This window comes from Haemaphysalis longicornis, unplaced genomic scaffold (genome assembly GCF_048455015.1).
Source record: "Haemaphysalis longicornis isolate Haplotype H1 unplaced genomic scaffold, Haemaphysalis longicornis Haplotype H1 scaffold_5, whole genome shotgun sequence".
In the NCBI taxonomy this organism is placed as follows: domain Eukaryota; kingdom Metazoa; phylum Arthropoda; class Arachnida; order Ixodida; family Ixodidae; genus Haemaphysalis; species Haemaphysalis longicornis.
Genome location: NW_027526385.1, coordinates 162862004 through 162934092, shown reverse-complemented (window position 1 = coordinate 162934092; position 72089 = coordinate 162862004). Strand labels below are relative to the sequence as shown.

The 72089-nt window shown below is 47.0% G+C and overlaps 1 non-coding gene across 1 annotated transcript; it reads left to right on the top strand.

Annotated features, from left to right (window-relative positions):
• The first annotated feature begins 21908 nt into the window (after positions 1 to 21908).
• Trnak-uuu (transfer RNA lysine (anticodon UUU)) lies at positions 21909 to 21980 on the top strand. Its single transcript has one exon. It is a non-coding gene; the product is annotated as a tRNA-Lys (tRNA).
• The last annotated feature ends 50109 nt before the right edge of the window (positions 21981 to 72089 follow it).

Genomic DNA, 72089 nt, shown 5'->3' with positions numbered 1-72089 from the left:
GCTACCTTGCTAGACAGTGTTCAAGCAAGCCTCAGCACTGTCAGTAACTCAGGGGCACCTCATCGCTTTTTGATGTGACATAAAACACTGGCCAAACCCGACAGACGACGGGGAAGAAAAATCAAAGTACAGCCGACAAGCCTGGCAAGGCGCCGACCTGGTCTCCACAGGGGGTCGGCCAGGTTTCCTGCTGATGGGACAAGGACCACAGCAGCAAAAAAGGCTAAGCGTAGCCATTCGCTTAGCCAAAGTATTCGTGACAATGTAGCTGGTGCTAAAACCCACTAATAGGAAAAACAGCTTGCCTGATGTCAATGGAACAACTATGATGTGCATGAAATGTCAAAACGTTAGATGCTTTGTACAATCGTAAAAAAGATGCAGTTTCACTAAATGTGGAATTGCATCGGCAACACCCCTGCTCGGCAACAATACTATCATTGGACATGCATAATACAGTGTATTTCCTTGTTTACTCTTTTTCTCATCTAGCTTAGTCTGCGCTAATAATTTTGCAATAAAAGTTTCTCATTTTGTATTCTTACAGTGTTAGTTTAGTATATTTCTTGCAGTGCGCAATCGACTATGAAATTTGTACTAAGAGACTATGCGCAGCTATACATGATTTTAGCTACAGTCACAGTTTTTTTCACCTATGTAACCTTTGACCAAAGGCTCTGGTGCAGTCTTGACTATGATACCGTCATCCATATACCTTTGCATAACTTTTTTTTTGCAATTTCCAACACAGGAAGGGATGTTAGACAATGACGCAATAAAGGCACAATCGGTGAAATGGAGAATGCTCAAGAAGTGAGGCCTGTCACTGTGGTCTATGGAACCAGCTGGGGCCAGGGGCACCAATCACATTGCTTTCTCACGTGTATGGTGGGATCGTTCACGGCAATCGTCAAGGGTGACGATACCAAGCCTCAAGAGGATACTGCATTACTTAGGCAGCCACGAGCTGGCGGGAGCCACTCATGAACATCAGGAATGAACATCAGGGCCAGGTGTCAGCGGGGAAGTGCTCCAAACAAGAGTAAGGAACCAGTAGGGCGCCACAATCCGGACTTAAGCTGGAACGGGATGACACAGTAGTTAACCTGAAGCCACTTGCACACCTATAGGAGGTAAGGCCCAGGCAGTAAGGCGCCTTGGCGACCAATGGCGAGGGCCTCGGAATCTAGTCGCTCATTGACCAAACACGTCATGAAGAAATCCGACACCCCTATCGTGCGTTTTCCTGGTTGTGCTTGTTTTCTCCGGGTTGCAAGATCTTTTGTGTAAAACCTGCAAGACATCGAATGAAGAAAATACACAGAAAATTGCTGATATCACTAATTTTCTGCTACATTGAGTATGCAACGCTAGATTTCAACAGTTGCTTAATCATCTCTCTTCCTGCATGCTCTCTGTCAGCACTGATGAATTCTCATGTTGCATAATTGTGCTTCGCGAGGGGTAACATACTGTATTCACGACTGTGCCCTTTCAGTACCATGAACATTACATACTGAAAACAGCACGAAGACAGGATAGCGAACGACGAACACTGCCCGTCGCAGTCCTGTATTTTTTTTCGTCCCGTACTTGTGCTGTTTTCAGCGCATTCAGTTCATACTAACTAGCCAAGATAGTACTGTAATAGGAACTGTGAACGTTTGCCCTATTTGAATTTTTTCGTACCCTATAGAATTGAGTTGTTATTGGCATGCATTTTACGTGGAATTTTCCCAACTGGTGACATTTTCTTCAAAGTCAGGATCGTGCAAATAAAAATTTCTTTTTTAACCACTTGTCTGGCTTGTTCACATTGAACTAAATTTTCTTCTTAGCTAAAACTCTGTTTGGAGGAAAAGGAAGCAAGGGTGGCAAGCACATTGAAATAAAAAGTGCGAGATACCGCTTATCACAAGAAAAAAAACGAAAATTGACAGAAAGTTTACTTTGTTTGGTGGAAGAAGAAGCAATCGATATGTACTTGTTTGAACACTTTTTCTACCACTTCTAGCACAATTTCCCGTGCTGCAGCAGAGAAGTTCAGAAGCCACATGACACACTGCGCCTACGTCGCACCTGCCAATCAGTCTAGTGAAGGCGCTTTGCTAAATTAAGCGTGTCTGTAAGACTCATTTATATCATTGGGCTCAATAAATGTGGCTTTTGGCAGCAAAAAATTTGTTCGTGAATGCCTACGTCACGTAGTCCCTTCGCTGCAATTCCATCTTGCTCGATACAGCTAACACGCAGCAGCTAAAACCAAAAAGCACTAACCATAATTGAGAAGAAATATAGTTTCCTTTCTCTCGCTCGCCCAATATAATATGATATGTAAGTAGTTTGATACCATCCTGTTCGTACGCCTGGGCCTCGGCATTCGCGCCGATGAAGACGGAAGTCTGCGTAGCGGATTGAGTGCGGTCTATGCTGGCGTAAACGCTTCGCCGCTGCAACAAGAGCTATTTCGGTAGCGTAAGTGTAAACACGGGATCGGAAGACTAAGAAGCATTTAGAGGGGGCTGGACGATGCCTCGGCGTAGCGATGAAAGCGATTTCCGTGCGAATGTAGCACCGAAAACACAAAGTACATCATACCAACACGATGAAGATGCAAGTACACTTGAGAGAGCAGCGGTGCGGCGTAAAGTGCTTCTTTGTCACGCCCTATTCCCGTAAATCTAGCCACGAGTGGAGCACGCCGCGTCAATGGGCGCCGCCATTTGCATTACCCAAGGCTGACTGTAGCCATGACAACAAATGCAACAATCCAAAACGCGTCGGATGTGACGTCAGAGAATCACGTGTGGTGCGCCTGGGCTGCCAGGATTGACATTCACGCATCGTGGTTGAAGCCGCCATTAAGCGCGTCGCATAGACACGAGCGCCGGTGCCCGCTCCAGCGTACATTAGTACATATCTCAATAGGCTCAGTGTGGCCTACATCTGTGATGGGAGCTTAGCCTTTGGTGTATTTTGGTCGGAAAAGCAATATAATATCATCATCATCACGAGCCGATATACGCCCCCTGCAGGGCAAAGGCCTGTCCCATTAATCTCCAATTAACCTGGTCCTGTGCTAACTGCGACCAATTTATCCCCGGAAACTTCTTGATCAAATCTCTCCATCTAACTTTCTGCTGCCACCTGCAACACTTGCTTTCTCTAGGGATCTACTCTGTTGCCCTCAATGACAAACTTCTTTCTTGCCTTGGCATTACACGCCCTGCCCATGTCCATTTCTTAATTTCTACTGTGTCCTCAACACGCGTTTGTTCCCTCACCACTCCACTCCCTTCTTGTCCCTTAATGTTACACCTATCATCTTCCGTTCCATTGCCCGCTTAGTCGTCCTCAATTTAAGTTGAACCCTCTTAGTGATCCTCCCAATTTCTGCCCCGTAGATGAGTACCGGTAAGATTCAGCTGTCATACACTTTCTCCTTTAGGGGCAATGGTAGGCTGCCATTAATTATCTGAGAATGCCTGCCGAATGCACTCCAACCTATTATTATCCTTCGAATGTTCTCTGCCTCATGGTTTGGATCCGGGGTCACAACTTGGCCTAAGTAGATTTATTCGCTTACTACTTCCTGGGCCTCGCCACCTATTTCAAACCGCTGTGCTGTCCCGAGGTTAATGATCATTACTTTATTTTTCTGCATATTATTTTTCAGGCCTTAAAACACTAAATAGGGGATTTTTTATGAGCGCAGTAGGATCCTTGGGCTTGCAGGTATTCTTGCGTCACCTGAGCTGCAGCTTTGAGTGTGCGCGTTCCGCTCGTGCAATAATTTTGTGATGACGCAGAGCCTTAAGTCGGCTCCGTATGGTGCTTACAGGTTCGGATGGCGTGTAGTACAGGAAGGGAGTACGTCTCAAATATGGATTGTGATCAGGAAAGGATACTGCGACCCCGCGGAGTGCCACTTCGTATGATTGCAAATGCTTGGGACAACTGCACGTTCTATCAGTGGGTCAGGGAAGAACTAGCGGTGATGGCCCGGCGAGTATGAGAACCTGTTGCTACGAGTGCGTGACGCAGGACTTACGACATACGAATGAAAAGGCGCGGCCTTTAAAACCTACACTTCTATAAATGAAAAGATATCATCAATATAAATAGACAAATACTTCAGCAGACGCCTCTACCAGCCTTGTACTTATGTCACTGCTTCATGAAGCTGCCCTCCACTCAGCAGATATTTTGGGCTACTGGATGGTGTCCACAGCTTTGGCATATCTATTCGGCAGTAGCGCCGCAATGAATACGGGTTCACTACACCTTGCGAAAAGCTCAGGTGCCCTCACAGTTCTTTTACTACTAAAACAAATTTTACCGGTATATTCACGGAAATGCCCATATAAAATTAATCATCCTACATCCACAATGCTGCATTGGGCAAAACCTTGTAGCTGCGCGGACCCGCCTTACCCAGCAACGGAAGTTTTTTTTCTCACCGATGTAAATATTCCCAGGTTTATCATCGGAAAACTATCTTCGGAGTTGCTGCACTAGTATAGCTATAAACCGGTGCAGCAGAGGCAGAGCAATAAACCGGTATAGACTACTCCTTCGAAGCTATCTTGCCTACCCTAAGCAGTGACTAAGGAGTAGGCTATGCTCCAAATGTATACAAGGACCTGCACTTTTTGAGTATGCGGTCGTTAACAATAGTATGCACGACCTGCTTTCCCTACCCCTCCCTCATAATGAGAAGATAGGTACTTTTTAACAAGTGTTCAACACACGCTTTTTTTCAGATGGCGCATACTGTGCCGTCGAAGAGGTACCCAAAACCGTACTTAGTCCTGGGGGCCGCCATCGACGACGTGAACAAACACGGACTAGTGCGGCTGATGAAGTAAGCATCAATTACACATCGCCTACCAGGAGCATCCACTGTACCGTGTTTGCGCCGAAGGATTTTGCGCGACTTATAAGAGTGCCATCAATCAAGGTAATCTGCTTTACAATTGAACATGACAGGCTCTCCGTATGAGGCCGTATTCTGCTAAATAAAAAACACTAACGACCGAAACAACTTAACGAGGGTGATGAGCTGGTGTAATTGTAGAATGCAGCAGAAAATTGTAGACACCTCCCTCCTTTTGAACTTTTCTGGGATTGACAGGTTGAAAACAGTGGTACTCTCTACCTAATATAGGGAGGTAATATCCTCAGTTGCAATAGTATTTCCGCTAGTTACGTGTGAACTAGTGACGATGCGATGCTGCTACGTGTAAATCAGCCGCAAGAAATGGCCCCGCATCTGCAGCTTTTCTGCAAATGTCGTCAAAAGGCATTGGTGTTTCCGGTCATATCTACGTTCTTTTAGCTGCCCCACTCTTCCACCTCTGACGATCCTCCCTTCCCCTTTCGGTTCTGTCAGGATGGATGACCATTAAAATTAGCTCCTTAGCACCACCTGGCCACCATTTGTTGTTACAGTAGCCGTAGCGCCTCTTCTTTTGATTCTTTTTTTCTGTTTGGGAAACCCTGTCCGAGAGCTGTTTTTAAATCTTTGTTGTGTCTTTCACAAGTAGGAGCTCCGGTTAGCTATTTTTAACAATTTGTTTTAAAGCAGCACAATCTTTCTTTAGCTACAAAACCTGAAATTGTGGCTGTGTGTGTCTGTCTGTCTGTCTGTCTGTCTGTCCGTCTGTCTGTCTGTCTGTCTGTCTGTCTGTCCGTCCATCTGTCCGTGTGCCTACGTGTCGCTTCACTCACCTGGCCAAAAAAAGGGTTCTCACGCGACAATTTGTTGTCACAAAAAGAAAACATCAAGCGTATCTTTGGGATATAATACATTCGCGAGAGTGTGTAAAAAAACATAAAGGCACAAATATTTCGGCTAAAAATACAAAGGAGCTCGCGCCCGAAAACAAATCTCGTGGTGGAATTTCAATTCGTTCAACAGAGACGAAAGGTTGAGATATATGGCGCGCATGGCGAGGACGGGAAAACAAATTGACTTGGGCAAACCTTCATAGTATTTGTGGCTGAAAGAGCGAGGGCAGAGGCGAAGACAGAGAAAGGTGGGCTCGTGTGGAAACAGAGGCATTCACGTGGCAAGACCAGCAGAAGAGTATTCACTTTTAAAGTCATTCGCAGCGAAGTGACCAGATACGCAGATAACTTCTTTTCACTGGCTCTAATGAAGTCCAACTAAATTACACCAACAGGTCGAATATTTTCAAACGGGTTGGATCACTTCCGTACCTTTTCCTTGGCCTGACCTCCTATGAAACACTTCCGACATATTAAATACCTTTTCAGGAAGCTAGAGTCAGGAGAAAGCAAGTACACATTTGAGAATGATTAAAATGTTTGCGTATAAACAGCCCATAGAGACTATCAAAATTTAAAATCAGCATCATTTGTGCGGTTTCCTGTAGAATTTCTTCAGTTCAAGTAAAACATTTCGTAAAGTAGGCGCTTAGAGCAGGCTTCCGGACGCTAGTATCCCTGTCAACTCGGAGGGAGTCACGGTAACAATAGTTTTTACATTGTAGCTGCATATAACTACTGGTAAACTTATTTACCTGGTTCGTCAAGAAATCACAGTGCCCTCTTTCGGTAAAATGCGCCATAAACACAGCCTTAACAATCTCTGTTATTAGTGTTCACGGAAACATGAGGAATCCTTAATTTTTAAGCGTCCATTGATTATGCGCGCTGTGGATGGTTCTATACACCAGGATGATATTTTTCCTCGCACAAGAAGGTAGGAAAAGGAGTGCGCACGCGTCACACGCCCCGGCTGGTAGCACATGCAATTTCTTGCGGTAGCTCCTGCACTACGGCATCAACGCTTCAAGAAAGCGCGTTTCTTTTGTGCGTACAAATAGGCTAAAATGATGAAGTGGGCTGACTTGGGCAGCAACGTAGCCTGATGTTCAATACATTTTGTGGAGCGGGAGCAATACCGCCTTGCGGCAGGGAATTTTTTACCCTGGGTAAGGAGAATATAGTTGGAACTATTGTTTTCAATTAGCTTTCCGCAAAACAGTTCAGTCACACCTGGCCACTAAGATAACTAAATGAATGCGGTGATTTCAACCTATTTCTTTTTTCCCTGTGAAGTTGAAATGGTTGTGCAATTCTAAAATTTGGTCAATACGTGATTGAAGGGAAACGGCTGTCCCATCTTTGTCTACGAAAATAAAGCTCTTCTCCTTCGGTGTGTTTGACGTTATCTCATAACAAATGATTGGAAAACAAACCTGTCTATATTCTCTTTCCCTGTGGGTGATGTGAATAACATACATCTTTGTTAGCGCTTCACCTTCCCAGAGTTGAGTAGCTACAATCATTTTCTGTAAAAGAGCTCATGCCAGTTAGTGCATTCGTTCAGCAACGTGTTAACAAACGTGTGTGTTGGGAAAAGCCACATGGGGTAATAGCCCTGATGGATTATCAAGCCAGGTGTGGGCTTTATATTTTTTTTATACTTTTATTTTACCTGGCAAGTGACCACACTGTATGTGTAACTTTTATTCTTTTCACACATACCACCAAGTATATGCTGTTGTTGTGCAGAATATTACTCCATGTTCTTGGAATATCCATGCTTGAGCCGTCCCAGTTCTTTCCCGTGAGGATACTCTCCTGATGCAAATTTTTCTCGTGCAGAGACATTTTTGTCCCGTCATTGTTCATCTCCATCGCCCACATATCGTTCGACGACAGGGCTCATCCCGACTGCCGCATCCTTCCACCAACGTGGCTCTCAATTCCAGGAAACTTTGCGCCCGCGGATTTCAAATATGGACACAGCCTGGTGAGGGGAACAATTTTGGTGCTGAGCAAACGCAAGCTCTAATTCATTCAGCCGGCACCTGTTTCATTCAAAATGGAGGACAAAATGGTGCCTGATGAATTGCGTCATCCAGCGTTGATCGACACTCAGAAACGAGAATTGTTGCCTCGGCGTAATGGCCTGAGAAATGTAGTGCCGTGATCAGCGAAGCCATGAATAAATTTTAAGATATCAAATCGTGAAATATCACTGAGCAGTTTTAAAATGGCATCTCCTAGTCCAGTATATTCAGTTGACAATCTTTATTACCATGAGGAAAACTTATGCCAATGGACAATGAAAAAGATGACATAGACTTGGCGTTGTCGTTCATCTGCCGTGGCGATATTGCCATCAAAGGAGTGCATACTTGACACGCTTTTTTGCAGGCACGAATAATAAGATGACATTATTGAAGCACTAAATTGAACAAGAAATGATACTGTGTGTAAACCACTCAAAAATGAGAAAATTTGCAGTTATCACAGACCTGTTAAAGCCAATTTTTCCCAGACATAAGGACTCTTTTCTTAAGACAGGGCTCATCATTTTGCTGAAGTTATCACCAAAACCTTTGTTTTTGTTACTCTGGGATTTTTTAATAAAAACTTTTCGTGCTTCTATTGGTTTCGCGCGGGTTTTGGAGTTCTTTTAGGCATGCTTTTTTTTGCAAACGATACAATGGTCTTCCATTCATAGCCTACTCTGCAAATGTCGTGCTTACTTAGTGGGCTTGTAGAAAAGTAAAATGTTTCCACAAACTCTCGTCGCGCTTCTAGTGGCAGGCAACGCAATTCCAATTACGTAAATAGTCGGAGTGTATAATTTCTGGTGCCATTATAGGTGACACAAAAATATTCGTGGCATTCTGCCGAAACATCGTTATAAATTTTGTTTTCGTAGTGAGTCTAACCAAATATTCTCTTCACCTTACGAGCTTGTATATATATATATATATATATATATATATATAGTCAGGTAAAAGATAAGAACAACTTTGCGGTTAACTTGTTTATTATAAATTAGTCCGACAGGTTCGGAAGTGGAACTTCCTTCCTCAGGGACAATTGTCCCTGAGGAATCCACTTCCGAAACTGTCGGACTAATTTATAATAAACACGTTAACCGCAAAGTTGTTCTTATCTTTTACCTGACCGTTTCTTCTGGCCCGTTGCAAAACTAATCGAAATCTATATATATATATATATATATATATATATATATATATATATACAGTAAGCAACCTCGGTAACAGCAACAGCAGAGGGTTTATTTCGACGTTTCGAGACAAGTCTTCTACAGAAGACTTGTAGAAGATTTGTCTCGAAGTCGAAACCTCGAAATAAACCCTCCGCTGTTGCTGTTACCGAGGTTTCTTACTTTGTGTTCACCACGCCTTCGGCCCCATCGCCAGGGCGGACGGAAAAACAGGGGTTCCATGTGCTATTTATCAACATAGTTACATACAATTTTTAATTCTCTCTTAATTATTCTAGTTTGGTGTTTGAATATATTGGGGAAATTGTAGAGGATCATCGGGGAAACCGATAGGCGTTACTAGATTTGCAAATCCGTAAATGAGTGCACACTTACACCGCTCAGAACCTCGGCTCTACGGACGCAAGGGGCGCGAGCTCCGCAACGGGCTCCGTGAAACGGCTGCTACAGGCGCTGTTAAAAAGGCTTCCCAGGGCTCCGTGCGGCATGTGGAGCGTAGCAAAGCTCCGCCCACGCGGTCATGTCACTCGCAGCTGTACACGTCACAAGCCCACCATGCCTAATCTCCGGCTCGAGCGGGAAGTGTTGCGCCATGGGAACCGGTTTGCGTGCGGATATAAAGCTTAAGATAAAGCTGGCTCCCCCGGGAGATACACAGCACTGGTCACATGATCGCACGGGTTTGGCTTTGCTGCGCGCTGCTGCCGCACGGAGCCCTTTGCTCCCATTTCTCGGAGGCCGTCAGGGAGCACGTCGCCTGTTGCTCTCGTTGAGCCGAGGCTCTGAGCAATTCATTTCCACACAAATGTACAATTGTGGGGCATATTTGTGGTGCTTTGTCTGGTATTGTTTTTTCGCGCGATGTGGATATCTCGAAACGTTGACAGAGAGGACCCAAGCTGATATAGTCTCTGTTTTAGCGCTTCTATTTCACATGCGCGGTGTACGCGGTCATTTACGCCAAATCGACAGTGTATGATACCTATGTCTCAGTTACAGAATGAATGCTTTGCGACGACTAAATCATTGAAAAAGCTTTGTACGAGGTGCATAACTTCTGAGGTAGGTCAAGAGCAGCCAGCGCCAATCCTCCAACTACTCGGGGTGAAGGGGACCTTTTTAACTCATGGGCCGTGACTCGAGTGTCTACGATATGCGACATCTTGTATATATATACATATTGAGAGGACAAGGTTTACCGGAGAGGCCGATGTTCGGGGCGTCCGTTTATTCGGAGGCTCGAGCAGGGAACGCCCGATTACACACACCATGATGATGAGTATTCACAGAGATGAGGACGAAGTGCTAGAGCACGTTCGCTAATGATGATGATAATGTACAGATGAAGAGGAAACACTGATGGCAGTCCGATGATTCCCCAACAAGACCGACTGTGCCAACTGGTGCCGGTAGATTGCCCAAGGATGCTCACACTTTCCATCCCCCCTTGCGGAGTCGGCCGCCTGGCCGCGAGTCATTCTGGAGCCCGGCGCCTGAAGGGCTTGAGGCGAGATACGGGAACTATTTCGACGCCACGGGGACGACGGTCTGTTACGGGGCCTATCGGTGCTATGCGGTAATTAACTGCAGAAGTCTGTTCGAGGACGACGTAAGGGCCGAGGAAACGCTGAAGAAACTTCTCGCAAAGACCAGGCTTCCGTTGGGGGGTCCATAGAAGCACTTCATCACCAGGGTGAAAACGAACGGAGGAATGTTTAGAGTCGTATCTTGTCTTCCTGACTTGCTGATGAGCTTCAGTGTGCAAGCGTGCTTGTTCTCGGCAATATGCGAGCCGTGAAATGTACTGCTCATGGGTTGGTGCGTCCGAGGAAACAGGGGCGGAGAAGAAAGTTGACTCGAAGGTATAGGAAGGTGAGCGGCCGAAGACGAGAAAGAACGGAGAGTAGCCAGTAGTACGCTGACGTGCAGTGTTATAAGCAAATGTGACGAAGGGGAGGATAATGTCCCAGTTGCGATGGTCGGGGCTTATATACATAGAGATCATGTCAGAAAGAGTTCAGTGGAAACGTTCGGTTAAGCCGTTTGTCTGGGGATGGTAGCCGGAAGTAGTCTTGTGCACGATGTTGGAGGCACGCAGGAGCTCCTCAACAATGGTCGCCAGGAAGGTTCGCCCGCGGTCGCTAAGAAGTATGCGTGGTGCACCATGCCGCAAAATGATGTGATGTAGAATGAATTCGGAGACTTCTGCGGCTGTCCCGGAGCGTACAGGTGCAGTTTCAGCATATCTTGTCCAGTAATCGACCGCCGTTACTATCCACCGATGACCGGACTGCGTGATGGGCAAAGGTCCATACAAGTCGATTCCGACCGTCTGGAAAGGTGCGAAGGGACAAGGTAAGGGCTGAAGCAACCCGGCAGGGGGAACCGTCGAACGTTTGCGACGCTGGCAAGATGCACACGAGGAAACGTATTTTGCGACAGTTGTTGAGATCCCAGGCTAGAAGTAGCGGCTGCGGACCCTGTCATAAGTCTTCGCAAATCCAAGGTGCCCAGCCGTGGCATCGTCGTGACAAGCTTCTAATATCGATGTGCGAAGGGAACGGGGTACGGCAGGGACCCATTTGTGGCCGGTAGGGTGGTGGTTGCGACGGTGAAGCGTGCCATGCAGGAGCTGGAACTTGTCGAGTTGACGGCGAGCACGACTGTTGGGAGGCTGTACGCCGCCAGTAAGGTAGTCAATGATAGGACCACAGTATGCGTCCGCCCTCTGCAACGAAAAAAGTTCTCGAGGGTCTTCCAGGGCAGGAGACGTAACGGGTGCTACTTGGAGTACGGTTTTCGGGACCTCCACAGCAGGTGACGGAATGGTGGTCAGAGGGCATCGAGACAGGGCGTCGGCATCGAGATGTTTCCGGCCGGACTTATGTGTGACGACGAAATCATACTGCCGCAGGCGGAGAACCCAGCGGCCCAGGCGTCTGGACAAGTTCTTGAGGGAAGACAACCAACACAGAGCGTGGTGGTCAGTTACGATGGTGAAGTGGCGGCCATAAAGGTATGGGCGGAATTTTTGAACGGCCCACACTACTGCCAGACACTCTTGCTCTGTGATGCTATAGTTTTGTTCAGCACTTGTAAGGGAACGACTGGCACAGGCAACTACTCTTTCCTGATTCTGGGCGTCCCGCTGCAGAAGGACAGCGCCAAGGCCATGACCGCTGGCAACCGTGTGGAGTATTGTGGGGCTCTTCTTGTCGAAATGGCGCAGAACAGGTCGAGATGTGAGCGCGTCCTTAAGTGCTTGAAAGGCTGCTTCACATTCGCTCGACCAGTCGTAGGGCGTGCCAGACTTTAAAAGCTTGTGTAAAGGAGAAGCAATGGCGGCAAAGTTACGCACGAAGCGACGGAAGTAAGAAGCCAAGCCGAGGAAGCTCCGTAGATCTTTTAAGTGGAGCGGACGAGGGAAATCGACTACAGCGGCGATCTTGCCAGGATGAGGTTCTATGCCCTCTTTGCTGACCACGTGGCCCAATACCCTAATTGTCTTACTCGCAAAGCAGCATTTCTTTGCATTAAGCTGAAGCCCAGCGCGGGCAAGGCACGCTAATACTTCTTCCACACGCTTGAGGTGCTCGGAGAACGTGGACGAGAAGATGACAATATCGTCAAGGTAGCAGAAGCACGTTTTTTATTTTAGGCCACGGAGAACTGTATCCATCATCCGTTCAAACGTGGCCGGAGCATTGCACAGCCCGAACGGCATCACGTTGAACTCGTAGAGGCCGTCAGGCGTAGCGAATGCCGTCTTCTCTTTGTCCGACTCACGCAGCGGAATTTGCCAGTAACCGGACCGTAGGTCCAGACTGGAAAAATACTCAGCGCCTTGAAGGCAGTCCAGAGCATCATCAATGCGAGGCATCGGGTACACATCCTTCCGAGTGATCTTATTTAGCGCCCTGTAATCAACGCAGAAGCGCACTGAGCCATCCTTCTTCTCCACCAAGACGACAGGTGAAGACCACGGGCTTGCCGAGGGGCGTATGATTTTGCGCTTGAGCATGTCGGCCACATTGTCGTCAAATATTTTTCTTTCTGATGGTGAGACAGGGTATGGACGACGGCAAACTATGTCGGGGCCATCAGTTTCGATGCAGTGCTCTGTGGTAGAAGTCTGCGAAAGAGAGGAGGAGCACGAGTCGAAGAAAGCTTGGTATTTAGAGAGCACGTCCAGAAGAGACTTTTTTTGGGATGGAGTGAGATCGGGGCTGATCACGGCACCAAGAAGAGGTGTGGGGGAGGCAGAAACCGAATTGGGTGGACACTGTGGAGTTACGGCAGGCGGGAAAACGGCGGCAATTTCGTCATTAACTCATCCAATCGTGCAACCCTTAGACAGCAGAATTGGTTCTGGTGTCGTATTCTGAACAGTAGTGAGTGCAGTACCTTGCGTAAATCGGACAAGACCCGCAGCGACTGTAATACCGCGCGATAGCAAACGAGCAGAGGGCACCACAAGGACATCTCCCCCAGTAATGGCTCCAGCGGAAATCGGCAAGATGTGCTCGCAGCTAGCAGGTATAACACAATGCTGTCAAAGTCACTGACTCCGTTAAAGCGGAAACAATGCAGTCTTCTGTATCCGAGATGTCGATGGCGGGTTGACGACGTGAAATGATAGCAGACGTCGAAGAGAGAAAGTCCCAGCCCAATATCAGCTTGTGGGCGCAAGGAGAGAGCACAGCACACAATATGTGGTAAGTAACTCCGGCGATCATAACCCTAACTGCACAGTATCCCGAAGGTGTAAGTGCAGTCTCATTAGCACCGCGCAAAGATGGCCCTACGTAGGGAGTCCACACTTTTCGTAAACGTGTACACAAATCGGCATGGATAATCGAAATGCTTGCTCCCGTATCAATCAAAGCTTGTGCACGAATCCCCTCAACCGATACCGATAACATATTAGCTGAATGACCTGGGGCAATTTCAATTTTCGAAACTGGTGCAGTTTTCCGCCCAAAAACTGCAGGGCCTAGTTTCCCGCCAATTGGTTAGTCTCATGAGAGACAGGGCGAAGAGGAGACGACGTGCGGCGATACGGTGACGGAGATCGGCGGCGCACTTCTCGGGAATCGTGATGGAAGGCTGGTTGGCCAGGTGGAGACGACGAGCGTCGCATAGGAGGCGTATAGGACCGTGGATGGTAACCGGAAAAAAACGGAAGTCATCCCGTTCGTTGACATCGTAGCCGCGTCTTTCGTCTTGCTGGCGTCGCCTGCAGAAACGATAGATGTGACCAGGGATTCCACAATAGTAGCACGTTGCCCGGCGAGTGCGGAGGTCCTGGCGGGGCTGTCGCCACGTCGGCTGGTAGGTCTGCGGGCGGGAGACCGCAGGAACAGCTGCCACAAACCCAGGGTGAGGCTGAGCAGTGACTGGCGCCAACGGCAAGGGCGTTCGGCTTACGACTTCGCAATACGACGGGTTGGTTGCCGCTGTCGGTAGAGGGGACGCCGAAAGGCAGGACATAGACGCCAGCTCCTCTTGAACTATTTCACGAAGCCCAGGTGCAGGAGCGCTGCGACGAACGCTGGCACTGCATAGTGACGGTTGGTTGCCGAGCTCTTCACGAATTATGGCACGAATCATCGTGCGCAGCTCATCATTGGCGACATAGGCAGGTGCCAGCGAGTCATTGTGTATGCGGATGGATTGCAGCTCGTCCAATCGTTGAGACGTCGCTACCACATCGGCTACCGTCGCTGGGTTCTGCACAGCAAGGGTTGAAAATGCAAACTGGCCGATCCCCTTCATAATGTGAAGCACCGGATCTGCCTATGGCATATTCCCGTTGACCCGACGGCACAGCACAAGAACGTCCTCTATATACGACCTATACGTCTCTTGGTCATGTTGCACGCGATCGTCGAGCTGTTTCTTCGCGGCGTCAGAACGAGCAGCAGATGAGCCAAATTTCTCGCGTATCTGCCCTGTGAAATCGGGCCAGTCAGCGATTCGGTGAAGAACCACGTCTTGGCTGCTTTGTCGAGGGACCACGATACGTTCTGCAGCTTAGCGCGGTCATCCCACCTGTTAAAGGCGCTGACTCGTTCGTAGCTATCGAGCCACTCCTCAATATCTTCGCCACGAAAGCCAGCAAACGATGGCGGGTAGCGCTGGCGGGTCGTAATGATATACTGCGGCGGTGCCGGGTTGGCGGCAGTGTTGGCCGATTCTCGCGTCATGGGCATGACTGGGCCAGGCAACCGGTGACCGGAACGCAGCTCCAGGAGTGGGACCGAAGAGGTACGAAGCGGGACCGAAACGCACCCTCCACCACTTGAGAGGACAAGGTTTACCGGAGAGGCCGATGTTCGGGGCGTCCATTTATTCGGAGGCTCAAGCAGGGAACGCCCGATTACACACACCATGATGATGAGTATTCACAGAGATGAGGACGAAGTGCTAGAGCACGTTCGCTATGATGATGATAATGTACAGATGAAGAGGAAACACTGATGGCAGTCCGATGATTCCCCACCAAGGCCGACTGTGCTAACTGGTGCCGGTAGATTGCCCAAGGATGCTCTCAATATATATATATATATATATATATATATATGTATATATATATATATAAATTTATCTATATATATATAGATATATATATGTATATGTATATATATGCGTCGGAAACAAAATACCCTAACCTAAATACACCTGAAAGTGGAGGGGAAACAGAGCCGCCAGTAGCCTAGTCGTCATAGCACAAGACGCGTAGTATAGAGTTCGTAGGTTCGGATCTCACCCGGAGGACATTTTCTTTGCAACTTTCTTTTTCTTTCCAAATTGTTTTTCTGTGTAAATATTGTACCACATTCTTCGCTTTGTTTTGCGATGTTTCTTCACTGTCAACCCTTATTTCTGTCTTAATTCATTTCCTATTCTCATTAGCTATATATAGATATATATATACAGAAACTGCTATATATAAACAGAAATACACCTATATATATACAGAAATATGTACAGAAACCGCCAGTTACCCACTCATGATAGGCTGTAGACGTTGGAGTCACGCCCCGGGGGCTGAAAAGAAGGTCCCCTTCTCCCCGTGTAGTCAGACTGGCGCTGGCTACCACCCTCAAGCGTCAGATACAATTCAAGTAAATATAAATAGCCGAGAAAGTGAAGGAGAACACAGTCGCCCAGATAGCCAAATTGGTAAGGCATTGGAGATCTAATCGAAAGACGTGGGTTCGTTCCCCACTCTGGGCGCGTGTTTTTCTTTCTTTCTTTCTTCCTTATATTAAAAAAATCTTAACTTCATTAACCGTAGTAAAAAATAGAGCCTAACCACACCCCTATGCCTCCTTTGGCATTGTAGACTGCCGACCTTTGTTTCTGTATGTCCTCAACGAGCCCCTCAATTCCTTACTATATTATTCTGCGAAAGCCTAGATAGGGTCTCGGTTCTGGCAGCCTTGATACCTAGGTAGCATAAGAGGGCTTCCCGCCAGTTACCCACTCATGACAGGCTGTAGACGGTGGAGCAACGCCCCGGGGGTTGAAAAGAAGGTCCCCTTCTCCTGGTGTAGTCAGAGTGGCACTGGCTACCACCCTCAAGCGTCAGATACACTTCAAGTAAATATAAATAGCCGAGAAAGTGAAGGAGAACACAGTCGCCACGATAGCCGAATTGGTAAGGCATTTGAGATCTAATCGAAAGGCCTGGGTTCGGTCCCCACTCCGGGCGCGTGTTTTTCTTTATTTCTTTCTTCCTTATATTAAAAAAAATCTTACCTTCATTACCCGAAGTAAAAAATAGAGCCTAACCACACCCCTATGCCTCCTTTGGCATTGTAGACTGCCGACCTTTGTTTCTGTATGTCCTCAACGAGCCCCTCAATTCCTTACTATATTATTCTGCGAAAGCCTAGATAGGGTCTCGGTTCTGGCAGCCTTGATACCTAGGTAGCATAAGAGGGCTTCCCGCCAGTTACCCACTCATGACAGGCTGTAGACGTTGGAGCCACGCCCCGGGGGTTGAAAAGAAGGTCCCCTTCTCCTGGTGTAGTCAGAGTGGCACTGGCTACCACCCTCAAGCGTCAGATACACTTCAAGTAAATATAAATAGCCCTGAAAGTGAAGGAGAACACAGTCGCTCAGATAGCCGAATTGGTAAGGAATTCGAAATCTAATCGAAAGGCGTGGGTTCGGTACCCACTCTGGGGGCGTGTATTTCTTTCTTTCTTTCTTCCTTATATTAAAAAAAGTGTCAACTTCATTAACCGTAGTAAAAAATAGAGCCTAACCACACCCCAATGCCTCCCTTGGCGTTGAACTGCCGACCTATGTTTCTGTATTTCCTCAACGAGCCCCTCATTTCCTTACAATATTATTCTGCGAAAGCTTAGCGAGGGTCTCGGTTCTGGCAGCTTTGATGCCTAGGTAGCTTAAGAGGGCTTCGCGCCAGTTACACACTTATGACAAGCTGTAGACGTTGGAGTCACGCCCCGGCGGTTGAAAAGAGGGTCGCCCTCTCCCCGTGTTGTCAGAGTGGCGCTGGCTACCACCCTCAAGCGTCAGATACACTTCAAGTAAATATAATTAGCCCAGAAAGTGAAGGAGAACACAGTCGCCCAGATAGCCGAATTGGTAAGGCATTCGAGATCTAAACGAAAGGCGTGGGTTCGGTCCCCTCTCTGCGCGCGGGATTTTCTTTCTTTCTTTCTTCCTTATATTAAAAAAAACTTAACTTCATTAACCGTAGTAAAAAATAGAGCCTAACCACACCCCTATGCCTCCTTTGGCGTTGTAGACTGCCGACCTATGTTTAATTATTTTATCAACGAGCCCCTCATTTCCTTACTATATTATCTGCAAAAGCCTAGCGAGGGTCTCGGTTCTGGCAGCCTTGATGCCTAGGTAGCATAAGAGGGCTTCCCGCCAGTTACCCACTTGTGACAGGCTGTAGACGTTGGAGTCACGCCCCGGGGGTTGAGAAGAAGGTCTTCTTCTCTCCGTGTAGTCAGAGTGGCGCTGGCTACCACCCTCAAGCGTCAGATACACTTCAAGTAAATATAAATACCCCAGAAAGTGAAGGAGAACACAGTCACCCAGATAGCCGAATTGGTAAGGCATTCGAAATCTAATCGAAAGGCGTGGGTTCGGTACCCACTCTGGGGGCGTGTATTTCTTTCTTTCTTTCTGCCTTATATTAAAAAAAGTGTCAACTTCATTAACCGTAGTAAAAAATAGAGCCTAACCACACCCCAATGCCTCCCTTGGCGTTGAACTGCCGACCTATGTTTCTGTATTTCCTCAACGAGCCCCTCATTTCCTTACTATATTATTCTGCGAAAGCTTAGCGAGGGTATCGGTTCTGGCAGCTTTGATGCCTAGGTAGCATAAGAGTGCTTCGCGCCAGTTACACACTTATGACAAGCTGTAGACGTTGGAGTCACGCCCCGGCGGTTGAAAAGAGGGTCGCCCTCTCCCCGTGTTGTCAGAGTGGCGCTGGCTACCACCCTCAAGCGTCAGATACACTTCAAGTAAATATAATTAGCCCAGAAAGTGAAGGAGAACACAGTCGCCGAGATAGCCGAATTGGTAAGGCATTCGAGATCTAATCGAAAGGCCTGGGTTCGGTCCCCACTCCGGGCGCGTGTTTTTCTTTCTTTCTTTCTTCCTTATATTAAAAAAAATCTTACCTTCATTACCCGAAGTAAAAAATAGAGCCTAACCACACCCCTATGCCTCCTTTGGCATTTTAGACTGCCGACCTTTGTTTCTGTATGTCCTCAACGAGCCCCTCATTTCCTTACTATATTATTCTGCGAAAGCCTAGATAGGGTCTCGGTTCTGGCAGCCTTGATACCTAGGTAGCATAAGAGGGCTTCGCGCCAGTTACACACTTATGACAAGCTGTAGACGTTGGAGTCACGCCCCGGCAGTTGAAAAGAGGGTCGCCCTCTCCCCGTGTTGTCAGAGTGGCGCTGGCTACCACCCTCAAGCGTCAGATACACTTCAAGTAAATATAATTAGCCCACAAAGTGAAGGAGAACACAGTCGCCCAGATAGCCGAATTGGTAAGGCATTCGAGATCTAAACGAAAGGCGTGGGTTCGGTCCCCACTCTGGGCGCGTGTTTTTCTTTCTTTAGTTCTTCCTTATATTAAAAAAACTTAACTTCATTAACCGTAGTAAAAAATAGAGCCTAACCACACCCCTATGCCTCCTTTGGCGTTGTAGACTGCCGACCTATGTTTAAATATTTTCTCAACGAGCCCCTCATTTCCTTACTATATTATCTGCGAAAGCCTAGCGAGGGTCTCGGTTCTGGCAGCTTTGATGCCTAGGTAGCATAAGAGGGCTTCCCGCCAGTTACCCACTGGTGACAGGCTGTAGACGTTGGAGTCACGCCCCGGGGGTTGAGAAGAAGGTCTTCTTCTCCCCGTGTAGTCAGAGTGGCGCTGGCTACCACCCTCAAGCGTCAGATACACTTCAAGTAAATATAAAAAGCCCAGTAAGTGAAGGAGAACACAGTCACCCAGATAGCGGAATTGTTAAGGCATTCGAGATCTAATCGAAAGGCGTGGGTTCGGTCCCCACTCTGGGCGTGTGTTTTTCTTTCTTTCGTTCTTCCTTATATTAAAAAAAATCTTAACTTCATTTTCGTAGTAAAAAATAGAGCCTAACCACACCCCTATGGCTCCTTTGGTGTTGTAGACTGCCGACCTATGTTTCTGTATTTCCTCAACGAGCCCCTCATTTCCTTACTATATTATTCTGCGAAAGCCTAGCGAGGCTCTCGGTTCTGGCAGCCTTGATGCCTAGGTAGCATAAGAGGGCTTCCCGCCAGTTACCCACTCATGACAGGCTGTAGACGTTGGAGTCACGCCCTGGGGTTTGAAAAGAAGGTCCCCTTCTCCCCGTGTAGTCAGAGTGGCGCTGGCTACCACCCTCAAGCGTCAGATATACTTCAAGTAAATATAAATAGCCCAGAAAGTGAAGGAGAACACAGTCGCCCCGATAGCCGAATTTGTAAGGCATTCGAGATCTAATCGAAATGCGTGGGTTCAGTCCCCACTCTGGGCGCGTGTTTTTCTTTCTTTCTTATATTAAAAAATCTTAACTTCATTATCGTAGTAAAAAATACAGCCTAACTACACCCGTATGCCTCCTTTGGCGTTGTAGACTGCGGACCTATGTTTCTGTATTTCCTCAACGAGCCCCTCATTTCCTTACTATATTATTCTGCGAAAGCCTAGCGAGGGTCTTGGTTCTGGCAGCCTTGATGCCTAGGTAGCATAAGAGGGCTTCCCGCCAGTTACCCACTCATGACAGGCTGTAGATGTTGGAGTCACGCCCCGGGGGTTCGAAAGAAGGTCCCCTTCTCCCCGTGTAGTCAGAGTGGCGCTGGCTACCGCCCTCAAGCGTCAGATACACTTCAAGTAAATATAAATAGCCCAGAAAGTGAAGGAGAACACAGTCGCCCAGATAGTCGAATTGGTAAGGCATTCGAGATCTAATCGAAAGGCGTTGGCTCGGTCCCCACTCTGGGCGCGTGTTTTTTTTTCTTTCTTTCTTCCTTATATTAAAAAAATCTTAACTTCATTAACAGTAGTAAAAATAGAGCCTACCCACACCCCTACGCCTCCTTTTGCATTGTAGACTGCCGACCTATGTTTCTGTATTTCCTCAACGAGCCCGTCATTTACTTACTACTTTATTCTGCGAAAGCCTAGCGAGGGTCTTGGTTCTGGCAGCCTTGATGCCTAGGGAACATAAGAGGGCTTCCCGCCAGTTACCCACTCATGACAGGCTGTAGACGTTGGAGTCACGCCCAGGGGGTAGAGAAGGTCCTTTTCTCCCCGTGTAGTCAGAGTGGCGCTGGCTACCACCCTCAAGCGTCAGATACACTTCAAGTAAATATAAATAGCCCAGAAAGTGAAGGAGAACCCAGTCGCCCCGATAGACGAATTGGTAAGGCATTCGAGATCTAATCAAAAGGCGTGGGTTCGGTCCCCACTCTGGGCGCGTGTTTTGCTTTCTTTCTTCCTTTCTTCCTTATATTAAAAAAATCTTAGCTTCATTATCTTAGTAATAAATACAGCCTAACCACACCCCTATGCCTCCTTTGGCGTTGTAGACTGCGGACCTATGTTTCTGTATTTCCTCAACGAGCCCCTCATTTCCTTACTATATTATTCTGCGAAAGCCTAGCGAGGGTCTTGGTTCTGGCAGCCTTGATGCCTAGGTAGCATAAGAGGGCTTCCCGCCAGTTTCCCACTCATGACAGGCTGTAGACGTTGGAGGCACGCCCAGGGGGTTGAGTAGAAGGTCCCCTTCTCCCTGTGTAGTCAGAGTGGCGCTGGCTACCACCCTCAAGCGTCAGATACACTTCAAGTAAATATAAATAGCCCAGAAAGTGAAGGAGAACACAGTCGCCCAGTTAGCCGAATTGGTAAAGCATTCGAGATCTAATCGAAATGCGTGGGCTCGGTCCCCACTCTGGGCGCGTGTTTTTCTTTCTTTCTTTCTTCCTTATATTAAAAAAAAATCCTAACTTCATTAACCGTAGTAAAAAATAGAGCCTAACCACACCCCTATGCCTCCTTTGGCGTTGTAGACTGCCGAGCTATAATTCTGTATTTCCTCAACGAGCCCCTCATTTTCTTACTATATGATTCTGCAAAAGCCTAGCGAGGGTCTCAGTTCTGGCAGCCTTGATGCCTAGGTAGCCTAAGAGCGCTTCCGGCCGGTTACCCACTCATGACAGGCTGTAGACGTTGGAGTCACGCCCAGGGGGTTGAGTAGAAGGTCCCCTTCTCCCCGTGTAGTCAGAGTGGCGCTGGCTAGCACCCTCAAGCGTCAGATACACTTCAAGTAAATATAAATAGCCCAGAAAAAAGGAGAACACAGTCACCCAGATAGCCGAATTGGTAAGGCATTCGAGATTTAATCGAAAGGCGTGGGTTCAGTCCCCACTCTGGGCGCGTGTTTTTCTTTCTTTCTTTCTTCCTTATATTAAAAAAAATCAACTTCCTTAACCGTAGTAAAAACTAGAGCCTAACCACACCCCTATGCCTCCTTTGGCGTTGTAGACTGCCGACCTATGTTTCTGTATTTCCTCAACGAGCCCCTCATTTCCTTACTATATATATATATATATATATATATATTTAAATATATATGCCATGCGATCGTGTCGAACGTATGCACGACGGTAGGCGCGCAAGCTAGTAGCAGCGTAAGAAGTACGGTAGAAGGGGCTCGACGTGCGAGTTCGGCCACCTTTTGTACATTTGTACCTACGCTCTCCTCGCTTCTGCTGCTGCCAATAAAAGACGCTCGCTCTTCTTCTGGAGGGGGAACTATTTTCCTTACAAGTGGTGGAGATCGGGTGTTTCTCTCCCATCCTGGAGCTACGCAGCCGAACGCTGTTCAAGATGAACCACGAATCCATCCAGATCGTCTGCACCACCCGTCATCTGTTCAAAAGCACTGCGCCAGCGGGTTCCACCCAAGTTCAACGGGACTGAATAAAATGATGCTGACGACTGGATTTCTATGTAAGAGCGTGTAAGTAACCACAACCACTTGGATGGAAACCACAAATTGATCAATGTCCCCCTCAGAAATGGGGTACAATAATAACGAATCCAGCAATAAGACTTGGTTCTTCCTCCACTCTAACTTCATTAAAGTCTTCGGGCGCCTACGGTGAGGAAGCTTCGTGCCGAACAGCGCCTATGCTTGAAAGGACAGCAGACTGGGAGACGTTCACTAGCGACATAGAGGATACAATCGACCTGTGCTAGCTCGTCCACTCCTTCATGCCAGAAACAGAGAAGGTCCTTCATATCTTGCAGGGAGTTCATGACCACGCTTTCCAGATGTTAGTAGCCAAGGACTCCTGAACTGTCGATGACGTCATCCACCTTTGCCAGAGTTTTGACGAGCTGCGCAAGCAGCGAGCCTTCACTCGGCAAGCATCTGTTTGGGAGCAGCCCGTGTCAAGTGTGGAGGCAGTGCATGAAGGGGGCCGTACGCGGTTTGCGCGAATAAAAATTTAATTTGCTAAGAGGTTACCCGCCAAATTTCCCTCCTCCCCTTCTCTCCGACCCGCCTTCCATCCTGGTGGCTACACAACAGAATGTGATCAAGTAGGAGGAGGAAGCGAAATACTTTATTGCCTAACTGGGTCTTGGTGAGAGGGGTGGCAGAGGATGCGATGTTCTCCGCGACCTGGGCGGTCCGGTTGGTTAGTACCAACCTCCCAGGCAGCACAGGACTGTTCGGCCTAAAACAGGCCGGTGTACTTTGGCCGGTGATTTTCTGTCCGGCCGTTTTCCGGCAGCCATGTTCCGCCCATGTCCAAATGTGGGCCTTTTGGCCGTATACGGCCGTACTCCCATGGCTGTCCAACGGCCAGTGTCCGTCGGCCAGTCGACCGGCTTTCCAAAGCCACCCGTGTACGGCCGAAGTACGTCCGCCGGAGGACAGCCGAGATGCGGTCGTCGGACTCCAGCCGGACTACAGCTACCGGAAATACGGCCGTGCTACGGGCATTGGAGTTCAGCCACAGTACGATAGCTGTACTGAGGCCGGTCACTGCATGTCACGCAAGCAGATGACTCATTCGCGCAGTGCAGAAGAAGCACAAACCCAGAATTTTGGTTCCAATGCAGCCACATCAAAGTGAGCTCGCGCGCAACCACCAGCCGTCAAGCTTTCAGCGCAGCCTTGCTTCATTACCAGCCTCAGTTGACAGCAAAATTCATTTATTAAACAGTGCTCACAAATTGTCGTTCCTTTAATTGCTGTGCCTCATTTACTGCCGAACACAGAAAATATTCAGTTCTTTCTAGAGCTTGAATAGATGTATTGTCCAGGTCCTGATATCCTCTGTGGGGCGGCTTACCTGTAATAAACGGGGAAAGAGGAGGGGGGGGGGAGAGCGGAGGGCGCATACTTTAGTGGGTTGAATTTCAGAGAGATATATTGCGCCGATTTTAGCCAATTTTTTTTAGGGCAATATCCTGGAACACTTTCATGCTATGACTACATAAACTATTGTTATAACAGTTGCTTGACCAATTTTGATGTATATAAAACCGGCGTGAATGCCTTTACGAAGCGTTTTGGTTCTCAACAAAACACTCAGGAGCATTTAATATAACTCCTTCACAAAAAAGTATGTCCAGTTTTTTCCCATTTTTCTTGCAAAGACATTTTCTACTCGATCAACTTTTCTGGTGATCTTGCGCAGGGCTGATCCTAAGAAGGAGCGAACAGGTACTTTCATTTTCAATCTATTTTAATGTTGTTTTCATGAGTATACGTCCACACCACTTAATAGTCTAAAAGAGCTTAATTTTCTTCTAATGTCATACTACGTTCAAAAAATTCTAGACGCGTCGCGAAAGACGCCCTGCTTCAGGTGGCTGCAGTTGTATCCCTCTGTGTTCACGCAAGGAAGGGCGTAAAATTAGAGTTACATAATTTGCTTCAAACCAATAACATAGCAATGGTAGCATGCTTACAGGAAACCTTGCATACTGCAACGAATAGGGCAATAAATATTTTATTGGTCAAGGTTGAATGCGTAGGGTTCTCAACCCGTCGGAGGCAAACTTGCGCCTGTGGAAGTTTATTTATTTATTTGTTTATTTATTTAATTATTTATTTGTTTATTCATTTATTTTTATTCGTTTATTAATAATTGTTTTATTTATTTATTTATTTTTTATGCCTGCTTGCCTTTGCATGCATTACAGAAGGGAGATACATAACACTAAGCATTAAATATGAGACAAAATAACAAAATAATTCTTTTGAACAAAGCTGTACTTCAAACAGAGTACTTTTGAACAAAGCTGTAGTGCCAATAGTAATAACAATGCAAAAACCGATTCATTCATTTCATAGGATGAAATGCACTACGCAGAAGGTGATATGCAACACCATCATTTGCTTTTTTGCAGTCCAAGAATATACAGTCAACCACTTTAAGCTTATCTATTGCAAGAGCCAAATCGTGCGTGAACTCAACAATCTGCGTTGAGCAAGAAAATCCTGACAAAAGCCGTGTTTGCTAGGATGCTGGCGATTATGTTTACCCACATGAGTCATATCCCAAGAGTAGCTAAGCTCACCTTCAAACATCGGAACTATATTAACAGCTAGGCTTCGTCAGTGACAAGGCTCTGTTGTTATCGCAAATTTAAAATAATTTTTTTTCTAAATAGGCAGTCGTAAAATCCCCTGAAGTAACATAGTGCAGGGCATGAAGTTGATCCTACCAATGCACGAGCGAGTCTCTTCTACGTTTATCACCAACAACATAGTGCAACATTGCTTGTCGCAGTTTAATTGTAAGTAGAATAACTTGCGCTTTTGCTCGCACTTGCCTTTGTTTGGTGGGGAGTCCTTGACATGGTGGCGGTTTAGCTCCTGCGTGGTGGCCGCTTGTTCGACGCCCTTGAAGGCCAGTTATTTCGGTGAACCATCCATCTCGGATCGGACATCTCTGGCGGGTCGTTGTCTCCAATGCTCTCCATTTCTTGAGCGGGCGAATAGCCTCGAGCTGATGCGTCGACGAAGACGGCGGCAGAGGCGTGGTAGCGGCGATGACTGGCGAGGCTTAGCTCACCGGTCGGTGTGGCACAGTCCTCTTGTGGCAATAAATGACATTTCGATGGCCTAAAAGGTTCCCTGCTAATGTCCAGTGAGTCCTTGCACCTTGCCCGTTCACCGAGAACACTCATTACTGTTTGACAAACGATGTTCGTTCATTTAAAACGTAGAAACACGGAGCGGATGAAAAACGCGTCCCCGTCGTTCGGCTCCCTAAGGGCTTTTTCTCCCCCCAGGAAAAAAACGGTCGGTCTCCTTCCAAACACGTCTGTGCATGAATTCTCGGCGCCCAGGCGCGAGCCGTTGTTCGGCTGTATGCCGTTTGCCGGAAAAATAACGTATGACCAGATACCTTACGTAGGCCGGTCTCCTCTTGAACACCGGTTGCCAAATATTCTGTGGCCATTCGCTTGCCGTAATTCGGCCGAGGACAGCTAACCGAATGAAAAACGTATATTCTGGGGCCGTACGTCCGCCGGACGCGCGGTTCACCGTTGAAACAACGAATGCACGGCAGCCGCGCTCCGGCCGGTCTCCTTTCGAACACCAACTGCCGCAAGAATACGCACATTCTGTGGCCGGTCGCTTGCCGTGCTTCGGCCGATTACCGCTTCCCGAAGAAAAAACGGATGCCCTAAGGCCGTACTTCGGCCGTTCTCTTTCTCAACATCGGCAGCCGTAAAAGAACTGAATATCTGGCAGCCGGTTAACTGCCGTTGTGCGTCCGGACACGGGCGGACGGAAAAATGCCGAAGCGCTGGTTGCCGAATGTTGGCCGTTCAACGCATGATCAGTGGCTGCCAGAATCTGGATGCTGGCCGGACATGCCAGAAAGCGGCCATAGACGGGCCGGTCTTCGGGCACACTTTCTGTGCCACCTGGGCTCACCTCCGAGTCGGAGCTCTCCAGGGCATGCTCCCATTGTAACGGGGACGTAAGAGGGGGAAATGGGTCGTGGGTGACACTCGCGAAGGAAATGGTAGCGGGTATCCCGTTTCAGACATTGAGGGCAATGAGGCGAAGGGTAGAGATTGGGGTTGATGCGGTGGAGGATAGTTCGGCGGGGGGTTGTGTGGGTTTGAAGTAGCCGCCAGTGGCGAGCGGCTTGGTTAGGGAGGGAAGGGTGTGGTGGAGGATATATCCTTCGGGGCAGGCGAAAGTGCTGGGTAATGTCCCGGTGTGAGACTAGAGCATCCCAGAAACTGTGAGTGCCCTGGGCAGAGCCAAAGGAAGAGCCTGCTCGGGTGACAAGAGCTCGAGCTGTACGGTGGGGCGCTTCATTGGCTTCTGTTCCCGTTTGGGCTAGGGTCCATTGTAGATCCACGGGTTGGGATGGTGTTTTGTGGCAGACTATTATGAGGGCGATTGAGGAGCCCTGCAGAGAAGTTTTCAATTGCCGACTGAGAGTCCGAAAGGAAAACTCTGGATGTGGGATACTGTACTAGGGCATGGGTGATAGCCGCCTCCTCCGCAGAAGTTGCTGATGTATGTATAGTGAGTGCCACTAAGGGAAGGCTGGCGAGTGATGAATTGACGGTTGTGGCGAAAGCATGCTTATCGTGGTAGCTAGATGCAAAGACGTATAAATGATGCTTGTAGGTAGGGAATGTGCACTGCAGATGTCTTGCCCTCGCCAGTCGGTGGTCGGCGTGATGGTGGGGGTGCATATCGCGAGGCATTGGGCGTACATTCAATAGTTGGCGTATCGTAGTCGGAATAAGGGAGGCCATAGGTTGGGGGAAAGAGGGGTCAGGTGGGCCACTGCGAGAAGGGGGCGGCCGGAATGCGCGAGCTATAGCATGGCTATTTGTCTGTGCGGTGGGCTTCAATAATTTCATCAGCGGTGTTGTGAATGCTCAGGAATAATAGACGCCTGGTGGGAGCGCTGGGAGGTATTAGGATCGCAACTCGGTATATGCGTCGTAGTGGGCAATCTAGTTTTGTTTTGTCGGAGGCGTTTAGTTTGCAGTACGGGAGGTAAAACGTAACGCAAGATAGTACGAAGGAATGAATAAGTTGCAAGCGTTCAGGTTCGGAAATGCCGTGACGCCGTGTCGTGATTCTTCTTAGGAGGTCGAGTGTTGTAAGTACGTGCGAACGGAGTTTAGTTAAGGTGGTCGCGTCGCCCCGGCTGGCCTGAATGGCGAGACCTAGTACGCGGAGGGAGGAGACACGAGGGACGATATGGTTGTCGACGTAACTGTGATGTTTTTTTCGTGGGGGGTTGCTTGCAGGGGTGGGATGCAAAAGAAGTAGCCTCGATTTGTGCGAGGAGTACTGGAGGCCTAACTGAGAAGCAGTTGCTTGGATAAAATCTGCGCCTTGCTAAAGTGTGTGTTCGAATAGAGCATCGCTGCCTGATTTGACCCATAACGTAATATCGTCTGCATAAATAGACGTGTGGAGATTTGTGATGGAGGACAAGGCAGTGGCCATGGGATCATCGCCAGATCGAAAAGAAGAGGAGATAATACCGAACCCTAAGGTGTGCCTAAAGCGGGGAAAGGGAAGTTTGAGGTTGGGAGGGGTCAGAATCGTAGAGTGGCCATGCGGTCAAGAAGAAAGGAGGATATATAAGAGTAGGTACGCGCACCAAGTCCAAGCAAGTTTATAGAGTTAATAATGGCGACGTGAGAGAAGTTGTCGAATGCTTTGTGGAGATCAAGGGCCAGAATATCCGAGGTGTCCGTTTTGGATCGGTTAGCTATAATTTCATGATAGAGACGGACGTATGTATCCTGTACGGAAAGCCCTTGGCAAAAACCAGCGAGAGTGTGTGGGAGCAGGTTATGGATTCCGAGGTAGGTGGTGATCCGCGTGTATGATACGCTCGAGCAATTTTCCAAAACAAGAGGTGAGTGATATCAGACAGAGGTGCTCCAACGTAAAAGCTTTGTGTGGTTTAGGAATTCATAAGACGTCAGCATGCCTCCACGTTTATGGGAGCGTGTTTAGAGACCTGTGGTGATTGAAAAGGGCTGTGAGGGAATCTAATGTATGGTCAGTAAGTTGTCGCAAGATCTTACTGGTGATCTTGTCGGAGCCTGCAGCGGTTTGTCGACGCAGTTGGGATATAGCGTGCCTGACCTGACTGGCAATGATGTCTTGCTCGGGGGAAAGATTCGGAGGTGCGGAGTAATGGGGGAGGGAAGGGCGCTGTGATGAGGAAGTAGGAATGTTCATAGATCGAAGCTTGTCTAGAAGCCCGGCGGACGTGCCTGGATTGTTGTTTATGAGCTAGTGCAGGCAAGTACTTGTGATAATTTTGGACGAAGTAGGGTCGAGCAGGTCAAGCAGGAGGGCCCAGGTTTTTTCATGGAAAGGCCTCCGCGCATGGGTCGCTGATCTGATACCAGTGAGTCCAAACGAGTGCGGCGGCATGAGCATGCATGGAAATTTGTAGGCGAGCAAGTTTGCGTTTGAGTGCCCTTGGGCGTTTGTGGGAGCGCCACCGCTTTTCGATACTCCGGTAGGCTTCCGACAGATGGAGGAGGAGGGAATCCGCATAGGGGCTGGAAGGCTCTGAGTCAACAAGTTTATCGTGGCTGTGAAGTCTCTCCATGATACCACGAGTTCATTGCTCGAGCGCGCCTTCATCGAAGTGAGCGAGGGCAGGTAGCGTAGCGCAGTCCGTACGGAACATGTCCCAATCAGTGATGTGTTGGGGTGGTGGCGTGTGGGAAAAATTATGGGCAAGATGGAGTGTGGTCTGAATGATGTAATGATGCCTACCCAGGGTGTCTGAAAGGGTTTGCCAGGACACTTTTGGTGCTCGATGCGAGAAAGTTAGGTACGGGGTGGTGTCACATTGAACACTGTTGCCGATGGGAGTGGGAGTTTGGCGTTCTGTTTCTGAGGTGAGGCGGAGGTTGTGTGAATCTTTCCAAAGTAGACGGCCTTTACTCGTGGTACGAGTGTAACCCCACGCTAAGTGTGGAGGATTAAAATCGCCAACAATAATTAGGGCGTTGCGGCCGGCGGTGCGAATAGGGTGCACGAGGAGGGTGTGGAAGTTGGGATGTTGTGTTGGTGTACTGTAAATATTGAGGATGTGTATTGAAGGTTGGGTGGGTTTGTAGGGAAAGATGGTCACTAAGAGGTGCGGTATGGTGGTGACGGGGAGTTATGTGACGCCATCGCGCAAGTTGCGTTGTACAAGGGTGGCTACAGTGGGAAAGCTGTGGTCTCGGAAGGATTGATACCCGCAGAGTTTGTGGCGGGGCGTGTTTCCTGCAGTGCAACGACAGTTGGGGGTGTAGGAGTAGTGGTGTTGTATGCCTGGGCGGTAGCGCGTTTGAATTGGACACCCCGGCAGTTCTGTTGCCATAGTACGAAAGATTTATAGGCCGGCATCAGGTTGGGGTTCCATGGGTAAGGGTACACTGCAGGGCACAGAAGACGCGAGAAACGGGGAGTTAGATGGGAGTAGTTCCTTGATACAAGACAGCAGCTCATTGTGTGGGCCTGTAATGGAGACGTGCATGGCTGTTTGTGAGGCGATGAGAGAGGTGTGAAGGTTTAGGTATTCCTGCCTCTGCGCGTGGAGGGCTTCCGCTATGACAGGGGGAAGGGGTGTCGGGCTTGTGGGAGGGTCGTCTTGGGGGGCCTTGCGCTTGGTGGGAGGCGGTAGGCGCACGTTGCTGTCCGTAGATATCATGTGAGTGTCTGGGGAAGAATCTTTTCTGAGGTTACGCTCTTGATTTTGTCGGCAGAGAGTCTCATTTTCTTGGCGAAGCCTGAGAACTTCCCCGCGAAGATTGCGTACTTTAGCTAAAAGGGGTGCGTATGTAAGGGGGACGTTTGGCTGGGAAGGGGTGTAATAACGGGGTGTAGGCGGCCGATGAGGCGGAGCGGCCGAGCCCACGTTTATTGCGGTTGCGTTGGCTGCGCCATGGGCACGACGAGGCGCGTAGAACGAGAGTGCCGTTCCCTAGGTGTGCCGGGTGCCGAGTGTGTTCCGTGCCAGCTGGCCAATCTGCTGATGATGATGGTGGCGCTTAAGATGATAGTGGCGCTACAGGGCTCCCCCCCCTAGGGCGTAGCGCGTTATGAGAAAAGTGTGAAAACCATCTACTAAGTACAGGTATGTACAATTTGTCCGTAGTCAGGAAGAGAGTCCGTGGGTAGTCAGTGGTCTAGTGGCCGGGGTTGAGTAAAGGGCACGGTCCTGGTCGTTGGCGAGGTAGCGTTCGGGTAAGGGGTAATCTCTGGTGGTCGAGGGTGGGAGTGCGGCCGCGGACGCATTGCGGGGTGCGAAGCGGCTGCTGCCGTTGATGGTAGAGCGAGCGGCAGGCGTAAATGGAAGGACAGCGACAAGGTGAAGCGTGTTGCATCAGAATGACGACCGGAGTGCGGGCTTGACTGTGCCCCGGTGTGGGCTCTGTGGCTTCGTCGCTGTCTTGTCTGTTTTTGCAACCGCGGTGGGAGGCGGCAGAGCGGAGCCTTGCATTGATGAGCTGCGCTGGAACTCCAATAAGGTCGGATCCCCATCCTACAAGCTGGTTTCGTCTGTTTGATTTGTAGACAGACGGCGGAGCTCCGGTTACTGAATCTACCCAACAATGTCCTGGAGCATGGAATTGGTCGACGTCTGGAGAGCAGCTTTTGACGCGTCTCTTGACTGCACTTGGTCATGGGATACCTCTTTCGGTGTCGGTTGTTGGGAGAAGCGTCCCGCAATCTTTGCTCTGGTATCGCCCTCGCAGCCAGGGTGTAAATATTGTCAAGAGCAAGCTGATGTGCTTCAAAGGTAGCATCGACTCCAGGAGACGTCGATCTGTCGTTGGATGCTGGAAGCTGTGCCACCTGAGCCGAGGAAGATGGCTGTCGTACACCGGGAGTACAGCGCTCATGAAGATCGCTCTCACTCGTGCCGTGCAGAGATGTTTCGCAGCCACGAGCGGCATAGCAGTCGACACTTGCTGGGGTCGGTGAAGCCGACACAAAACGTGTGGCGCTGCGGCATGGTGTTGCGCATATTCCACAAAGCTAAAGGCCAACCCTGCAGTCCTGCAAGCCGTAGCCGACGCTGGCGTTTCCTGACCAGGCGAGACTGAACACTGCGGCGAAGTTGTATGCACAGTTGGCGTTGGAAGGTGTGGTGGTATACAGGATGGCGTCGGCATGAGTGTGACCGAGGTGGGCGTGTCGTGCCAAGCATCCCTTAAGTATGGAAAAATACTGTCTGAGACGCCATAGTGATTAAGAACAGCCTTCTTCAAGTCGTCGTAGGTCGATGGGTCACGTGGTGGGAGCCGGAGCTTCGCGAGAAGCCCGTCAGGTAGCCGTGTCGCTGCGAGGAGATAGCGCAGCGGTTGGCTCCTTACGTTGTTGATGACATAGTGGCTCTCGAGCTGAACAAACCATATGTCGGAGCGAGGGGTGTAGAAGTCCGGAAGGCCGCTGAGGTCTGGGAGGTGGAGATACGCGCCCATGATAGCAGACCCGTCACCTAGTGAGGGTTCGGGTGCATGGGCCGAGGGCGGTGTCGGAGGAGGAATGGTGGTGGTAGCGGCTGCCGGTTCTGTTAGGATTGTCGTCTGCCGGGTTTTCATGCCGTAGTGGTTGAGGACAGTGTCTTTTAAATCGTCATACGCACTGGGGCCTGGGGCTGGCAGCTGGTTCTGCTGCATGAGGTCAGCAGGTAGCTTCTGTAATGTCACGAGGTACCTGATTTCCGGGGAGCAGATGTCATGTACATAAAAATGGCTCTCCAGGATGACGAACCATGCAGCGTGGTTTGTGATAAAGTCAAGTGGAATCAGCAAGGGAAGGTCTGGGAGGGCGATAGACGTTCGTCTCGTGCCGTTGTCCGCATTGTGGCTGGGGAAGCAGTGGTGTGATGCTATGGCGAAGCCGCTTGTCCGGGTCACCAAATTGTAGGCGGCCGATGAGGCGGAGCGGCCGAGCCCACGTTTATTGCGGTTGCATTGGCTGCGATAGACACGACGAGGCGCGTAAAACGAGAGTGCCGTTCCCGAGGTGTGCCGGGTGCCGAGTGTGTTCCGTGCCAGCTGGCCAATCTGCTGATGATGATGGTGGCGCTTAAGATGATAGTGGCGCTACTGGGGGAATAGGGCGCCTGTGGGAGCCGGCCCTAGGAGATCACCTGTACGTTATATATTGATGAGGTAGTGTTTCGAGGCTGTCGGATGGCCTGGCTGTAGGTCTTGCCGCCAGCAGAAGAAACAGAGGAGGAAAGTGGCTCGCTGTCAGTAGTGCGAGCAGGAGTAGGAGGAACCCAAAAGGGGACTGCAGCGCGGCTGAAGAGGACTTGTACGAAGGTGGATTTGAGGGCGACGCTTAGCGTCGAATATTTGGAGAGCTTGGTTGTATTCGATGAGGCTGCGCAGGATGTCAGCGGAGAACGTGAGAGGGATGTCCAAGATTACGCCGGTGGTAGTGTTCGATGGAGGTAGAATTTGGTTGACTAGCGGGAATACGGTGGCATTGAACACAAGGGACGTGAGCGGGAGGTATTGTTGGGCACGGCTTTCGGAGGGAGTGCTGAAGATAACGAAGTCCGAGCGCTAGTGGATGCGAATTTGATCCTCGACGGTGGTTGGGATATTGGCCTGAGGCTGAATCGCATCGGCGAGCTGGACAGTTGACACGCTCTGGAGCGCTAGGCAACCCTGCGAGCGCAGAATGCCCTTGATGTCGTCGTCGTGCAGGGAGTCGGCAATCGGGTACGCTTTGCGTTTAGGACGCTTGGGCCTATTGCGCTTGTTGGTCGGTGGCGGGCGTGGGGTGTTCGCAGGAGGCGTAGGCGTGGTTGGCACATCGGTTGACTGCTGGCGGTGCTTGCGACGTATGCAGAGCAAGCCGCGTTCGTTGAGTTCTTCGGGAGTGGCGGCGCGGCCGTTTACGGCGCACTTCATGTTGGCAAAGGTAACGTCGGTGCACGTGCCATTAAGCAGCTTGGCCAGGCGACGCTGTGGGGTCGCGTGGCGAAGTCAGGGGAACGCGCTGTAGCTTGCGAGAATTGGCGCAGCTGGCGATGTGCCGGCGTTAGGGCTAGCGTGGTCTTCGAAGAATGGGTTGTCGCTCAGGGAAATTTTGATTCCAGGTCACCTTGGATGGTATTCGAAGAAAGCGAGTGACGAGCTGAATCAAAAGTTAGTAATTCTGCATGGCAACAGTGTCGAAGGAAGTTCATCAGGCTAAAAAAGCCGTAACGAAGCGGGGGGCGACCGACCTGCTCAGCCACCTGGTGCCGAGTCCCTGTTATCAAGGATGATGTCGCTGAGCCTCTTGGATCGGCTCAGCATAACCTGCCGTAGCTGCGCCCCTTACTAACGCCTCAGTAACAGGACAGCAATCGCACCAGCCAGCTTCGTTCTCCCGCTGAACTGTTGTATGCCGACCTGCCGCTTCCTTTGGGCCAGCGCTCCGTGCCGCGTCTTCATTACCAGCGCGATCGCCGATAAGCCCGGTGAGCACTCCCCTGCTAAAATGTGCGTGGCGCACACAGGGCAATGGAAAGGTTTGTTTTGCATGTGGAACACCAGGGCATGTTGCTTGCTACTGTCGACGCCGCATATTGGCGCCTGCCGCCGCCTATCCCCAGGTGCCTATATACGATAGCCCTTACTTGCCGCTGTATGCCCCTCAACCAGTGCCTTACTATTTGCCCTCTGAGCCAACTGACGGTCCAAACTTTGCTGGCCGCCATGCAGCTTCTCTACGTTGCCGTTTACTGTCTCCCATGTGTCACCAACCTACTAATGCCGAAAAAGAAAACTAAAACCCGCAGTTCTGGAGACAAGAACTGCGCCGCCATCGAATCATAGATGTCCCTATTTCTTGCCTAAAATATTATGGACATAATATTAGAACGTGTGCCTACGATTGCTCTTATCTATACTGGAGCGGCTGTTTCTGTCATCCACGCCAACCTCTGCCGTTGTGTTCAAAATTCATGACGCCCCTATCGGGACTCTTGTTACGCACCGCCAGTTCACAGCCCATTTGGCCCCTTGCACAATTCGTACACTTTTAATTCATCGTACACTTTGAATTCATCGTTATGCCATCATGCTCTGACGACATCATCCTCGGGTTGGACTTTCTTTCCCGGAATAACGTCATCAAAATGTGTTCCCGTGCTGAAGTCGATCCGTTTTCTGTTCTTTTCTACGATTCCTGTCACGCCCCTACGAAATTACTCGTCGCTGAAGGCACCGACGTCCCGCCCAGCTCCTCAGTCTTCGTGCCCATGGGCTGTACCTGTGTTTCCGACGAGACTGTTTTGTTTACGCCTTCCGACATTTTCTGCCGCCGGAAATGCCCTCCGCTGCCTTGAGTGTTTTAACTCTGTGTGATGGTGCCACCAGTATGTTGTGACCAATCCGTCAGTGACCCCGTGCACTCTCATACAGGGACAGGCACTTTGCTTCGCAGAGCTTGTAGATGCTCGTTTAGTTATTGACGTGCCAGGTGATCTTTCTCATTTAAATATAAGTGAACAGAGTGCTTCTCCATGTTCTCCCGGGCTATTGCCTTCCGATGCCTTTACTCAAAGCAACGACGCCATTCTGGATGTAACGCAACGACAACGTCTTACTTTACTGCTTTCGAAGTCTTTTTTTCATTGCACGCAAACTTCGCTGAGCCGCACCTCTAGTGTTACCCACTCATTCGACACCGGATCACATCCTCCACTTCGACAGCGCCCATATCGCCTGTCTCCGACAAAGCGGCGAGCCATTGAAGACCACTTAACGGATATGTTTCAACGAGGTGTTATTCGTCCCTAGGAGAGTTCCTGGGCTTCGCAAGTTTTTCTGGTTGAGAAGAAAGATGGATCTTTTTGGTAAGGTGTTGATTATCACCGCTCGAATACCACCGCAAGAATAGACGTGTGCCCTCTTCCGCGTATCGATTATGCGCTGTGCTCTCTGTAGGGAGCGTAATTTTTCTCATCACTTAATTTAGGGCCCGGGTACTGGCGAGTTTCCATCACCGAGGCTGATCGCGCAAAAAGGGCATTTGTCGCCCCAGACGGCCATTACGAATTTATTGTTATGCCGTTTGGGCTTTGCAACGCCGGCGCTACGTTCGAAAGAATGATGGACCGAATCTCTCGTGGCCTCTCGTAGAAGGCGTCCCTGTGTTACCTGAAAGGCGTAGCCGTTTTCTCTCACAATTTGAAGAAACGTCTGATTCGCCTAGAAGAATCCTGACTTGTTTGCGAAGGCTGGGCTGCAGCTCAACCTCAAAATAGGCTACTTCGCCATACGAGACCTTACCATCCTGGGTAACGTCGTTTCCAAAGAGAGCATCAGCCCCGACGTGACAAAGCTTCGAGCAGTTGTGGAGTTCCCGAAGCCTATCCCACTGAAGCCGATTCGGAGCTGTGCTGTGCTCTTATTTTCGGTGGTTTGTTCGGAACTTTGCGACCCTCATTTCTCCTCTGACGAAGCTCCTCCGTAACGACAGCGACATTTGTGCTCCATCATCATGCTGCTCCTACGCGTTAGCGACACTGCATCGTGTGTTGACATACCCGCCTGTACAAAGGCATTTCCACACGTCGGCTCCAACAGAAATGGACACCCAAGGTAGTGGGATTAGCCTTGGTGCCGATTTCGCGCAGCAGAAATCCGGCTGTGAGGAATATGTTGTTTGCGTACGCCAGTCGGGCACTGACGAAAGCATAAACGAATTACTCCGTCACTGAGAAGGAATGTTTGGCCATAATATGGGCGCTGGGGAAGTTCAGCCCGCATTTGTATGGCCGCCCATTTTACCTTGTGACCTATCATCACTGGATTTCCTGGCTAGCCTCCCTGAAGAATACTTCAGTTCGTCTTGGGCAGTGGCCTCTTCGTCTTCAAGAATTGGATATCCACGTGATTTACCGTTCCGGCCATAAGCATACGGATGCTGACCCACTCTCCCGCTCTGCAATGCCGGCTGACGTGTCTCAACTTCCAACAGCGGACTGTAGCTTATCGTCGCTCAGTGTCACCAACATGACGGTTGAGCAGAGGAAGAACCCCTGGATAGATTCCATCACCGGCGTCCTGTCTAGTTCTTCACCTACCGGTGCACCCAGGGCACGGCAGAGACAACCCTTTCACTCCCCACTGCGTGAAGAGCTTCTTTATCGTAGGAACCAGAACTAGGGCTGTCGCAAGTGACTTTTTGTTATCCCGTGCCATCTACGTGCAGACATCTGCTTTTTTGTTGTTTTTCTTTCTTTCTTTCTCCCGTATATTAAAAAATGTTCACTTCATACCGTAGTAAAAAACAGGCTAACCGCACCCGGATGCCTCCTTTGGCGTTGTAGACTGCCGACCTATCTTTCTGCACAGATATATATATATATATATATACATATATATATATATATATATATATATATTTATATATGGTTAGGAAATGAGGGGCTCGTTAGGAAATACAGAAAGAAATGCGGGCAGTCTACAACGCCAAAGAAGGCATAGGGGAACGGTTGGACTATTTTTTTTTTCTTTTTTGTTCCCGTTAGTGAAATTACAAGTTTTATTTTCATATTAATTGAAGCGAGAAAGAAAGACAGGAAGAAAAACACGCGCCCAGAGTGGGGACCGAACGGCGTGGGTTTGGTCCCCACTCTGGGCGCGTGTTTTTCTTCCTTTCTTTCTTTCTCGCTTCAATTAATATGAAAATAAAACATGTAATTTCACTAACGGGAAAAAAAAAGCAAAAAAAATAGTCCAACCATTCCCCTATGCCTTCTTTGGCGTTGTAGACTGCCCGCATTTCTTTCTGTATATATATTTATATATATATATATATAGTTGTCCCACTACAAACCGCTATATAAGTACAACCTCGCTGTTACGTTTCTCGCTGGTGCATTTTTGCGGCTCTTACGTTGTTTGTCATCGGTCCCGGCATAGCTCCCTTGGGATATAATGTATTGCGAACCCCGCAGTGACGTCGCAACTTTGGGCTTCTTCCCGTGTGATGCGTCGCAACCTAACACTGTGAAGCCCGTTGGGCATCGCCATTTTGGTTTTTTGCTGAGTGGTGGCGAGGATTTGTTACTGAACTGGCCTTGAGAAGCCGGAAGCGAGTCGGAGAGGCGGTCACTTGACCATTCGTCAAAAAGGCTATCCCCATCGTCACTGTGCTTACAACAGAAGTTTCGCTTCGGAACGCCGGTTCTCTGCGATGTTAAAGCCGCAGGAGTGTTGTAATGGTGCCATGCAGCAATTTTGGATTAGGTTAGCTGGAAATGTTCAAAGCATGGAAGTACTGGGGAGCGGGCCGGTGCTGCCGCCGACCAAGCGATAGCGCTGCGTTAATGTTTTATCGAACAAACACCAGTCTCGCCAGTTTTCTCGCACAAACGACAATCATTATGCCATTACGCAACACCCCCTTTGGGTGGTTTTCTGTATGACTTTGGCGTCTGTTACAAAATGTGATCTCGTTGGAGGGAAGACGACACCGAGGGAATATTCCTAGCAGCGGCAGCAGCAGCAGCACGGGCCGCGATGCTTGGAAAGACAACTTATTACCACGTGCCCTTCAGTGATTAGTACAAGACAGACGGTCACTCCTTCTCGCGAAAGAGTTCAGGATCGATTACCGGAGCCGGAGATACAGCCTTTCGATGGAGAATTTGTTCAGTGTCTTTCGTTTTGGGACCTGTACGAGCCTACAGTATATAAAACTCATCGCCAGCCGACGTTGATAAACTCGGGATGTGAGGAGTTATTTGAAGGGGCTAGCATCAGGTGTAATCAGCGTCTTACCAACAAACAACGAAAGCTACCCCTTAGCGATCGAACTGCTGCAGCAGTGTTTTGGAAACAAAACCATGTTAATAAATATATGAGAAATTGAATGAACCTCCCTAAAGGGACCTCCTGTGACGACTTGAACGGCCTCATAACGCTTCATGGATGAATACACACCAGCGTTAGATGGCTGGAGAATAATGGTGCACACATTCAGTCCTATGGTGTAATGTTGAAGACGGCGGTATTGCAGAAGATGCCTTTTGAACTCGTCCTCAAGTTCAACCAGCTAACGTTAAAAGAAACGTGAACAAGAACGCCACTTGTAGAACCGCCTCACGAAGTCTCAACGCTAATTTACCTGTTGAACCTTGAACTACCAAGTCGGGAGATAAGTTTATGATGCCTGGCTCTGAAACATCTGCCAGAATGGAACCAACTCGGAGCCAGGTGAGCACAAAATTCTAGGTTTTTTCCACGCCAACAATCAAGGTATCCCGCCATAGATATATTTTTTGTGAATTTAACAAACACCAGACTGATTACTGACTGGGAGAACTTCTGTTAAAAGAAACGAACGCCAAATTGCGAAAACGGGGATGTTGTTTTCGCTGCCCTAGGCAGTTCAACAGCACCAAGGGTTGCAAGAATGCAAGAAATATTTCATGTCGGCATTGCAATGGACGTCATGTTACTGCCTCGCCGGGCCATCCTGGAAACATCCAAAAGAAACACTGAGGACGGTCCATCTCTACGGATGAATCAGAGACATTTCAGGAAATGGGTGTTGGGTGGAAACTGCCAGGAGATTCGAAATGTATCTCGCCAAACATCGAATTAGCAATGGTGGTAAAGTTGTACGTAGCAAATAAAGAGCGCATTTTCGTGCCGAATTCGTTTCGGGATCTCGACCACCTCAGACTCCGCAATAAGCGAAAACATCCCGAAGGAGATCATGAGGACCTAAAAGGCTTCAATGCAACAAAGTATAAACACAGTCACGTAAACGTTTTGAATTGCGTAGAAATGTGCAACGTTTTGACTCCTTACTCGACGAGGACGAAATGCTGAGGACAGCAGGGCTTCTTTAGCTAAGAAACTTCACCGGAAGAAGCATGCTTGCCAAATTGCAAGAGGTTTTTTGGCCGTTATTTTACTGCTTCCATTAATAGTGTATGCTCAGCTTTAGCACCCAAAGCTTCGTCAACAGAGAAAATTTTTGCGTGGTGGAAACATCGAGGACATACATTGAGCAGTGGATGGAGCGGATTGCGTAAGCACGAACACCTGCAAAACTGGCGTACCACGTATATGACTCGAAAAAAATTCTCATTTTCCCTCCACCTTGCAGACACTGCCATTGTTAAGCAGAAACGCGCTTATCCACGAAATTTGACGAATCACTCAAGTTTTCCTGCGAGAGATGGAAAAGTTCTTTTACGTAAAATGCACATGCCTGCCGGAACCATTTCTAGTCGCCCGATTTAGCTATGGCATTCCGTTTAATTAGCAGACAACGCTTTCCAGTTGCAAGAAGTTATTTGAAGAGATCCTTATTATTTCTCCCGCCCGTAGCTTGTTACAAAATGTTATCTGGTTGGAAGAAAGACGAGGCAGAACGGATGAGCCCAGCAGCAGCACGGGGAGCGAGGATCGTGGCAGTGTTTTCTTTTAACGATTCACCCGCTCGAACATCATAAAAAGCCGGTGCTCCTTTATTTGTGCCTTCTTCCTGGCCTGCAGCAGCGTCTTAGCTTGGACAGCTGCTGTCATGTATGTTAGGGTAAATACGGGGCACCACGCTCTCCTGTAGGGTCCATCTGCGTCGCGGTATTCTTAGTTTGATCGTTTGATGATGTGTTTGAAACATTTGACAATGTCTGGAGGCTCACAGTGAAAGTCAGAGCCGTATGTTTGAAACATATCCTTGAAGAGTTGATGCGGATTTATGCTCTGCTGCCGAAGCAACCCCGAGCAGCAACCCGGTGCGCAGCCCATCAACAAACAGCACATACACTTCAGAGATCCACTAAAATATTTATGCACGATGACAACACGTAGTTATTACGTTTATACGGACGTGATGGCAACAATAGAGCTGTAGAGTGAAGGTGATTTAACAACGCCAGTTGGCAACCAGTCCATTTTCGGGGCTTTCCTCACTGTTACATTTTCCCGGCTTTGACATTACATTTGCTTTTCCCGGTCCAGAAAAAAATGGATTGATGGGGTTGCACTCTCTATATATATTGCCATCGACTGGAAGATCGTATGTATGGACGCCACCACAAACACGCGCCTACGCACGACCATGTGCTTGTAATTCCGCCAGCGTTTTGCCGTGACTCTATGCAGACATTAGCATTTGAAGAGCTCGCAATAAATCGGTATTTCATGCAATGGCATTGGCGCAAAAACACTATTGGAGTCGCTTTTCCAAGTGTGCTGGTTTGATGACCTTGCGGACCATTTCTTTATTATTCAACTCGGCACACGGAAGCATTACACTATTGAAGGTTTTAAAATATTATAAATGTAACTGCTCCAACATCGGCTCCGCTAGCACAGGGTTGATCGAAAATTTGGGACGCTGCGGCAGCCCGCATCACAACTGTGGGGTTCCGGGCTGTGTCACTATTCTCGTCCTTACTCCCAACCACACAACCTGCATGCCGGAAACAGTTGCGAATGGTTTCCTGCGTCACTGCTTTCAAGAATCAGAGAGAATGCTGATAGCTGACAACAAATCTACAACATCGCTTTTGTCGCTGTATACACCCAAGAGCACACGATTCATAGGGCGCGATCGGTAATGTAGATTCAAGTTCCTGATTACCCCTTGGTTCATTGGATGCTACACACTAGTGCTTTTCGGGCGGCAAATATTCAAAGATGATCGCTTCAATATTTTTGAAGTACCCGTGGCCACCGCTGCTATCAAAGAACGTAGGCACCTTGCGCTTCTGTTCGTCGTGCTTACCGTTGATCTTCTCAGGTTTTGCTTTGCGATTTATTTCCTTTAAAACATCTCGGCTGTTTTGATTTGCCAATGCCGTGGAGTGGAAGTTTCTCGTTCCCTAACATGGCTATCACGCAACCATTATTAGCTCCTTACTGTGCTTCCTGTCATGGCAGGGTTAGGCAAAGACCGCAAAAGTCCTCTCTGGAAACCTCATGTGAAATGAGACGTTCTCATCGCATTTGAATATATTATCTGGGGTGTACTACCACAACCAGAAACACCGCTTGATGGCTCGGTAAGTTGCCACAAGGGTTACGTCGACATGAACGCACTCCCCACAGATGCGTTTTACGGACAGGCATTGTCGTTTTTTAAAGTTGTGCAGCCAGCCATAGCTGAACTTCCAGTCCGTAATATCCATTCCCATAGCAAGCGTCTCTGCATTTTGGTAAGCTTATCTTCACAAGCTGGCACCTTTCTAACCAAAGGTGCACGTCGCCACATGTTGAGGGCTTCTTCCAGCTTCGGGCAGCTGCTATCTCGGAGATTCTCCTGCTATACCGCAGACACGTTTTTTCTCGGTCTCAAGAAAGTTCTTTGTGTTCTTCACGTACTTGGAGACGATTTGCTTTCAAAACGAAAATTTTGGAGCAATTTGTCATTGCGAATTATACATATATATATATATATATATATATATATATATATATATATATATATATATATATATATATATATATATATATATATATATATATATATATATATATATATATATATATATAGTCTGGAAACTTAAAAAAGTGACACATAGCGCGAAACATTACGGTAAGTAGAGACAGAGACACATGACAAAGACCTTAAAATAAAGATAAAAGTTTACTGACGTTTCAACAACCGGACACTGTGTAGAAGGTAAGTCCTCTTCAAAAATTGTCAGTGAAGTTTTTGCGTTATTTGTAATGTCTTTCTCTGGTGTCCATGTCTCTCTTATATATATTGTTACAAGACGACGACGAAAATGAGAACAAGGAAGAAGTAGGGCAGGCGCGTAGCCTGTGCCGGTTGGTGTCATGGCCGACATCTTGTAAATAGTGAGAATACATTGTTCGCCCATGTCATGGTTCAGGTCCTTTGTCCTGCCACCACGTAGCATGTTTGGTGAAGGTGCGGGGCGATCACCTTCATCCTGGCCCGCAGCAGCTCGCCGTCTTGACTCCTGAAGCGATCTTCTCAATGCTCTTGGAACGCATCGGCATGCCCCAGCCCCGGTGAGCCATCACGGACTCTGTTCCCCAGCCCGAGCCCCAGCCTATGACGAGCCGAAATCAGCCGAGACGTGAGAAGCCGCGACCAGACGAGAAGATGATGCCAACCCCCTGTCGCGTTCGCCGGCGCGTCTTCTCAAGGGATTTGGACATTGCTTCATGACGTCGGCGGGCATGGGTGTTCTGGGGCCAGTGTTCACCAAGCTCTTCATCCTCACCGTGGTGGCAACGGCGTATTCACTGTGAATTATAACTTCATCGTTCGTACTCACTACACTCGCGCATCTACTAAGGCCTCGACCGGGACGGTCTCCCTCGACGGCGGGATAATGTTACAAGACGAGGACGAAAATGAGAACAAGGAAGAAGAAGTAGGGCAGGCGCGCAGCCAGCGGCGGTTGGTGTCATGCCCGACATCTTGTAAATATTGAGAATACATAGTTCGCCCATCTCATGGTTCACGTCCTTTGTCCTGCCACCTCGTAACAATATATATATATATATATATATATATATATATATATATTGGAAGTGATGGGCCCGTTAGGAAATACAGAAAGAAAAGCCGGCAGTCTACAAAATCAAAGAAGGCAAAGGGGAATGGTTAGACTATTTTTTACCGTTAGTGACGTACATTATTATTTTTTACTTTTTTTAAATAATTACCAGAGAAAGAGAGAAAGAAAAACACGCGCCTAGAGTGGGGACTCGAATGGCTTAGCAATTCGGCTATCTGGGCGACTGGGTTCTGCTTCACTTTCTGGGGTATATATATTTACTACAACTGTATCTGACGCTTGAGAGTGGTAGCCAGCACCACTCAGACTACAAGGGGAGACGGGGACGTTCTTTTCAACCGCCGGGGCGTGACTCGAACGTCTACAGCCTGTCATAAGCGGGTAACTGGCGGTACCCAGTTACCCTTCCCCTTCCCTGGTTTCCTTCTCCGCGTGTAGTCTGAGTGGCGCTGGCTTCCATCCTCAAGCGTCAGATACAGTTGTAGTAAATCTAAATACGACAGAAAGTAAAGGAGAACACAGTCGCCCAGATAGCCGAATTCGTAATGCATTCGAGATCTAATCAAAAGGCGTCAGTTCGGTCCCCACTCTGGGCGCGTGTTTTTTTCTTTTTCACGTAACTTAGTTAAAAAATAAAAAAATAATAATGTAACGTCACTAACGGGACAAAATAGTCTAACCATTCCCCTATTCCTTCTTTGACGTTGTAGACTGCCGGCATTTCTTTCTGTATTTACTAACGAGCCCCTCATTTCCAAACCACATTATCGTTCGAAAGCGTAGCGAGGGCCTCGGTTGTGGAAGCCCTGATGCCAAGGTAGCATAAGTGGGTTGAACGCCATTTACCCTCTTTTGACAGGCTGTAGACGTTCGAGTCATTCCCCGGGTGTTGAAAAGAAGGTCCCCTTCTCCCTGTGTAGTCTGAGTGGCGATTTAAATACCCCAGAAAGTGAAGGAGAACGCAGTCGCCTAGATAGCCGAATTGGTAAGGCATTCGAGATCTTATCAAAAGGCGTGGTTTCAGTCCCCACTATATATATATATACATATATATATAAAAATATATATATATATATATATATATATATATATATATATATATATATATATTTATATATATATATATATATATATATATATATATATATATATATATATATATATATATATATAAGCATTGGCAGTCAAGAAAACCTCGGAAAGCAAAGGGGAGATTATAGTCCAAAAGATATAGTCCAACCATTCCCCTATGCCTTTTTTGGCATTGTGGACTGCCCGCATTTCTTTCTGTATATATATATATATATATATACATATATATATATATATATATATATATATATATATATATATATATATATATATATATATATATATATATATATATATATATATATATATATATATATATATATGTATATATATATATATATATATATATATATATATATATATATATATATATATTTATACATATATGTATTTATACATATATATATCTTTGCAGGTTTACTGATGTTTTGTGATTATGTACTCATTGTTTCTGAACAACAAAATGAGCTACTGGAGCACCCCTTATTACGAGAGCTTCAAAGTTATTCAGGACCTAATGTTTCTTAAAGTTAAGTGAAAGATTGGCAACCTTGCCGCAATACCTTTGACTTCCCCTCTGTAAAGTTTTTAATACTCTTGACGCTCGAGTATTATTTCACAATATAACAATATCATAATTTAGCCTGTCTGATTTGTACTTTCTAAGAAATTTTGGCATATTAACAGCGGTACTTCGCGTCAGGGGATACGTAATTTTATACACAATCACTTCAGGAGTGTTTTAATAACACCATTTTTCAAGTTGCTGCTTCTGTTGGAAATATGAGTTATATTTCAATGTGCTGCCTTAACTTTGCCATGCGTTACATAAGCTTTTTAGGGACAACTTAGTTTCAGCACTCTGTTTGGGATTTCATTACACGGTGTTTTATGGTATATCCCCTGCATGAAGAACCAGAGTTGCGGCCTCCTTTTGGAGGTGGCAGGGACTGGCATTCAAGTTCCCGTGGCCATCTCTTTCTCGTTGAGCGGCCGCATTTACAAGCCCCGCTTTGCCAACCCTACGTCTCCCAAGACGGAAGAATACGACCTGTTTGGGCCTTGCGAAAATTTTACTGGGCGGCACTACATAAGTCCTGGCGAGGTGAGTGTGCTGATGTAAAACACCTGCCAATTTTGGGCTAACAAATGATGTTTCTTGCTACGTTTCTAAACTCGTCTATGAAAATGTTTCAAGATTTGTTACGCTGTTCAATGGAAGCCATATGCAAGCATGGCGGCTCATGGGCGTTAATTGTGGTGCCGGTAAAAATTGTGATAGAGCCCGCTCGCTTTTCGCACATAGCGCCATTTATTGCATTAAAAAAACTACGCCTTCCATTGCGCCGGACTAGCTTCACCTGAAATTCAGCACGAACGCACGATTACCTGGCAGGCTAATCGTTACTTTGCTTCCGTAACTTCCCTCCAACGGAGACATTTTTAAGTGCACAACATTTAATCAGGCCACTCAAGACGGGAAGTTCGTTTCTCTATTCTGTGCAACACTCTTCGGCCACTTCACTGCAGAGCTCATAGCATTAAGGTCCTGGCTCGTTTTCGTGACAGTGAATTATTGACCCTTTTACAGCTATGCTCAAGTGACGAAATGATGCAGAGATTGTCAAGTGGCAGGACGTCCGACGTCATTTTCACGTTCGATACCCGTGAAGAGAGAGTGTTAACGTTCGACGATGAAGAGACCCTGCGGACAAAGGTGAGCGTATTTTTTCGTTACGTGCACAGTGCACCTGTTGTCATTGTCTCCACTGTATTGATTTGATTGTAGGGTTTAACGCGCCGACGCAACGCAGGCGATGAGGCGCGCCGTAGTGGAGGGCTCCGGATTAATTTTGACCACCTGGGGATCTTTAACGTGCGCCGAAATCTCGTACACACGGGCATTTTTGCTTTTCGCCTTCATCAGAAAAGCGGCCGCCGTGGCCGCGAATCGAACCCGCGACCTCGTGCTCAGCAGCGCAACGCCTTAGCCACTGAGCCACCGCGGCGGAGTTGTCTCCACTGTAGAGTACTTTCTGTGAGCATTTCAGTATTGCATTGTCTCCGATGCACGTGCACGCAAGAATCATATTCTAGAGTGATGATTTAATCTTGCAATAATAAGCCTCCACAAGGAAATGTTTCTCCTAGTTTACATCAATATTAGATAAAGGGTCCTCGAAGAAAAAATATTACCTAGTGTACCGGGCAAAAAACTTTCCACTCCCCCCATGACATTAAAAAATGCTTTTGAAGCGGACACGCTAAAAATATTTAAAACGTCTCTAATATTTCGTTACAACGACGTCAGAATGGAGGCAATAGAGGTAACTTTTATAATATACGCAAGTTATGCGATTACATCTTACTATCCCGTCACAACAATCTGGTCGATCGCTTTGGTCCGACGTCGCACACAGCACAAATCGTGTAGTATTATGCCACATGCATTCCACTTGAGAGTGGCTCCTGAGTCGCCACTCTTGCATCTTTTTTTCGTCAAGGTACCAAATAGGTTTCGGGATGTTGCAATGGTACGGCCACAAAAGGACTACTATCCAAGAAAGGTCCTGCCACAAAAGTGCTTTACAACTGTCAAGTGCTAGCCAAACTCGTTTAAAAAGGTACAAACTATGGCCATTACGTATTCACTCTTTATCGCGTAATATGCTGTAAATGCAACAAGCTCACCAGCTAGGATCAGATTTTCCGAGAAGCCGCAGCGAAGGGCCTTCTGCTCCTAGGTCTCCGACCGGTGGGACGTCGCGCTTCATTTTGAGGAGATAGTGGCCGGCAAACACAACACCCTCGATGCAATAACTCTTGAAGATTTAAACTTGAAACTTGCGGCCGTTTGCATTTCTTGCACGCGGCGCTTTTGCGGGGAATAGGTTTTTTCCCCGAGGCTTTTTCACGTTGGGCGCATTTACTTCATGTAAGATACGCTGACGGCGGTTCCAAGCGCTATTTTTAAGTGCACCATGTCACGCTTCTGTTAGTAGAATATGCCGAATACTTCGGTTCTGGCGGGCGGCGAAGCGCTTTTGCTGCTGCAGCTCATGCTGCACCATACTCCTTCACGTATTCACGCTGCCCAACGCGCATGCAGATCGTTCTGGAAGTCGCGCGCGTAGCCGCAACTCGCTCGTAGCTGCAACAGTCTCGTAGTTGTGCAAGCGTCACAGTGCTTCGTTATTCTGGATCCTTGTCGGCTACCCTCCTGGTAGCCGCTGCCTTAGGAGGTACCCAGACGCAGCTCAAACGTACGAGAGCCGTGGAAGCGAAGGCCGACCGAGCGCGGACGCTGCTCAGCAGGTAACAATTCATCGCCGCTGGGGCCGCCAATACAGAGGTTGGTAGTGTGACTAGGATGCCGCAGCGGATGCAATGTCGGCCCGCTCCTGACCAGGCATGGTAGGCATAGTCGGTGGGCTGGCCGTGCTTCATTGGCTCGTTGCTCTCACCAATACACCCTCGGTTCTGCTTCGGCGCACACTCAGATTGGCTCTCTCCTTTGTCATTTTTATGCTTGGTCAAAATCTTGCTAAACTCCTTGGCGGCGTTCTCGAGATAGGGACCCAGTTCGCTACCATAATAGGTCCTGTTGTCATAGGCTCCGTCATGGTGTTCGGGGAACAGTCCATTCTTTTAGCGCAATTTATATCTGTGGCAGTTTCTTTTCAGGCGGTTTTGCTGCATTCCTTCTGAGAGAATTGCCGTTGATACATGACACTAATAAACTAAGTTGGAGCGTGATTCTGCTCCTCTTCAAATCTGCCATTGAAAAAGAAACACATTAAGCATTGTGTAAAATGGAAGTGATAAAATAAAGTGCTCTTGTATCTCTGGTGCAGGTGTGCGAGACAAAGAACACCTGCAGAGGTATTCCCTTTGGCCTGGCCGCCTTCGACATCGAATACGACGCAAACACCACGAATTGCGATTCTCCAGGCAGTTCATTTGGACGGGCCAGGTTTTTACGCTCCCTGATCCATTTCCTCACGTCTGTGAGCTCGGCCAACGCTTTCAACAAATCGGAATGCTTGGCACTCTCAACCCAGGGTGAACGTTTCGACGAAAACCAATAGCCGCATTTTGGCTGCAAAACGAAGGAAGCCGTGAGAACCTCTATCCCTAATTCTTTTCAGCTGCCAACAAAAACCAATACAACAACTCTTAAAAGGGAATTTTTAATAATAAGAAAACATAGCTTCAGTTCCGTGTCTCCACTTGTAAACCTCCCGGTATGTTCCCTTTGGAGACAATTGACCTTTGGAGGCCATTGTTGCCTCGTACCAGGATGGTCACGGTCTGGTAGACTTTATTATTCTGTATTGGGCACTCGTTTCTTATTATAAGAACTCCGGTAGTTAGATTTTAACTCATACAATAAAGCTCCACATTATGTCTGCCCTGATCCTTGCTGTAGAAGGTGCGTATTTTTTGCTTATGGTACAACTGTTCCTGTGCAAGGAACCATGTAAGGCATTGTGTTTGGACGTAGATGCAGATTTTGGGGAGGGGTAGCACCTTAAGAGCGCTTGCAAATACAACACAAAATCACACGGGTAGGGCGGCGGAAATTACAGAAAAGTGATGGTAAGTTATGTGAGTATAAAAGTTTCGAAAATGTCACCAATGCGCCTTGTCACAAAGTGTGCTCTGTCGCAATAACGAAGGGGTACCAGTACGGCTAGAGGTCACGTCCCCTTAGTGGGGCTGGGGAACGGTTTTAAGAAAAGTTACCTGCGTTCTGAGAACGAAAAGCCGAAGCATAAAACTGAATTTTAATGCATGGTGAGATTGAAAAGCAGTGGTAGAAAAAGCAGTACGCGGGTGTGCATACAATGTGTGTACTAGAGGCAACAGGAACGTTCTACGCGAGCCGTGCCGAATTAAGTGTTGAGGGGGCTGAATCCCTGAGCCCCCACCTTACTGGCACCCCACCCGAGAAAAAAAAGCCTCTAAGTGTGCTGGCTGTCCTGTCAAAACAATAAAGCATCTGGGGCCTCAAAATCAACATCACAACAAAGTAGACTACTCCGTGACAGGTTGCGAGGAGCGGAGAACAACACACTTTATGAGTGACAACATGCGCGATTATTTTAAAGAAATTTAGTGCTTCTGTCGGCTCTCCTTTTTGTCCTCCTTTGTTTTCCAGAGTTTTTGTGCAAAGGTCTTTGTGAAACATAACGTAACAAAATCATCATGTATCGCTTTAATTTATATAGCCTAGCTGAATTCATACCGCTTATTTGTAAAAAAAATTCAACATCGAACAAACTAACAACTTGCCTTTCTAAGCGCAAAAACTATACCCTATCAAATCAGAACAACGAGATTTGAAGCAATAGCGTTAGCAGAGAAAACCGTAACCGAAACGCTGAAACAAAAATGTCGGGAATTGCTATTTTTTTGACCCCGAACAATAATAATATTGAAATGCTTTCAGCAAGCAATCTTGGGACCTTCTTTTACCTTCAAAGAAGTTTTCTGCATCAAGGCATTGGTTCTTCTAGGGTGATGGTCTTTCGGGTTTATGCGAAGAAACCACAATATATTCTTGGATCTGAACTTTACTACTCCTCTATTTTGTTTGGTTTTTATTACGTGTTTTTATTTTTGATGAAATATTCGCAATTTGTGTTTAAAGTATGCGGCGCAATATCTTATCGTGATGACTATGTGAAAAATAATGCGTAACGGAGACAGTGGAGAACTTTCTGTAGTAGCGAAAACTGGTATTGTTTGTTTTCGCCTTATGCGTGAAGTTTTGTTCTCTTGCTTCTGTTGTTTCAGGTTTGCCATGTAAACTGTGGAAAAGTAATGGCTGAAGAGAGCACAACATTTTACCTCACTACTTAGGTATCGACGTTACCATCCTTAGTAGCCCCTACTAGCGTTTCTCGTATTCCAAGTTCATGATTCTGGTTTAGTGGCGCTACGTTATTAGCGCGCGGTCATAATAAAGTGCGTGGCCTGGACTTAATTTGGTGGTTCATAAATCTGGCCACTGTTAGGGACTACAATAGGCCTAGCTATCCCGGCCAATCGTTAAACGAATATGTGCAACGCAACGCGTGCGACGTGCTCTCTGAATATCTCAATTAGCGACAATCTTCAAATGGCGGTAGGTATGAACATTTTGGCGGGCTAAGGAAATCATGATGAAGTACCTTTTGAGGTAGAAGTGTTGCAGCAAGAGATGGAGCACCGTAGATTACGCAACAAGCACAGTCCGCATAAGTACGCTCATTTTGATGCACCAACGACAATTGAACCTCTGAAATCTGGTATCGTGCTCAAAATTCCGAAGCATTGCGTAAATGTTCCGTCATGTAGGCAGCTTTCGACCAACAGGTGTGCTCAAAACTGTGTCGTCTCTTCCGCAATTTGTATATTGGAACGGCCCCACCACCGACAAGCCAATAAAAATCGACTTCAGTAAGGCAAGTTTTTCCCGATAGTTAACAGTATAAAACCCGTAAGGTTCACGTGGTAAGTCTGACACTTTCAGTGCTGAAAATACACCTTACGATAAGAAGCGGTACAAACAATTTTTCTTGCTTTATCGGGGTTATCAACAATTTCCTCAAAAAAATGAAACGCCGTTACCGCACAGGGAAGAATAATTTAGAAGAATAAAGTAGATACACTCAGGAACTACTTCAACCGCCAATTCGTTTGCCACATCCTCACCGCAAATTTATTCAACATGGAGATGCTATTTCACTTTGCTCGCACGACGCACTACGTTGCGTACGCACAATGCTCGAGTGAAAACCAAAATACTGAGCAATATTTTATGTTAAGGTATTGCTACACCACACACCAAAACATTAACAGACACTACAGCGACCGGTATCAGTTAAAATTAAAAGATAATTACTCGATTACGCCGCAGCTAGACAAAATACATAGACAACATTTAGAACTTGTATGGCCGTAGTTAGCTAAAATACCAAGAGAACACTAGAAAACAACACTAACATTTTTCACGTTACCTTTCACAGACCTGAACGTCCGCGTGCATATCCAAATAATTCATGAAATGAACAGCTCAGAGTAAGCTATCTCGAGGGGGCTATTCTTAGCAACCAGTGCCCCCCAGCCCTGCAGCCCAACACTTGGTAAAGGAGAAATTTCCATTTGCTGCACTGAAGTTGTGATGAGGTAGGAGACCTAAAAGTTGTGTGCGGGAGTCGCATAGAATAAATTCGTCCTGCGCACTGATGAATACCGCAGGTGTTTTTTCTTACAAGAATACTCATTCTCTGCCTAGCACCTTGGAAAGTAAAAATGCTGGTGCAGACTTCTTAGGTGCAATATACTGCTGCTCATGACAATCAGATATTTTTTGACAAGCAACACTATATTGGTGACTGGTATGTGAGTAGGCCGGTGGAATTTTTTTTGTTTTTTGGAACTGATTTTATTTCCGAACGATTGCAAGGATACAGAAGGTGGGGAAACTGCGAACTGATAAATGAACGTTTTGTTTTCCCAAAGAACAGCCATGCAAACTGGTTTTCTGAACCTTTGCTCGGTTCTACCTCTGAAATCATGGTTAGGGAGTAGTGTCCTCAGATGACCGAAGATGCACAATCGCCCATGTGGAAGTATGTTGTATGCAAGATCGCACAATAAGTGACCAAACAAAATGGTGGTAGTGGTGTCAGACAATATGGCTCATACCCGCTAAGGGTGATTGGCCAGGAAAGGGACGCTCACCGGGAGAAACTCTACACTCAGTACGTAAGGAAATACATTTAACGAATGAAATTAAAATAGGCGGTTAGTGGGGAAATATAAACAGAAAAACACCTACCCGAAAACAAAATGACTGTTCAAGCAGAAAAACATTAGAAGTAGGCAAAGAAATGAAACAAGAAAAGAAGTTGGCAAAGCAGAAGAAGTGGGCGGGAAGGGCACTCGTATCAGAGACCATAAATGCTGGATATTTTTGAGGCAAGCCTGGCACAGCCGTCTGGAGGCTAGCACGCGTTGGACGGCCTGATTCCTAAATGAATATCTACACGGCGGAGCAAAAATCTCCGTGGGTAATACGCAGCACCATTGCCCCGAAGAATTGTATTAGAGGAACAGACCATGGGAGGCACAACTGATAAAACGTGTTTTTCCATTTCTCTTTTTCGTATAGAGTAGTACTGTCGGCAGTAGAAGAAAAAAATGTTCTTGGGCGTTGAAAAATGAACACAATGGTGGAGGGGCCAGATTCCAGCTGTACAAGTAATATTTTAACTTCGGAACACCACACCGACATGTGGTGAGGGTAACTTCACAAGCCCGTCACTGACTAATCCGGCACTTCCACGAGAGCCGTAGGTGCTCGAGGTCAGAACTTACGTTCGCAGATTCAGCTTTGCTTTGTATCAGGTATAATCAGGTGAAGCGCCCGCAGATGAGAAATCTTATCGGCGGTAGAACGTTCACCACCGGGCCGTCCGATGAAATTCTCGCCAGAGTGTCTGTTGATTCATCAGAATAACTGTAAGCATTAAAGTGAAAGGCCAACAAGAATATGTGTGGGTTTGTCACTGATGACGAAGAGGTCGCAATTGAAGGAGCCATGGTTCGAAAGACTGCCTGCAAAGATGTGGTAGCCGAGGTCTGCAAAGGCTGTCGCTAGGACGATTGTAAACCTAGCCAGGCTAGAGTGGTAGCCGTATCTACCAGCTCATCGTCGACCGTGCATTGAATCGCCGGCCTCTACTATGGAACGTGGCGTATCTTTGCCCATATGCCAAAACTGCTGACACTAGGGACAATCGAGCGTACCCGCATAGAGTGTGCGGTTCCGCTTGTATCCTACGATCGACCATGGGAGTCTCTTTAAGTGAATTAGGAAGGGTTGCTACATTTTGTCATTTTCACCAAACTTGGTTTTTCTCAGGGCGTTTTGCCTTTCCACATTCTCTCTTCGCGCGTAAAATCCTACTCATTATCTAGTCCCGTATCGATAAACGTTCGTATTTCGTCATATACGTAGTCCTCAAGCACCAATCTCAATTTTTCTAGATCAAATTCTGACGACTAGTCAGTAATATCATCACAAACGTTTTTATTGTCCTACGCTTGTTTCAATGAAAAGGAACAAAAGCTAAAAGGTACGCGTTTGCCACAATATTCAATGCATGGCTTTACATGAAAGCGACCACCGCAAGCTGAAAAACAGTCTAACATGTAACACCATCCTGAGTGTGGCAATGCGTTTGCGTGTACGTGTTACGTTTCGCAGCCGCGTTGTCTCATTTTCTCGGTAAAAGTAAAGCACACAAGAACCAGAGCAATTTCGCACTGGACAATCTTTCTTCTCCTTAGCGATAGTCTCAAGGTTTTAGCGGCCGGCACTTACAAGCTCAATATGCTACATTTACCTGGTGAGCATCGAGGCTCCTTTTACAGTTAGACTCTGCGGGTGACTGCACAAACGGGCAAAACACGGAAGCTCAATTAACAGATGTAAGGTCAGGTCTTGTTAGTTGTAGAGAGAAAGGGGTTGGACAACCAGTTATCAGAACGTCGCCGTTTACTTTTTGTGTTGGGATTTTTTTTTCGGATCTTGACAAAATGGTGGTCGCGGTGACGGAGGTCGGTAAAAAAATGATTTCTTCGCCACGCGACACACACAAGCTTTGATTCTGTCGAACTGCCGGTGAGTGTAAGCTCCGAACCTCCCAATGGTCTTTCGGCGACGATCTCTTCCGGGGTGCACAGAGCACGCGCCGCGGGCAGCCACCACATCGCGCAGTTAAACGCTGTAGTAAGCTATTTGCATGCTGACGACGAGACAGTAAGCGGAAACCAGAACAAGAAAATTTGGATGACGATGCGTACATTTACCTCTAGCCACAGCCGTCATTCCGTTGCTGAGCGGAAACCTTCAATCACACGTTCAGGGTTTGCTGAGTACCTCACAGTCACAACTACCTCGTGACTACTTGGTTGATGACTTCATTGCGGTATCGGTTAGCCAGTGCTCATTCAGTGCTGACTTGCGGAAGTCGTGACAAAGAAGGCAAGACTGCTAAGATTAGTGATTTCCTAATTAGTTATTTCCCATAAATACGGGTCATTCCTTATTGAAAATGTGGAGTTGATGGAATCCATCAGACATCAATATAGTGGATTATGGTAAAGGCCCTAATGATAGCATGACCGCAGATGACTGCATGCTGGAACAATTGTAGGGTGATGGATGTCGGCATGCTGGTAGTCGTCGGCACGTCGGTAGCTGACCGCGTGCTGCTAATGGTAGCGTCGATGATAGAAGGTTTGGTGACGGAATGAAGGCAGATATGCGAGAAATCGCACAAAAATGATGACGACATGACAACAAAAGCTGCTATGCAATACTAATAAAAACTGATCCTATTTTTCGCGAATAAATGGATAAAATAAGATTTGCAGCAAATAAGTAAGCTTGCGTGACTTGCGATTCGCTCTGTCCATTATTGTCGTGATCATTTTTCTGCTATCCTGCTACAATGCTCTGAAACCTTATCAAGCATTTTCTGAGAGCTTAGAGGTAAGTGCAGAGGTGCATAAAAATATTACACTTACAAACTTGTTCTGAACGTTGAATATATTATCAGTAAATATCAAATATGGTGACTATGGAACAGGTGGACAGCTGAAAAAAAACTGAGTTACACATCAAAGCTTATAAAATCCAGATCAACTCAATACAAATATATACACACATTTCACGTGCCGCCTTAAACATTCTCAGATGGTGACTCCGATGTGGCCTCTTGCATCTGCCGCTCCTTATCGCCATAAAAATTCAAAATCTGCAGAAAAAAAAACATTTTCACCAAATTAAGTGGAACCATCCTGCTAGGACTCCCTTCAGGCCATTGAAGATAAGGTCTGATGAGTGTGTTTCTTACAGAATGCTGTAATTTTCGCTTATGTGCATGTGACTTGCCGTAACATTTTTCTGGTAGAACATGTGCTCTAAGCGACGTTGATATAAAGGAATTGTGGCACCATTGGCAGTAGTGAGAAAGGTTCTCGCATATACATAGCATTCAGAGTCGCCGTTATTTAACAAATCTGTACAGGGGTAGTAATTTTACACCATAAAAACGCACAAATCACGATTCAGTCCACCCACCCCGCAACTTCAGACAGAGACTGCGACGCAGTGGAAGCACAGGTGATGGAATGCTCAATCTATGTGTGCTGTTTAGGCACAGAAGAGGAAAATGGTGGGTGGGGGGCTCCGAAAATTTGTAAGGTGGTGGAATGTACTAGATCTATCACCACACATAGAGTATCGATAAATATTTTATTGTTACAAACTACGAAATAGGATTCTGAGGCTTGTTCGCTTCTCCCTTAACGATTAGCCATTTTGAAATAATTTGAAGCAAATAAACATAAAAACAAAGTGAAACATGCATAGTTTATGTTCACCACATCAAATTATTGTTTCAATTTGAATCTGTTGTAGTTTAACGTTCTCTACTTGCCTTTTTCATTTTAGCCTCCGTCAATGATCATCCACCCCAAATGAAACCTCGCATCCACCGCTACACAAGGCTAATTTAGAAACAACTTTGCTGTGAAAGAATGAACAACTCTGATTTTAAGCCGTCTATCTTCACTATAACCCGGTGTTCTCTCATCGCAATCCATCACAATTCGGTTTCACAAATTTTAAGTGCTATCAGTATTGTAAAGCCGCTGTTGTGAACTAAGTGCTAGGCACATGCTCGTTTATTAGATTGGCAACTCAGCTCTGATGGCAGCTATTTTTAACATGTACTTAGCACAACTTGTTGCCGAGCGGGTTGGTTCATATTTGAAACAAAAGGAAATATGGCGCTAAAGACATAGATGAAGACAAGATACGACAGACACAGGCGCCAACCTCCAACTGTTCATTCAAAGAGAACTATAAATATTTATGCACGATTTGCAACGAAAAAACAACAAAACGAAGGTACAGTTTAACTAACAAATGTAAGAAAAGGGAGCGGCAATCGCTGGTATGCACAAGTGGCACTTTGGTGAAAGCATAAGATAATTGCACATGCCTGAAGTTAACAAGCCAAAATCCGAAGCAATGTAGCATTTAGTATTCCTTTGAAGTGTGTTAGGATATACATTGGACAAACAGGACGCTACTTCAATGAACGCGCGAGACCACTATTTTGTATTCGGTTGCACCATGGGCAGACACCTACCAGACCACTGCAAGTGCTGTGGGTGTGAGCTATTACAGGAAAAGATGATATTTTTGAAAATATCAATAAAAAAAAGGAAAGGGAAGTAATCGGGGCGATCCCTATAAGCACGCCGTCACTATTAAGCGATATAGAAATCCCTTTCACCAAAGACTGCCAGTTGACCAGATGTAGAGGAAATTCCCAGGGTGGAGCATGTTTCTGAAAAGGAAAGCTTGAAATCCACCCTAATGCATTGATACGGCTACAAAGGAATGTTATAAAGCTTTCTCAGAAAATTCCCAGTTAAAGAAAGAGCCTGGACAAGGACGAATTTTTGTTCAACTGCGAAGCTTCTCAGAAAGCTGTGTAGCTTTCTCATGTAGCCGTATGGCTGTATTCAGGTGCATGTCAAACTTTCCTTCGCATCAAAGACAGTGAGTAACCTCATAGTCCACCTTAACTGTGCAGTTGTTCGCCTGTTGCGGACCGTATTGCCCCTGATAAACGCGCGCGCACTTTGGTGTGTCACCTTCAGGCATTCGCAAGTATCTTGCTGTGCTTTCATTAATGTTGCCCTTGTGGAGACCAACGCTAGTGCGCCTTCCCCCTCTTACACTTTTTATTTGAACTGTATCTTTGCTTTGTTTTTTTGTTTTTTAGTTAAACGTCGTGTATAATGTGTGGTTCTCCTTTATTACCAGTTGGAAGTTGGTGCCTGTGTCTTTGGTATCTTACCTTAGTCTACGTCTGTTCAGCGGCACATTTTCCTTTCATTTACCACCTAGCATTCCTGGTCTAGCAACCAACTCACTACCCAGGACAATAGAACACACTGCTCCCCTCTATACTACAATACACGACTGGTCAGTGCAATGCTATGCCCACCCAGCTGTGCTGCAGGGATGGGATGGTGCAGGTGCGCACTACATATTCTTTGTTCGTGGAATCTACCTTTTCAACGATGCTTAAAGAGTTTGAAATCAGTTTCCTGTTATATCATTTCAGCATGTTCACGTAAGGAGTGGAAAATACAGATGTCAAATCCATGGCTGCTCGATCTTCCCCTTTTGTGCGGCCTGCTCAGTCGTCTCGCGAATAAAAGAACTCCTGTGAAAGAAGTAGACTCACTGGAAACGGCAAGAGGTGGGGGCACTGCTTATGGGCGAAGAATGTGCCTTGCCCCTGCTTGCACCGCATCATGTTAGGTAACATTCTATCTGCACTTGACACTTTTACGCTGCTGTCGTCCGGTCAACACGCGACGTCGATTTTTTTCGGGACTGCTGTTAGGTTTACTAGTCTGTATATGAATTACACTGCACGCGATGCCTAAAAAAATGTTGTGTGGCCATTTGCAAAGCGAATGCCGCACAAAACCCGGTAGTGCGGTACCATGAGCTGCCATCGAAAGAAAACTTCCGCAATGCCTGGCTGTGAAACATTTTCGACAAGGTAGCGACAAGGACGGGAAATGGCAGCCAAGCGGCAGGACCTTATTGTGTTCGCTTTACTTCGCCACAGATGATTACAAGGTATAAAAAAAACGCAAGCTGCTGCTTCCAGAAGCCAAGCCGAATCAGTTTCTGTCCTACCCAACGTACTTACGCCGTCTTGTTCCAAGGAGTGGAGAACTCTGCGTTCCGTCCCACGTGATGCATGCATGCAAGCGAGAATTTCAAGAGAACATGCGCTAGCAGCAGGTGGGCAAAAAGCAAAACACCCTCGTCTAGAAGAATTATACGCTCAGGGCCCAGCCAGTGAATTCCAGAGGCAAGTAGACATAGCATCAGGCGAGTCTGTTGAAAGTTTGGAACACAGTAAATTGAAAGGTGAAGAATGACAGACGACATTTAACCTGGTTGGATCCATTGAAGCGATGAAAAGAAACGCACACCGCCTTGAGGTGAAAGTGCAAAGACTTAATAAACGCTTGCAAAAACGTCAGTAAACCTGTGATGAATGTAGAGGAAGTTCAACACTATGAGAACAACCGAGATGTGCAAGCTCTAAACACCCTTTCGGAAGCCGCACAAGAAGGAGACAGGTGTGCCAAATTTGTCATGGAACAGATTATCAAAAGTGATAAGGCGCGCTGACTAGGCAGGAACCCACGTTGCGAGAAAGTGTTGTGGAAGGCGACTTCTTGTAAAGGTTACGAGCATGTAAGGGGCAGAACACTGCTGAAGCTGCCGTGTCAAAGCACACTAAAAATCTCGTCAGACCTTCTCCAGGATAGACTCGAGTAACTAGACTATAAAGGAACGGCTTCTAGTGGATGGGCAAAGCTTCCGGTCGCTCAGAGCCATACTGCCGCCTGATTACTGAAGAAATGTAAATACAGCAAAAAGTAATTTATGGCTATCAAGTTGACAAAATTTTCGGCTTTGATATTGGCTGTGAACCTTGAACCGGCGGTGCCACTGAAATAGCCAGCAGGCTCCTTTGGTTTGTCACGCGGGGGCTTTCCACAGCTGACCTTATCCCCTTGGAGTATTTCTTACCGAGAACCTGAAGCATGACCGGCTCCCTAACTTAAATTTTAGTGTGCTCAACTCTGTGGAAGAGGCGGGGTTCCTCAATATTCGTATTGTCACAGACAGCCACCAGACAAACAACGCCATGTTTCTAGGCTTGTCGGATGGCACCATAGCATGTTGTATCGCATCCAGTGCGGGAAAACGACCTATCGTTACTTTTATTTGATCAAACCACCTCAGTAGGATATACAACAATCTGCTAGAGAGAGAGGGCGATGTTTGATGGAATGCAGAAACTTAGGGAATGTTTTGTTCTCAAGGCCCCCGTTTGAGGTCCAACAAAAGTTGTCAATTGTTTACCAAGTTCGACTCCTAAGCTGATCGCACATTGAGCCGAGCCGGAAAAAAATGAAGCTGTCCAGTGCCACTTTGATCTTTTCACCGGTGGTCATCAGCAGCCCTAAGGTCTTTCAAAAAAAGCCCAAAGTCACGAACAAGCTTCATAATCGAAAATTCCGGTATAAATAAGCTTAGTAGTGCAATCCTATGTTAACGACCATGCATCTACTCCACGTAAAGATGTGACTGCCACCGGTTCAGCAAGATGTCTAAATGAAACATGACAAAGGATAGTAACACTACTGCAGAACAAAGAACTGCTAGCACGGATGGCTGATTGTAAGGCCGCTTTCGGATTTGACGCCGCTGCATCGCCGATAGCGTGCGCCAAAGGCGACGCGGCGGAGGGAAAGATAACTATCATTCTCACAGGGGGAGAGGAGCATTCGGCGGGCTGGACCTAAAGGGTGACATCAAGCGGCCGTGTCACTTGTAAAAGTTGCATCTTGTTCATACTAGTTCTTTCATTTTAACTGAGAACTCACACCTTCGTGCTTTTGTTTAAGCAGTCCAATGTACAATGGAAGCAAAGGTTCAGGTTAAACATTACATAAAGACGTTAAATACAATACATCCAAATTTATTGATTCCGAACTCGGAGAGCAGTGAATTGCTGAAATGAAGAAGCCGACATGCATATATATACTGTGCTATTGGAAGACCAAAACACCTCACTCAAAGTCAAATTAGGCAAGTTCTGGTAACTGAATTTCACAGTGCACGTCATAGCATTGCGCTATAAGTTTATAGAACTAGGTGCTCACCTATCGTAACCAACCTGAAAAACGGCCAGTGATCTGTGATGAGAGGTTCATCCAGATCATCAAAATGGGGCATGCCAGCTGATCTTCATTGCAAAGTGTAACAGTCAGTAGCCTGCCAGACGCAAGTTAGTAGCAAACAACAAACAAGTTGCATTAGCATTAACCCTTCGACGTTTTATATGCGATGCTAAGGTGCCTAGCAAGGTGTTCTTTACACTCCCAGCAAGAATATGAGAACCTTAAAATACCACATTAACCTGGACGTAAGGATGGTCGAAGTGACTATCACAGCCTAATGACAATGTCAACGATCAAGTTTCTAACTCAATCCTCTCTTTGGAGGTAAATGCCGTTTATTATGACCAGTTCACGTATGCATAAATGGTGCCGCGATGAGCTCTCTCATTGCTACTCAGGCAAATGATTGCCTCCACTATTCTGTGACAAAGCAGAAATTTAAATGGTGATAACGTTGCCTTAACAATTATGCTGAGGCTGAAAAGGCTATGTGATGAACTTCTCAACCAAAATACAAGTGAAACAAGTTTTTGTTTCTGAAGTTACTTCTAGGTGGTTGCAGCTTAAACCAGGTTCAACTCTCCTTTCCACGCACTGCTTGAAGCCCACATGATGTGTCGGTGGATGTTTTCAACTGGTACCGTCAATAGCATACCAACCGTTTTTTTCCTTCAATACGTGCATCCAATAGGTGACCGGTAAAAAGCGCAAAGCCTCTTGGGTGCATTTCCTGCTACCACGGAGTTCTTCCACTTCCTGTTCGAGAGCTCTCCTGGCCTTCTATACGCCGACGGCTTTCACACGCGCGTGTGCTTGTTGTTTATCTGTTTGCAGCAAAAAAAAAAAACGCTCATGCATCGCGCATTCAATGTGTAACAACGATGAATCCTACTAGGGGCTTCTCTAAGAGGTAAGCACTCTGTGACAAATAAACAAGCGCGTGAACGCCGCCGGCGTACGGGAGGCCAGGCGAGATAAGGAAGCGGAAGTGGCTGGAGCAGACGACGTACCCATAAGCCTTTGCGCTTTTTACCGGCCACCTATTACGCCTCACTAATGGCCGTGATATCTTAGGGAAGCATAGGGCACCAGATTTAAGGTTGTGCTCACATTCACATAAACCCATTCAAATGATCTTCAAAAATGACACACATTGGTACGGACCGCCAAAATTGAAACATGACTATAATGACAATAGCCAGGGCTTAAAAAATTATTGCGATGAGAAAGAGGTTATCCTCTTCTGAAAAATAAAAAAGTTCCACTGTGACATAACCATCTAGATAAGGCTGTTCTCCAATCTATTCTTTAGCGGTATACTTTGTAGATGTATATTTATTTATATTAAGTGATGTGTTTTGACAAACAGTATACTTGGCTGTGCAATGATGTACACAAGCACTAGAAAGAGACCTTCGGCCTTAACCAGTCCAAAGGAGACCCACTCTTTTTTTGAAGCATTTGCTCTTGTGCGGGGTGCACTCCCGGATAAAAACTCCAACAAGACTTTCTTGTTGGGCTGACACCACGCCTGCGGGGCCAAGAAGAAGTTCTGTCAGAACTCTATCGTCCCAATAGCCTAGTCTTCCAACAGGGAGTTTAACCTTGATGGCGTTTATGGAGCCAATAAGAAGGTCTGTCGGCAGTCTATCGTCCGAACAGCGTAGTCTTTCAATAGGGAGTTTAACCGTGATGGCGTTCACCGGCTCACCACACGATCAGTGAACGGCAACAGTCGCCTTGTTGGTAATCAGCGGCGCCAGCGTACCATCAGACAGAACCAACAGACGCCCTCACGGTGCTTTTTAGCGCCACTATGATTATGTGGAATCGCAAATAAAGCGGATCTTCAGTTCGACGACAAAGTTTCATGTCTGTTGGGATACAACCATTACGCTGACATGTACGGAGCGTTCATGCATAGCTGACAGGCGATTAAATGCTGCATGATTAGTCTTACGTATGCATGCACGAGTAATATGGTAAGCTACGAGGGAAAACTACCTCCCCAATTCGGCAAGGAAAAGACCAGAGCTTCCGGAAAGAACCGGCGGCTCTCTGCCGTGCAATGGCGAACGCGGAACCATCAACTCTGCTAACAACTGAAGCGATGTTTTTCTTTTTTCGACATAAATGGCCTATTCACATGCGTAACTATCCAGGATACAGCGGCTATTACGCATGAATATCACAATGCCGGCTCGCAACTTTTTTTAGTCGATTTTGTTTGTGTTTGCACCCGAATGCGCGCACGAAGGTAAAGGGAAATAGTGCGAAATGTATTTAGGTCATCGCCACGTCAGATCTGAGCAAAATAAGACAGCTGGCATAAACAAAAACGCACCTCGCACGCACGGCACTTTTCCGTACGTGCTACTTAGTTTCCTAACTTGTTATGTACCGATCGACTGCTTCGTGAATTCAAAACGTGAAGCAAGTTCAGCGCTGCCATGTTACTCAAGCTAAGTCACTTGTTGAAAGGCGAGGAACAGGCGCACAGTTTTTTGTAAAGGTGATTACAACATCACCATACCACCACCAAGAAAAAAAAAGAGCGACGGAGATTTGAACCATAGACTTTTACACACAAACCACACAACCACCGACTACGCCATTACAGCCGTAGCATTTGGGGAGGCTAAGAATTCAGTATACTAACAAACATCGTCAATAAACATTCCTGCTTTCTACGATTCCTGGGCGTCTAGATTTGCTGTATTTAAGAAATTTTGGCCGTGATGCTGCTTCTTCATGCAGCCCCAATCCTGTAGACGGGGCCAATTATGCTAGAACTACAGCCGATGTAGGCAAGGCTGCTTTATTTTGAAGCAAAGCTATCGCATACTCCGATATCGTCTACACAAGCTACGGTAGCCACGATGGAATGCGCCGCTGGAATTCTGGAGTTGATGACGTTTGTTTGTCACGCATGCATCGTGCAGACGAGCCACACCATAGGAATACTACCAGCGATGTAGCCAGAGCTACGTGATTCGACTCGAAGAACTATCGAGATTCCACACCTCCGGCTTGATCTCAATCTAGCCAGGAATAGAATGCGCTCTTTTCTATAAAAACAGCTTGCAATTTGTCTCAATACAGCCACCGTGAGAAAAAGAAATGTAATATTTTCTGCTTATCGAAATGACCTCAAACACAGAAATATGAAGTAAATCCGGACGCTGCCACCCACTTTCCTATGCTTCCGGACGTAAAACGCGGACGACGCCGACGCGTCAAAACGTGGGAAATATGGTGCATGCGTTTGGGGCTGCAGAGTTAGCATGCACTTGCAGACAACCTTGGGATCTGCCGAGACCGTCGAGTAGCAAAGACCGTAATAGTCGGTGCCCCAGCGGACGCCGCTTCGAGTGAAGGAAACTAATTATAGCTACCCCTAGTCGTTGTCAGTACCCTCCTGTATCTTTCTTACAGAATTCTCACCTGCTGTCAGTACATTGGCTGTCAATACAAGGGGGAAACGGACAACTCCTTGTCTCAACCCTGGGGTTGAGATTTATTTCGAAGAAAACATTAGTATTATAAATACACCATGCTCCCACGTTGCGGTTTATTATTACAAGGTATACACACAAACAGCAACTGCTATCACTCATCGGTCTGCAGATGTGTAAAATTTTTGGTTTACTTGGCCGTGCAAGGGTGTCACTCAGATAAGCGTAATCCCGGTCATGCAGCACTACTGAGGGCATACTTGTACATCGAATACGCGAACAGAGTTATTGTTTTTTCTGTAAAACACGGGTCCCAAATAAGGGCAGCATACTCGTCCTTCGGGGGGACAATAGATTTGTGAAGCAGTAATGTTAGTGAGGACAAGGCCTTCCTTAATTTCGCGCGGGAGAATCCCAAGATATTCTTGGCTGTGTGTATAAGCACGTTGCATTGCTGTTGATATTGTGTCTGGTGTTATACGTACACATCCGCGTGTGGAATACTTGGCGAATTCCAAACTAAATTTATTTTGCATATTGTATGGTGGGGTCGATTCGTGTCCTGAAAGAGAAATTGCCTCTTCGTTTTATTCATTCAATATCTTTCCCCATCCTTCGCATTGCTTGAATATGGCGGATAGACTAGACTGCATTGTTCGGCTTTGTGATCAGTAATCTGGCTGCCAGAAAAGTTCCGGACCCTGAGGAACAGGCTGCTTATCAAGTCACGCTCTGCGCTGTCAAACGAGAATGCAATCGCCTAAAATACAAAAACGAGAAGAAGTAGTGCAGCTCTTCAACGGCGAGGGAACGTTTAACTAAGAATTTGCTGTGGCGGATGATGAAGTATGCAAAGCCTGAAGGGGCGCTGGTCAAATTAGGCCCTTGTATATTTTGCGTCAGCTTTGTCTGCTGATGATGATCGCCATAAATAAATATATATATTTATATATATATAGCGAATCAGAAAATGGGAAATGAGGGGCCCAGTGAATTAAGACAGAATAAGGGTTGGCAGTTAAGAAAAGCTCGGAAAGCACAGGGGTAAATGCGTTAGGTCATAGAAAGATATGAAGAATTTTTTGAGTCAGAAAGAAAGTGGTGTCGAGGCAGGGCCCGGGGGTTAAAATAAAGTCCCCTACCCACCCCCCCCCCCCCCCAGCAGTCTGAGTGGCGCTGGCTACCACTCCCAAGTGCGGGAAACAAAAAAATAGCTTAACATAAATACCCGAGAAAGTGGTGGGGAAACAGTCCCGCCGGTAGCGTAGTGGTTAATGCACCAGACTGGTATTCTGGATTTGGTGGGTTCGTATCCCATCCCGCGGGAATTTTTTCACCACTTTCTTTATGACTAAAAAAATTATTCATATCTTTCAATGACCTAACGCATTTAACCCTTTGCCTTCCGAGGTTTTCTATACTGCCAACCCTTATTCTATATATAAATATATATATATATATATATATATATATATATATATATACACACGCGGGGTGAAAACGTTTTAGGGACGTATATGGCGTTTGTAGAGTTTAGCTTGGTAAGATAAACGTTGTGCAAGGTGGTACTGATGTTTTTGTACAAGCTCTTCATAATTTAGCACCGAAAACAAAGTAAGGACCTAGAAAAAGTTAATATTGCGACTTTAAGTCCAAGTATAGATAAACGCTAACATGTAAAGACCTTACCAGTACTCTTTCTGCAGGGACATCAAATTGAAACATGTTTAGGGCCCCCGGAGGCGTTAAAATTGCGCTGGTAAGCGCTAATTTTCTTAATTTAGAGGCACTCTCTAGGTCGCGCGGACTAAGCCTTACGCAGGCTGGTGGTCAGTCCACTCCTGGACCGACGATGTGACCCCTGTGTGCGTGAGGAATGACAATGAAGATATGGTAGGACAAGACAACCAAATGCAACACGACGACATCGAGGAAAAGCAGGATGCACCAGCGGCAGGCGAATGGAATATTAACGTCTCGAAGGTACAGCGCCGAGGGGACCGAGGACAGCTAAGTCATACGAACTGGCAGACGCAGCCTTTCTCTCCCAGAAAAGGAACCCAACCACGAGAAGGACTAAGCGATCACCCACACCAGTGCTTCTTCACCTGGACGAATGGAAATGAGTTCTCTGGCCGCAAAATGGACTCAATGTGGGCAAGCTCGCACCGTCTGAATTGCAGCTGGCTCTGCTTAAGGCCCAAACACAACGTGGCATCAGGCAAACGTTAAGTTCATGGTCGAACAGAACCAAAACACGACAACCCTCAGCACTCTGGATAAAGAACTTGCGAAGAAGTTGTTCCGAGTGACCAACATCATGGTCGAAGGAACAGAACATCTTGAGGAACTGTACGGGCTAGCCCCCGAGGTTACTGTGAAGGGAGTGATTCAAGGCGTATCAAAGCAACTGCCTATCTAAGAAATATAAGAGAATGTGCTTCGGGGCGGACGGAAAATATACACGGCGAGATAAATGGGAAAGGACCAGAGCCCCACGACGCCTGCCTGTATAGAGTGGAGTGTCGGTGCACCTTGCACAATAAGACGTGGGGGTCGGCGAGATACGCTACGAAACTAGTTACCGTAGCACTCCCTGCCCACAGCCAGGAACACGAGCTTGCCACGGGTACGGCTTACGAGACCCGTCTCGGAACACCCCTGCGTGGCCAAGTGCACGCTGAGGGTGGGAGATCACGCTACAGGTACAAAAGGTTGCCTAAGACGATGCCTGACGCCGTGCGTCATCAGGCAGAGACAACGGCAGCAACAGCAATACATTCCTATTCACATATATTGGGAATTGTTTGCCAAAGCTTGACCCAAATGATTCATAAAAATAGTAGTAAATGTAGTTTAATAACGCATAAGTTACTATACTTAATAACGACACATGCTGAATAGCATCTTTTATGGCGGCCTGAAGCTTGTGAGCGGCACATACAGGTAAACAGCGGGCCAGTTGGAGCTCACCCTAAAGCACGTTAGTTCGGCGTACCGGGCAGCCGTCAAATTTGCCATCATGCTCTTCCTTTTCAGTCTTCCATCCTGCCAATGAAAATGCCATTGATCACTGATGAACCGTTATCTGTCGGAACGCCGAGGGTCTCTAACAGAAAACAAATTCGTTACGGGAGGTGAAATTGCACTGAAATATTTCACGCCCTGAGCGATGTTTCACTGTAGCGACACTGCCTTGAACTCGGAGTATATCCGAGGAGGTATGAGGCTCCCCATCAAGTATTTGAAGCTGTGATGGTACGTGTGAGCCGTGAAGTCGCTGTGCACGAATTTTGCCTTGTTATCAAAGAAGCCCTACGTATAGCGCGTTGTGCACACGTCTAGCGTTATACATACGTATTGCGTTTTTGTCGAAGACGATTATACTGCGGTTAGCAGCGCTGATACTTTCCCGCGCAGCAACTTTCTCAGAGCACGACTGGAGAGCCGGACGACTTGAAAGCGCCTGAGCGCAATGGCTGGTCCGCAGCATACGTGCGCTTTTAAAGGGCCTCAAACCTAAATCACATGAGGGTAGCCTGTGAGACGGCCGAATCAGGCTTTGTAACTATGGGCGTTGTTCAGATGGACCTCAGCATGTTTGGTATGATTCTTGACATCATACAACCGTGTTAAATGGACGTTCCGGCACTCACCCCCATCTATTGTAATAAAGTTTGAGGTCCATTGATCCAGTAATCGCTTCGCGCAAATATATGAAACTCTGAAATATGAGCACAGCTACGCGGGAATAAATATCATGTATAGTCACTCTCTATCGACTCGAGCTGGGAGTACGCGAAGGGGACTGTGCTGTCTCTCGCTGGAAAGGGGCTACTCAGGAGGTTCTTTTCGCCGGTCGTCGAGACATTTTAGGCCGCCAAGGTTTCTCGTTTTCCCGCGACGTACCAATTACTTCCTGCACGCCGCGGTACAAACCGGCACTGGTGCCTCCAAGTGCACCCTAATGGTAGTAGAGTGCTTTTAAAGCAATGCAGGTTTGTTGTACAGTGGTGTGGTTGAAAGTGGAACGTTGAGTACGTCAGTTTCACTCCCTACGCCATCTAAAAGTAAAAAAACGCCTATTTTCTACGTGCTGGCAGAGACATTGAAAAGGGTGGCGCAACGCACCTACGGAGGGTGCCTCGTCAACGGAAATGCGACAAATAAACTGGGACGCTCGCTGCCAACAGGCAAGGAAACTGCCACCGAAGTATAGACGCAATTAAGCGCTGCACAATGAGACATATTGAAGAGAGCGCCCTTGCTTTTTCCCAATCATTCTCGGGTATCTGACAGCATAGCGCTTCATATGTACCCACAATATGTCTCTTCGAAATTCTGGGAAGTATAAACTTAAAGCCGCGCAGGTGTGTTTGCACTGTTGAAAGCGTGACGTAGGGTCCATTGAGAGTCTCCTGTTCGTTTCTATCTAAGTGGGTTAGCAGTTAAACATCTCCTAATGCACCCGTGAACATATAGTTTTTTCTTGGGCAATAATCCTGAAGTGATTATATGGGCAAGTTGGAATTTGTTCACCACCACAATAATTGAGATTATATATCACAAATCACCTTTTAGATAATATCTGATGGAACTCAGTTCCTCATACCTAAAAGAATGCTTTGGCTCTGCGTCCCCCTCTTGTTACACGTATTTTTCTGATCATCTTTTCTTATAAAAACACACAACATTTACCAAAATATGGAACAAAAATATTATCAGTAAGGCGTGAGAAAAAAAAAGTCACGGATAGTTCATGTCAAGTTTCATTTAAATTCGAAAAATTACGGAGCATGCCTTATATCATGTACTATCGTAACAAATTGAAATACGAACAGCGGAGCGTGTGGCTTTCAGTAGATGCCGTGCATCCTGCCGACGGGCAGCGTTCGCGGAATGTGAACAAGTTACGAGAGGTTCTGTCCAACGTTGATATGGAAACGCCGTCTTTCGGCGTGTGAGCGTTTTGGTTTTCCTTATCACCGCGTTGGTTACCCGCGTTTGTTAAGCGTTGGTGAAGCGTTATATACCTTTGTTGCTGTGATAGGTGAAAACGGCGCACGCTGCTATATTTATTCTGATGTCGTGCTGACCGCCCAACGGACGATGGAAAGACCATGGTCTTTACGTATCGAGGATGGTCACTAACTCTCATGTCTCGTTCGTACAGCGCATACGCGGCCCGTCGCCGGTATGCCTGACACGTACTTAGAGCAACGCGGCCCGTTGTTCATATTTAGATTTATCAAGATAGTACTTACAAAGATATACCAAACGCACCGTAAAACATGACCCGGAACACATAAATGTCGCAATTTTATCTGTGCCAGCGAAATTGACTCATGACTTCTTTACAGTGACAAATCTGGGAAATAACGCTTTCCACATATTTAAATAGCGTTTATGGCACGCTTCCGCAAAATATATTTTATTTTTTGTTATTGTTTTGTCGTTCACATTTTAATCTTAGGATCTCCTGTGTTCATTACTGTACCTATCAACACAAGCCAAAAATAGTACGATTAACTTATAAGGTTAAATCGCGTTGATTCGAATGTCGTGATTGCCAGAACAGATGTATTTTTTTAGATATTATGTCCATACACGGATTAATATACATTGGCTGGCTAAGCACAGTTCGTGCAAGACGAGTTATCCTAAGCACTCACATGCAGGCACAGAGTGGAACCTATATTCTCAGTGGTGCTGGCCAACATATCTCTGTGATATGCTTGTTTTGTGTGTGTAGGCTTTTGAGGTTCAGCGATACCATAACGTACTGAGGGCGTTCGTATATAGAGCTTGCCCTTGATTGCCGCGTCGTCACACAAAATGTAAGGGTATCCTTAAGCCTAGCAAAGGCAATGGCACTCGCAATGTCGTAAAAGAAGATACTTAGCGCAAACAAAAAAAATATGAGAAAGGCAAGTATGGCAGCGCCTGCTGGTGTCTTCTTTCTTGTATATCGCATTTTCGTGACACGGTCGACATTTGGGCAAGTTCGCTTCATTTAAGAGTTTTGAATGGCAGCTTAGTACACAGGTTGTCTCTCTAGTACCGAAGTTTGCTTCGGTACACAAACTGCAGGACTCGAGGTGTTCACATTGGTGTGATATGCTTGTTTTGTGTGTGTAGGCTTTTGAGGTTCAGCGATACCATAACGTACTGAGGGCGTTCGTATATAGAGCTTGCCCTTGATTGCCGCGTCGTCACACAAAATGTAAGGGTATCCTTAAGCCTAGCAAAGGCAATGGCACTCGCAATGTCGTAAAAGAAGATACTTAGCGCAAACAAAAAAAATATGAGAAAGGCAAGTATGGCAGCGCCTGCTGGTGTCTTCTTTCTTGTATATCGCATTTTCGTGACACGGTCGACATTTGGGCAAGTTCGCTTCATTTAAGAGTTTTGAATGGCAGCTTAGTACACAGGTTGTCTCTCTAGTACCGAAGTTTGCTTCGGTACACAAACTGCAGGACTCGAGGTGTTCACATTGGTGTGACGCGTTTCCCGCAATACCACTCAGACAAAAAAAAATTTGGTGCGTCTCTGAAGGCGTCGATGCTTTGAAAACATTAGCACCCTCATCTATACGCTATCTGTAAAACCAAGTATGCAACTGTGAAAACAGTGTGACATGCGCATATTTTAGCTCATTAGGAGGGCGGTTTCACCGTTCTATCGTCCGGGCAGTTTAACTGGAAGGCGCGTGAGGCTGTTGTTCTGTGTTTAAACCAAACAAAGACGTAAGCTTGTCCACTGTAAAACTTCAAGGCAAAAACTGCAACGCGCGAATCCTGACCTGTGTAGCTGTGGAAATAGAGAATGGCAAGCCTGATTAGGTGAAAGTCGTTTTTGTGTCAAAAGTGACATGATTGATCTTCTCTTCAGGGTAAAAACTTCTGAAAATGAAGTGCAAAAAGAACTCATTGCATTGTTCTTCAAAGAAAGAAGCACTGACGATTGCTGTACTCTTTAAGGCCAAATATGCGTGAACTTCAGTCTTCTCGGTTCACGGCTAATATCACCTGGTTCTCTGGAAGCGACAACGTGCACAGCAAACCCACCGCGGCGCTCTTTACTCTGCCGTTATTCCGCCGCAGTTGGCCGCCGAGCATGTTTTAAATGCAGAGCATTTATTTAACTCACGATGTCACCCAGTGTCGGCGTGCCTCGTCGTCCGCAACAGCCGTTCCAGGTGCGTCCTCTCCCCCACTCCTCCTCTCCCGCATCACGCTACCCTCCTCGCTCTCAACAACAGGTCCGCAAACCTCCCCCTACACTATATAAAAAATTATACTTACCGGCGCCTGGTTTCACTCCGACGACCCTGCGGGCGGAACGCAAGGTAGACGGTGCTCTACCCACTGCGCCACAAAGCCGACACAGAATGGAAGGCTACGAACGCACCTTATATCCTTGACTCATTCAAACTACGCCAAGAAGCTGATGATGCAACGCATTCACTACCTGTGGGCGGAACGCGAGGTACAAGGTGCTCTTCCCACTGCGCCACAAAACCGACCCAGAATGAAAGGCTACGAACGCGCCTTATATCTTTGACTCATTCAAACTACGTCAAGAAGCTGCTGATACAACGCATTCACTACCACCACCTCCCCAAACACTAAACGTTAACGCAATACACCCACCCCTTATGCGACGCATTTACTCGAGTACCCCTCGCGGGGAGATGGGCCTTTTTTTTGCAAAGCGTGTTTGTACCTCCCACGCAAATTCCACGTGGTTCGGATGAGCCAGAATCACAGTTGGATCTTCTGGAAAAAGTGTCAGAGGGAGGGCGCATGCGACCGTGACACATGACGAAAGTGTGGAGGGAAGGTAGAGTTACACATTGAGCCATGTTAACGCACTGGGAGGTGACGCCAAAGCAGCGCGTGTCGTTCTAAGGGCCCAGATTTGCTAGACGCTCCTCCACCGTTTTTTTTTTGGCTTAGCATGACTCGTTCGACCAATTCGCTTCGCGGACATCGTTTCGCTTTCGCCGCCGCCGACGCTAAACACCTGTACTGGGCGCCAAAGTGCTCGTACTAAAATACGGTATTTTGCCTTTGAATGACCCTTACTTAATCATTGCGTTACATTCGAACAAGTGATTAAACGCGTTTTACACGGGTATAAACGACATGCATTATTCGATACTTCGTACCAAACTACCATCTTGTGTTCAAAGCAGAATAGACGAGTACCACGTGTTTGCCTTTGAAAACACTACTGCACTACTTTGCGGTTCTTCTTCAGAACTTTTATATCTTTACCTTTCATGCACTTCTAAAATACGGAATATCCAACCACACCATGACAAATAGGGAATTTGCATAGCGTACTGTATCGGTTCTAAGAGATTTCTTTCTTTCTTAGCCCGACAAACCAATTTCAGCTACTCTTGAAGCTAAATTGTAAACCGCATAATCTCAGATAAGAAGCATACTAATCAGCAAGGAAACAACGGAAGAAGCGCAACTAACGACTGGTTCAGTCACACAGATTGAACATGTGTATGAGCTACTTGGTTGCCAAAACATTTCTATAACGAACGCGCGATTACCACCAGGTACGCC